General features: G+C 37.8%; 2 protein-coding genes across 2 annotated transcripts; both read left to right on the top strand.

Moving 5' to 3' along the window:
• Nucleotides 1–1,530: 1,530 nt before the first annotated feature.
• On the top strand, nt 1,531–30,695 carry LOC124964832 (olfactory receptor 50-like). The gene is made up of 3 exons (XM_047525498.1): nt 1,531–2,019; nt 2,336–2,343; nt 29,756–30,695. The coding sequence occupies exons 1-3, from the start codon at nt 1,531–1,533 to the stop codon at nt 30,693–30,695; spliced, it is 1,437 nt and encodes a 478-aa protein (XP_047381454.1).
• Nucleotides 30,696–50,677: 19,982 nt separating this feature from the next.
• LOC124964831 (olfactory receptor 50-like) lies at nt 50,678–51,616 on the top strand. The gene has a single exon (XM_047525497.1). It carries the CDS (start codon nt 50,678–50,680, stop codon nt 51,614–51,616), a length of 939 nt encoding a protein of 312 aa, XP_047381453.1.
• The last annotated feature ends 5,392 nt before the right edge of the window (nt 51,617–57,008 follow it).

Raw genomic sequence — 57,008 nt, 5'->3', positions numbered from 1 at the left:
ACATTTTCCCAATGTAAACAGAAGGCAGGCAACCTTGTGGATCACCATGTTCCTAATGGTTATCATCATGATTCCTTAAAGGGTGAATTCTCTTAGGCCTGCTTCTACAAGTAGTTCTTCCCCTAAGGGAGCCAAAGGCAATGAAGCAATTATATTCTGTTTGTCTCTAATTGACTTGTGGTTAACATGATTGACCCATAGGTCATCTCCATGGTTTGTTAACTTAGGCCTCACTCTGATTTCTTAGGATCGATCTGTGAACAAAATGTAACCATATATGCATCTTGAATTGTTGTGAACTTGTGAGTCTTCTGCCTGTCACAGTGGAACTCTGAGACCTGTATAGTTTAACCAAGTCTTTCACCTAATTTTGAACCTACTCGTGAGAAATGGGAGAACCTTCTCATGGCATATCACTGAAGGTACCTGTTATTATCATGTAAGGAACCTTGTCAGGGCTGAAGTAGAATTTATATTAAATAATTTGATTGTGTTTGTATGTATGTTTGCATCTAGCATATGCTATTGAGTCTAGATTTTGCCACACTCACCCTACACTGTGACAAACAGCACCATGTAAAGAAACACATATTATACTGAGTATCTTCCAAAATTTTGAGAGGATAGGGAAAAACCATTACTGTGTTGAATTATTTTCTCAACTATAGTCTATGTCTAATTGTAAGAAGTTATGAGAAAACCATTCCTTCTTTTGTTTATCTTTATCTGCATTAAGTCCTTTTGGAAATTATTCCAAGTTTTATAGCATATCTCTGTAATTTTAATCATCTCCTGATAATTTTTATCATCTAAATTACTGCCTTAACCTCCTATTCAGATTCCTGCTGACTCTCTTGCCTTGCCAAAGTGTGCTCCTCTACCAGTAGACAGGAAGTTACTTAAAACTTTCAGTCACATGTTTACTCAAGCTTTTTCTTGTGTCCACCTTTGCTTTGAGAATAGCTTAGAAACTTTCTATCATGTCAGCAAGTTCTCCATGTCCTTCCCAGGGTGATCATGCTTTTAAATTTCTCTATCTCTTCCATACCCTGCACCTGTCCCCCCTAAACACCTAACTACAGTGCTCGTATTTTGATCTTCATATGACAGACTTTTATATCCACGATTCCCTTTAAAGAACATGAGAGAAATTGCTTCCTCAAACTGTGGTCTCGTGTAATAGGACAGTCTGTCAAAGTTGTGAACATGCAAACTTTAATTCCCTGATCTCAGATTTTCATCATAAATCCTCGATTTCTGAAACTGGTTCCTGGTCTCAGTTGATGATCATTCAGATGCTATTTTATGGTTTATCCAAAAGACACTATGTTGGTTCCTAGGTGGACAAATAACATTCTTTGTTCAGATGATTAATAGATCATTAGTGTGGCAAAATTTGTGATATTCCACTTAAAATGCACATACTGACTAGTTCAAAACCACGGTTTTGTTGTATAATATCCCCAGTGACTTCTCATTCTTACACTTTTCCATCTCTTTTTGTCTCCAGAAATAGATTGCAAAAAGAGCATGAGGAGGGAGAACCAGAGCAGTGTGTCTGAGTTCCTCCTCCTGGGGCTGCCCATCCAGCCAGAGGAGCAAGGCATGTACTACGCCCTGTTCCTGGCCATGTACCTGACCACAGTGCTGGGGAACCTGCTCATCATCCTGCTCATCAGGCTGGACTCTCGACTCCACACCCCCATGTACTTCTTCCTCAGCCACTTGGCCCTCACTGACATCTCCTTCTCCTCAGTCACAGCTCCAAAGATGCTCATGAACATGCTGACGCAGACTCAGTCCATCTCATATGCTGGGTGCATTTCCCAGGCATATTTTTTCATATTGTTTGGGGCTCTTGACAGCTTCCTTCTGACCTCCATGGCCTATGACAGGTATGTGGCCATCTGTCACCCCCTGCACTACACCACAATGATGAGACAGAGCCTCTGTTTCCTGCTAGTGGTGGTGTCCTGGGTCTTGTCCTCTGCCATTGCCCTTGTGCACACCCTCCTCCTAGCCCGGCTCTCTTTCCTTAGAGGTAATACTCTCCACCACTTCTTCTGTGACCTCTCTGCTTTACTTAAGCTGTCCAGCTCCAATACCACCATTAATAAGCTGGTCATTCTCACTGTAGGATTGGTGGGCATTACCCTGCCATTCATGTGCATTCTGGTCTCTTATGGCCACATTGGGGCCCGTGTCCTGAGAAGACCCTCCATCAAGGGGATCTGCAAAGCCTTGTCCACATGTGGCTCCCACCTCTCTGTGGTTTCTCTGTACTATGGAGCAATTATTGCACTCTACTTTTTCCCCTCATCCAATAGCAATAAAGACAAGAATGTCATTGTGTCTGTGTTGTACACTCTGGTCACCCCCATGCTGAATCCCTTCATCTACAGTCTGAGGAATCGGGATATGAAAGGAGCTCTGGGAAACATCCTCAGGAGAGCAGCATTTTCGGGATGATGGAAATGGCCTTACTATATTTATGGGATCTTCTTGATCCCACATGTCTTTCATGTCCTCTCTGAATTGTTGTTTTTCATGAATCATGATGTGGCACACTTATTTTTCTGTCTGCATTTTAGCTTGGATAGTTTTTCTGTTTGATTACTTTGATATTAAGATTTTACTAATGGTTTTTATAAACATGCCTGCATTACTCTCTTTTCCTATATTTTTCATTTTCTTAGGGTGTCACTTTACATACATACACACACACACACACACACACACACACACACAGCCACACACATTCTCCATATGCCCCCTTTTAATGATTGGGCCTGATAACAAAATAGATGACTTTCTTAAAGGACCAGGCAATGATCCAAACAGAATGGATATGTAGGTCGCAAATGGTACAAAAATATTTACTTGGAATATTGTAATTTCTCAAGATACTTTTCAAACCTCAGCTATATTTCTCTATTTTGCTGAAAATTGTTTTTTCATCTTTACAAAAATATTGAAACGACATGACAACAATATATGATATGATATATCATGTATATAGTTTAAATCTATATGTGGATACATAACATTGCATAGCATGTGTGTATACATATGTGTGTACATATATATGTGACATGGATGCATTTTAAATGACAATATTAAAAGGCACATTCTTTTGAGCTGTGCACGGTGGCACACACCAGTAATCCCAGCATCTTTGGAGGCCGAGGAAAGAGGATTCTGAATTCAAATCCAGCCTCAGCAAAAGTGAGGCACTAAGCAACTCGGTGAAACACTGTCTCTAAATAAAATCAAAATAAGGCTGACTCATTAGTCTAGTACCCCTGAGTTCAATTCCTGGTACCATAAAAAAAAATATTTAACAATGTCTAGACTTAAAAAGTGGAAAATTAGCAATATTACTTAAGTTTCTATAGTCCTTCTCAATTGTTTCTTCTTTCTCTTGGAGACACCCAGCATCTTTGCTATTTTAAATAATGTTTTACTTTTCATTTGAATTATTAAATATTTTTAATGCATTATAGTTATGCATAGTAGTGGGGTCATTTGACAAGTCCATAAATGCATATGTCACTTCTATTTTGATCTTTCAATATTGACTGTTGAATATTGCATATAAATGAAATGACTATATTTATTCTGCTACATTTTGCTTGTGTTGTCTACTAGTGTCTTTCCAAAATGTATCTATGCATTTTTATATTCCTCTGTAACACTACAGCACATTTATCTAGTCTATTAGTAGTGTCCATTTTATCATTGAGCATTTTGCTAATACAAACAATGGAGGTAGATATAGTTTTGTGCATGCATCGTGTATGTATATACAAGAGGTTCTGTAAACCATATATATTCATAAGAACTATTGCTGGATTGTGGGGTATGCAGGTCCAATTTCACTATCACTGCTACACTCTTCTATAAAATAGTTACAGTAAGAAGCCAGTCTGAGAAGGCTACAGACTATATGATTCCAACTATATGACATCCTCAAAAGTGCAAAAATACAGAGATAATGAAATAATCAGTGGTAGCTAAGGCTTTTGGGTGTGGGAGAGGGAAGGATGGTTAATAGAGCAAAAGGAATTTTTAGGGCAGAAATGTTATTCTCTATGGTGTTGTAACTTTGATACATCAGTACCTATTTTTCAAAACAAATAAAAACCCAAACAAACCCAAAGAAATTACCTCTGTTCAACACAAATCATAAACTGCAATGTGGATTATGGACTTTCATTAATAATAATGGATCAGTATTCGGTCCATTCTAGCAACTGTACTATAACAATGCAAGCTGTTACCAGGGAAAACATTGGCAGGTAGGTAAAAATTATTAGTAGGAAATTTTTGTCTCAGTGTTTCAGTATACCTACAACCACTCTGGAGAAAGCTATAGTAATTTGAATATCTTTTCTCCTTTGCTTCTTCAACAACACTTGGTGATGACAGAGTTTGAAAGATTTTGCCAGTGCAGTGAACAGGGAATGACATCCCATTGTGCTTTTATTCTCTATTTCCTTGATCATTCATGAAATGAAACATCGTAGCACATGTTACTGGCTATTTGTGACTGAGATGGCTGACTATGCACCCACACTTCCTGATCTGTGAGGTTGTCACTGGGAGGGAGCTGCTACATTGTCTTCAGATCCAGGTGGTTCTAGGTGACATGTTGTCCACAGTAGAGGAAAATATGTGCTTTTTGTCTAGGATTTAAAAAGCATGTGGATCTCCTCGACTTTGGGATGGAAGCAGACCACTCTTGCTTTCAGAGAGGATTGGGCCTGGCTCCTGAATTACCATATAGGGAAAAGCCTTCTACCCAGTGGGAGACCCACACTGGACCATTAGAACAACCATTGTTATCCTGACTGCTATGATGTAAAATGCAAAATCATGTCTTTTTCCTGTTTTTTTTTTTAAGTTGGTTTTGTTTTCTCTTACTTATGGCATTGTATACAGTCTTCATACTATCTGTAAGTTAATCCTTTGTCCGTTGTTTATTATGCAAATGTCTCCCATCATTCACAGAGTTTAACGATTTATCAATGCCTGAATCTAAGGTGCTTCATGTTTTAAGCACATCCACTTATTCCTATTGGTGCTTATTAATCATAGAGAACAATTGATTTAATTGTGTCACAACTGTACATGCACATGGCACAGTTTAATAAGATTTGCTCCAAACACCTGTGCTTGCTCTCCCCTCCTCTCCTTGAGCCTCTGGCTCTGTCCTAGCCGTCTCCCTTTGACTTTCAGGACAGCCTTTTCCTTTTTTCACCCCGCTGGCTTCCACACATGAGAGGAAACATTCCATGCTAGTGTTGGTCTGTGTCTTTTCTAGTACATGATGCTCTCCTATTCCATCCACTTCCTGAAAGGACTGAATATGTCCATTTTCTTTATCCATTAATTTGTTGATGTACACCTAGGCTGTCTCTGAAACCTGGATATTGTGCTATTTGCTGTCATAAACACGGGTAATCAAGCATCTCTAAAGTAGCTGACTTCAACATTTTGAATAAACACCAAGGAATGGTATAGCTGAATCATATGATAGTTCTGGTTTTTAGTGTTTCAAGGAACTGCTATACTGATTTCCATTGTGACTGTATTAATTACATTCCCAGCATAGTATAAAAGAGCTCCTTTTCCACCTACGTTCTTGCCAGCATTTACTGCTATTTGTACTCTATATTTAGATTTTATTTTTGAAACTGACATATAACAATATTTACTTTTTTGGTGTGCAATTAGTAGACTGTGAAGTCAGCAAGTGTATAGGATTTTTTTTTTTTTTTTTTTTTTTTTTTTTTTTTTTTTTTTTTTGTGGTGTGATTACTTCATTCCATTCTATTGCTGAGTAACATTCCATTTTATGGCTATAGCAGCATTCATCTCCTCATCAGTTGAAGGATATTTCAGTTTCCAATTTTTAGTTATTATGAATAAAGCTTCTATGAACATTCATGTATTTATTTGTGTGTGAATCTGAGCTTTTGTTTCTTTAAGATAAATTCATAGGAGTTAGAATGTGGGATCATATAATAAGCATATATTTAACATTGTAAGAAATCCTCGGACAAGAGCCAGGCCCCGTAGGACCCCTTGCCAGACTGACTGAGCCCCATCTCCAGGATCTTTCAGCCTGACTGATCACTCCCTGCCTCTGGGGACCTGACATCGACTGACTGCTCCCTGCCGCCAGGATCCCCAGACCAACTGACTGCACCCTATCACTGGGACCCCAGACCGACTGATTGCACCCGGCCTCCAGGATCCCACAACCACACCAAACACACTGGACCTGCAGGACCCCTGCCTGACCAACCACACCCCGCCTCCAGGACCTCCAGCTGACCACGTCCACCCCTGAGCTGCAGCTCCCCATTTGCCAACACATTTTGAAGCCAGAGTGGTCATCTTGGATAATCCTGGAAGCCGTACCTCCGATCATTAGGTGGGGCAAGTCCCATCCCGAGACGCCTGTGGGAGACTTGAAGCTCATTGTCAGGTACCTCTCATACATCAGGCTACTGAAGACTGGGAGGTTTCATTACTATATGACTGTTATACTGTAGATTTTCTTTTTTTCTTCTTATAGAAAAAAATTTAAGTTTTTATTTCTTTACTTTTCTTGCTGTCTTTTCCTTTTGTTTACCTGTTCCCTCAGAGTCTCTTTCTCCCTTTTTGGCATGCTAACATCCATTTCTTTTTATTACACTCTCACCTTTCCATTATCTAGAAATTCTGTATAATCTTTTCTTATCGCATAAACAGCCACATTCTACATCCCTCTGCATCCTCTTTGTCCTCCATTAGAAACTGCAGACCTTATTGCAATCTATTTGTTTTATTGAAGATAGTATTTTAACTCATTCTGTTATGATGACAATTTTGTTATTGTCCTCATAGGTGCTTTGGTCTAGGAATGCATACTGTCTCATTTGGGCACTGCTAATATTGATCTCCCCTTAAAGAAATGGTTTCAGAAACCTATAGGGCAACTATAAACCTATAGGGAGAAATCTGCAATTCCCCAGAACTGCACTGCTAGAGGGGAAGGTACATGAACAACATGAAAAAACAAGGGAAGAAAATGATCCAAACAAGTCTACATTCTATATTAATAGAATTCAATGACAGTATGTTAGAAGAAATGTCAGAAAAGGACTTCAGATTATACATGATCATTTCAATAAAGAGATGGAGATTCTCAAGAAGAACAAAAACAAAAACAAAAAACAAAACAAAACAAAACAAAACAAAAAAAAACTAAACAGAAATCCTTAAAATGAAGGAGACAATAAACCAAATAAAAAACTCAATGGAAAGCATCACCAAAGAATAGACCACTTGGAAGACAGAACCTCAGACAATGAAGACAAAATATTGAATCTTGAAAATAAAGTTGCCCAAACAGAGAAGATGGTAAGAAATCATGAACAGAATCTCTAAGAACTATGGGACATCATGAAAAGACCAAATTTAAGAATTATTGGGATTGAGGAAAGCACAGAGATACAAACCAAAGGAATGAACAACCTATTCAATGAAATAATATCAGAAAATTTCCCAAACCTGAAGAATGAAATGGAAAATCAAGTACAAGAGGCTCCAGAACACCAAATGCACAGAATCACAACAGATTCACACTAAGGCACATTATCATGAAAATGCCTAACATACAAAATCAAGATAGGATTTTGAAGGAAAAAATTTTGAGGGAAAAGCATCAGATTACATATAGGGAGAGACCAATATGGATAGCAGCCGACTTCTCAACCCAGACTCTAAAAGCTAGAAGGGCCTGGAACAAGATATTTCAAGCTCTGAAAGAACATGGTTGCCAACCAAGAATCCTATACCCAACAAAACTAACCTTCAGATTTGAAGATGAAATAAAATCCTTCCATGATAAACAAAAGCTAAAAGATTTTACAAATAGAAAGCCTGCACTACAGAATGTTCTCAACAAAATATTCCATGAGGAGGAAATGAAAAACAACGATGGAGGTCAGCAAAGGGAGGAACTGCCGTAGAGTAAAAGCACCCAAAGGAGAAACCAAGTCAACTTAAAAACCAAAAATTAGCCAAATGATTGGGAATACAAATCATATCTCAATAATAACCCTGAACGTTAATGGCCTAAACTCATCAATCAAAAGACATAGACTGGCAGAATGGATTAAAAAGAAAACCCAACAATATGCTGCCTGCAAGAGACTTATCTCATAGAAAAAGACATCCACAGACTAAAGGTGAAAGGATAGAAAAAAATCTACCACATACATGGACTCAGTAAAAAAGCGGGGGTTTCCATCCTTATATCAGATAAACTGTTCTTCAAGCCTAAGTTAGTCAGAAGGGATAAAGAAGGACATTTCATACTGCCTAAGGGAACCATAAATCAGGAAGACATAATGATAGAAAATATTTATGCCCCAAACAATGGTGCATCCCTGTACATCAAACAAATCCTTCTCAATTTCAGGAATCACATAGACCATAACACAATAATTCTGGGTGACTTTAGTGCACCACTGTCACCACTAGATAGATCTTCCAAACAAAAATCGAACAAAGAAACCATAGAACTCAGTAACACAATCAATAACTTACACTAAATAGACATAAATAGAATATTCCATCCATCAACGAGTGGATTCACTTTCCTCTCAGCAGCACATGGAAACTTCTCGAAAATAGACCATGTTATGCCACAAATCAGCCCTTAGGAAATCCAAAGAAATAGAGATACTGCCTTGTGTTCTTTCACATCATAATGGACTGAGAGTAGAAATCAATGACAAAATAAAAAACAGATATTACCTGGAGACTAAATAATATGCTATTGAATGAAAGATGGATAACAGAAAACATCAGGGAGGAGATAAAAAAATTTCTTAGAGGTCAATGAGAATGATGATACAACATATCAAAATCTCTGGGACACTATGAAAGCGGTTCTAAGAGGAAAATTCATTGCATGGAGTGCATTCCAGAAAATAATGAAAAGTCAACAACTAAATGACCTAACATTACAGTTCAAAGTCCTAGAAAAAGAACAACAGAATAACAGCAAAAGTAGTAGAAGACAGGAAATGAGTAAAATCAGAGCTGAAATCAATGAAATTGAAACAAAAGAAACAATTCAAAAAATTGACAAAACAATAAGTTGGTTCTTTGAGAAAGTAAACAAAATAGACAAACCCTTAGCCACACTAACAAAGAGAAAGAGAGAGAAAACTCAAATTACTAAAATTCGTGATGAAAATGGAAATATCATGACAGACACCACTGAGATACATAACATAGTTAGAATCTACTTTGAAAATCTGTATTCCAACAAAATAGAAACTACCAAAGACATTGACAATTTTCTAGAGACATATGCTCCTCCCAAACTGAACCAGGAGGACATACACAAGTTAAACAGATCAATATCAAGCAATGAAATAGAAGAAGCCATTAAAAACCTACCATCCAAGAATAGCCTATGAGCAGACGGATTCTCAGCCGAGTTCTACAAGACCTTCAAAGAAGATCTCATTCCAATATTTCTCAAAGTATTCCAGGAAATAGAAAAAGAGGGTAAGCTACCAAACTCATTCTATGAAGCTAATGTCACCCTCATACCCAAACCAGGAAAAGACACATCAAGGGAAGAAAATTTTAGAACAATATCCTTGATGAATATAGATGCTAAGATTCTTAACAAAATATTGGCAAATCGTATCCAAAAGCATATTAAGAAAATCATGTAACATGATCATCAAGTGGGGTTCATCCCTGGAATGCAAGGATGGTTTAACATCCATAAATCAATAAACATAATTCATCATGTCAATAGAGTTAAGGATAAGAATCATATGGTTATTTCAATTGGCACAGAAAAAGCGTTTGACAAAATACAACACCCCTTCATGCTCAAAACACTAGGAAAAATAGGGATAGTAGGAACATACCAGAACCTTGTAAAGGCTATTTATGCTAAGCCCATGACCAACATCATTCTTAATGGAGAAAAACTGAAACCATTCCCTTTAAAAACGGGAACAAGACAGGGATGTCCTCTTTCACCACTTTTATTCAACATTTTCCTCGAAACTCTAGACAGAAAAATTAGGCATACTAAAGAAATTAAAGGGATACGAATAGGAAAAGAGGAACTTCAGCTGTCACTATTTGCTGGTGACACGATTCTATATTTAGAGGATCCAAAAAACTCCTCCAGAAAACTTCTAGACCTCATCAATGAATTCAGCAAAATAGCAGGCTATAAAATCAACACGCATAAATCTAGAGCATTTTTATACGCAAGTGATGAAACATCGGAAAGGGAAGTGAGGAAAACAACTCCATTTGTAATAGCCTCAAAAACAATAAAATACTTGGGCATCATGTAACCAAAGAGGTAAAAGATCTCTACAATGAAAACTACAAAACACTGAAGAAAGAAATTGAGGAAGACCTTAGAAGATGGAAAGATCTCCCACGTTCTTAGTTAGAAAGAATCCATATTGTCAAAATGGCCATACTACCAAAAGTGAAATACAGATTCAATGCAATTCCAATTAAAATCCCAATGATGTACCGTACAGAAATAGAGCAAGCAATCATGAAATTCATCTGGAAGAATGAGAAACCCAGAAACTAAAACAATCCTTAGCAGGAAGAATCAAGCAGGGGGTATCTCAATACCAGAACTTCAACTAAATTACAAAGCAATAGTAACAAAAGCGGCATGGTATTGGCACCAAAATAGACAGGTAGATCAATGGTCCAGAATAGAGGACACGGACACAAACCCAAAAAAGTACAATTTCCTAATACTAGACAAAGGTGCCAAAAATATGCAATGGAGAAAAGATACCCTCTTCAACAGATGGTGCTGGGAAAACTGGAAATCCATATGCAACAGAATGAAACTAAACCCCTATCTCTCACCTGCACAAAAATCAAATCACAATGGATCAAGGACCTCAAAATCAGACCAGAGAACTTGCATCTTATAGAAGAAAAAGTAGGTCCAAGTCTTCAACATGTTGGCTTAGGATCAGACTTCCTTAACAGAACTCCCATAGCACAAGAAATAAAAGTAAGAATCAACAACTGGGATAGATTTAAACTAAAAAGCTTTCTCTCAGCAAAGGAAAATATCAGCAATGGAAAGAGAGATCCTACAGAGTGGGAGAATATCTTTGCCACTCATACTTCAGATAGAGCACTAATTTCCAGAATCTATAAAGAACTCAAAACGCTCTACACAAAGAATAGAAATAACCCAATCAACAAATGGGCTAAGGTTATGAGCAGACACTTCACAGAAGAAGATCTACAAGCAATCAACAAACATATGAAAAAATGTTCACCATCTTTAGTAATAAGAGAAATGCAAATCAAAACTACACTAAGATTCCATCTCACCCCAATTAGAATGGTGATTATCAAGAATACAAGCAACAATAAGTGTTGGAGAGGATGTGGGGAAAAAGGTACACTCATACATTGCTGGTGTGGCTGCAAATTAATGCAACCACTTTGGAAAGCAGTATGGAGATACCTTAGAAAACTTGGAATGAACCACCATTTGACCCAGCAATCCCACTTCTTGTCCTATACCCAAAGGACTTAAAATCAGCATACTACAGAGATACAGCCACATCAATGTTCATAGCTGCTCAATTCACAGTAGCAAGACTGTGGAACCAACCTAGATGTCCTTCAATTGATGAATGGATAAAGAAACTGTGGTATATATATAGAATGGAATATTACTCAGCTATAAAAATAATAAAATTATGACATTTGCAGGCAAATGGATGCAATTGGAGAATATCATGCTAAGTGAGATAAACCAATCTCAAAAATCCAAAAGGCGAAAGATCTCGCTGATCAGTGGATGATGACACATAATTGGGGATGGGAGGGGGGCAAGAACTGAGGAAGGGGGGACTGTATAGAGGGAAAATAGGGTGGGAGAGGTGGGGAGGAAGGAAAAAATAACAGAATGAATCAAACATCATTACCCTATGTAAATGTATGACTATGAAAATGGTATGCTGTTACTCCATGTACCAAAAGAAACAACATATATCCCATTTGTTTACAATAAAAAAAAAAGAAATCCTCAAACTGCTTTCCAGAAGCATAGAACTACTGTTTCATACTTCCACCAGCAAAGTATGAGAGTTTCAGTTAGTTTACATCCTTGCCAATCCTAAGTTTTGCCAGTGCTTTTTATTTTGGACATTCTAAAAGGTGTTTTGTAGTATCTCACATGGCTTTACTTCACATTTCCCTAATAGTTAATGTTGAATACCTTTTCAGGTGGTTAACTTTTTATATCCTTTGTAAAAGTTTTCAAATGTTTTTATTAGTGAATTATAGTTATACATAATAGTGAGGTTCATTTTGACAAAATTATACATGAATAGATTATAATTCACTCCACTTCAGTCCACAGTACCTCCTCTTTCCCTCACCTTCTCCCTCCCCCTCTCTTCTTTGATATGGTTTAGATATTCGGTGTCCCCCCCATGAAAGCTCATGCAGTGATCATGCAAGAAAGTTTAGAGATGAAGTAATTGGGCTAGGAGTGTCTTAACCTAGTAAGTATATCAATCCCCTATTAGGGAATAACTAGGTGGTAATTTAGGCAGGTAGGGTGTGGATGAAGGAGGTAGGTCCCCAGGGGCCATGCCTTCAGGGTTTGTATTTTGTCTATGGTGAAGGGATAGTGTCTCTCTCTCCCTCTCTCTGCTTCCTGGTGCCATGTCCTTACCTATTTACCTCCAGCACACTTCTGCCATGATGTTCTGCCACACCTTGGGACCAGAGCAAATGAAAATGGCTGTTTATGGACTGAGACTTCTGAAACTGTGAGCTCCAAATAAACTTTTCCTCCTCTAAATTTGTTCTTATCAGGTCTTTTGGTCACAGTGATGAAACAGATGACTAAAACTGAGATTTGGGGTCATTTCTGTGACTAACTTGACTGCATGATTCAGAAGGTTTTGGAGATTTTTGGAAATTATGGGAGAAATTTGGAAAAGTTTAGTGATGAGAACTGGAAAAGTATTAGAATGTTAATACTGGACATTAATGGGCAATTCTTGTGGGAGTTCAGAAGACAAGGATACCAACAGGACTGTGGACAGTAAAGACTAGGCTCACAAAGTTTCAGAAGAGGAAGAAAACTCTACTGGAAGTTGGACTAAACACATTTGTGTTATGTTCTGGCTAAGAAGTTGTCTCCATTTTGCCCATGTCCTGAGGTTTTCTTTAAGATTGGATTTAATTGTGATGTACTTCTTAATTTGGTGGAAGAAATTTCTAAGGAGTATAGTATTCAAGAAGTGGCCTGTAGATTACTGGTAGCAGTTAACTGAGTTTATTTTGATAATCAGGAGCAAAAAGCAAAGCAGAGAGATTTGAAAAACTTGCATTATGGGCAGAACTTTACTTTGAAGAGGCAGGGTGCCCGACTCCATCAAGTCACATGGAAAACCCAGGATTCATTTCTCTGTGATCAGCTGTGCAGACAGTAAGAGTCCCTGTAGCTGTGTTTCAAGTGGGTCTGGATTCTGCTCAATCTGCTTGCAGGCCTTGGCATCATCAATGTGGCTCTGGTTTTGCAGGTAAGAAGAATGCAAGGATAACAAGGTCAGGGGGGCTTCCACTGAGGTTTCAAAGGAAGGCCTGGGATGCCAGGAAATCTGTAGCAGGTTTGAAATTCCCATGGGCGGTGGTTAGGTGATGCACGTAGTTGCAATGGCTACCCCAGGAAGGAAGAGATGACAGGAATGTGGCACATCTATCCATGAAGGCTGCAGACAGGTGCCATGTCCAACATCTCCTGAATGAGCAGTAGCACCTGGAGCCCACTAAGGCAGAGCCAGAGGCTTAGGAGAACTGGGGTGTATGCATGTGAAAATGTAAGAAGATGGGCCAGGCTGCACTATGAGAAAATTCCCTAAGACTGTTCATTTGGATGCACCGTTGTCTTAGAAGGCTTTCTGGAGTTGGGATTCGTGACTGGGGGTTCTCTACAATGCAATGCAATGCTGAAGTGATTGCTATATGACCAGTTCAGGAGTAAAGTCAGGTCCATTCTAGCTCTAGCGTCAGCACCAGAGGTAGACTCAACTACAGAATTGGTGGGGTCTGTAGTATCAGTTCTGCCACCAGCTCTCTAGCTAGATCAGGATCCAGTATTGCAGATGCAACTGGAGGTAGCAACAGTTTCACACTAGAGCCATCAGAGTCCCAGGCTCGCACTAGTTATGGTGGCAGAGATAGCTCCAGTGGAAATTACAGCTCCAGTGCCAGCAATGCAGTCTCCTATAGAACTGTATGAACACACCATTAAAATAAAAGATTAGTGGTCACTTCTGGGTGATCTTACTAGGTGTGCCAGGGACCTCTCTGGAGTGAAGTTAAAGCTTTATGCCTTGATACAAATTTACCAAATTAATTCACTAGTTCATTAGTATCTGAACCTTGTGTTGCATGTAGCTATAGAGCACGATTTTAAAAATATATCCACATGTACTCTTTTGTATGGAGAGTGAGGTGTTAGAGTGTTTCTGGTGTTCTTTTCTTTGGAGGGGAAGGCTGGGGATTGAACCCAGAGCCACATGTGTGCTAGGCAAGTGCTTTACCACTGAGCTACATCCCCAGACACTTTGTATTCTTGATAACAGTGGGGTCCAAATGGGGTCAAAAGCATGAGACTTTGGTTATCACATAAGTTCCTCCATTCTTTAGATGTCACAGTTTGTTATTATGAGTGTCTGAATGTATAGTTGGGAGACTAAGAGAAGACTGGGAGATATATCTTTTAGGTGATGAATGGTAAAGATATTTAACTTTTAACCATGATCTTCAAATTTATTACTTGACTCTTAATTACTGGAAACATCATGCTCCCCTATTATACTGTTTTTAAATTAAAACTTACATTCAATATCGAGACTAAACCCAAAGAAAGCAGTGGGGAAAATTCATGTGTTTCCACATTGCTTCTTATGCCCCACAATCATTTGTAGGGACTCAGATAAAAGTGCCTGCTTTGACAATCACTGATTTGGAGGATGCAGGGTGAGAACCTTCCAAGCCATGCTGAATGGAATACAGCTGGAAGTTACTATACTATTCTCATGACCTCCTCGTGTGTTTGCAGATTGCTCCTGCTAAGGGGAAAGGGCTCTGAAGGTAAATTGTGCAGTGATATTTGGTAAGGGAATGGACCCTATAGCACACAAGCAAATGTCTTTCCTGGAAGTCTTACCATTCAGCTTTTGCAGATTTAGGGTTATTAACATTTTCTGAGAACAATGATAACAGTGCACATGTTATATGGTCAGTATAAAACTTGAGTGACAGATAAATTCAGATTAACCCTCATCTTGGTCAAGTGTAGGAGTGATACTTGTAAACATGCTGTCTCATCAATCTGAAGAGATAAGAATGACTTGTTATGATGTAAAAATATGTGAACCTCCTACTTCTGAAGGATGATATTATATCAGAAATGTTTTTTTCTTTAAGAAGAGTAATAATTTTAGTTCCAAGATTAGAGAGGATTCAGTAATATTGCATTCTATCTAAGTTTTAGGTTCTTGCTCAAGGTCCTGATACCAAGGTGAAAAGTTAAGAATTTTCAAAAGAGATACTTGGTTAATTAGAATAAAATTTTCATGAGGTTAACACTTAAATGAAGGAACTGAAAGGGGCAATAAGAAGGATTATTTCTTTATCTGAGTGATGGCTACATGGGCGTATTTCCTCTGGGATTGTTCATTAAATTGTGCCCTTACTGTATGCTTAGTCCTATGTTTGTATTTCCATTAACTAATATTTATTCCAAATAAAACATCATTTGAGTCTACCTTTGAGTTACCCACAGGCTTCTTTCCTCTCAGAAGGAAATGGGTATCCTGAATTTTGTGTTACTATTTCAATATTTTCTGTATGTCTATATGAGTGTAGTTTGCTTTTAAATGATAAAATGTTATGAGGTAAAGACATGAATAGGAAGGACAAAGATGGAATAAACTTGATGTGGAAGATGATACAGATGAAGGTCCTCTAGGTACCCAGTATCTTGGGAAGTACTACTGTCAGTTGTTAATTGAAAGAGATACTTTTTCTCAGTTTGCTTAATTTAACAAAAATTTTTTTTGTGGTGCTGGGGATTGAACTCAGGGCCTTGTGCTTGTTGAATAATTTTAAAAAATTTATTTGTTTTTATTAGTCATACACAATAGTAGAATGTATTTTGTCATATTCTCCATATATGGAGTATAAGTTCTCATTCTTCTTGTTGTACATGATGTATAATTACACTGGCTGTGTAATCGTATATGTACATAAGATAGTAATGTCTGATTCATTCTACTATTTTCCCATTCCTCTTACCCCTCCCTTCCCTTAATTACCCTTTGACAAATCAAAAGTACTTTCATTCTTTCCTACCAACACCCCTCCCCTCTTATTGTGAGTTAGCATCTACATACCAGAGAGAACATTTGACCTTTGGTTTATTTGGGATTGGCTTATTTCATTTAGCATGATATTTTCCAGTTCCATCCATTTACCTGCAGATGCCATAATTTCATTCTTCTTTATGACTGAATAATATTGCATTGTGTATATATACACCATCTTTTCTTTATCTGTTCATCTGTTGAAGGGCATGTAGGTTGGTTCTATTGTGAGTTGAGCTTCTATAAATATTGATGTGGCTGCATCACAGTAATATGTGATTTTAAATCCTTTGGGTATAAACTGAGTAGTGGAATAACTGGTTCAAATGGTGGTTCCATCCCAAGCTTTCTGAGGAATCTCTATACTGCTTTTCAGAGTGGTTGCATCAATTTGCAGCCCCACCAGCAATGTATGAGAGTACCTTTTTCCGCACATCCTCGCCAACATCTATTGTTCCTTGTATTCTTGATAATTGTCATTCTGACTGAAGTGAGATGAAATCTCAGTGTGGTTTTCATTTGCATTTCTCTACAAGCTAGTGATTTCTTTATATATTTGTCGACCATTCATATTTCTTCTTCTGTGAAGTGTCTGTTCAGTTGCTTAGTCCATTTATCAATTGGGTTATTTGTTTTGTGGCATTAAGTTTTTTGAGTTCTTTCTATATCCTGGAGATTAATGCTTTATCTGAAGTGCAGGTGGAAAAGATTTTTCTCCCACTCTGTAGGCTGTCTATTCACATTGATTGTTTCTTTAGCTGAAGAGAAGCTTTTCAGCTTGATTTCTTCCCATTTGTTGATTCTTGATTTTACTTCTTATGCTTTAGGAGTCTTGTTGAAGAGATCAGTTCCTAAGTCAGCATGTTAGAGATTTGGGCCACTTTTACCTCTAGTAGATGCAGGCTTCTGGTCTAATGCCTAAGTCCCTGATCCACTTAGAGTTGAGATTTGTGCAGGGTGAGAGATAGGGGTTCAATTCCGTTTTATTACAAATGGATTTTCAATTTTCCCAGCACCATTTGTTGAAGAAGCTATCTTTTCTCCAATGTGTGTTTATGAGAACTTTATCTAATAAGAGAACCATATTTATGTGGGTTTGTCTCTGTGTCTTCTATTCTGTACCATTGGTCCATGCATCTGTCTCTGTGCCAACACCATGCCACCTTTGTTACTAGAACTCTGTCGTATAATTCAAGGTCTGGTATTGTCATGCCTCCTGGTTTATTTTTCTCATTAAGGATTGCTTTGGCTATTCTGCATCCCTTATTTTTCAAAATGAATATCATGACTGCTTTTCCTATTTCTCTGAAGAATGTCATTGGAATTTTAATAGGAATTGCATTAAATCTATTTAGTGCTTTTAGTAGTATGGCCACTTTGCAATGTTAATTCTGCCTATCCATGAGCAGGGAGAGCTTTCTATCTTTGAAGATCTTCTTCAATTTCTTTCTTTAGTATTCTGTACTTTTCACTGTAGAGGTCTCTCACCTGTTTTGTTAGATGAATTCCCAAGTTTTTTTTTTTTTTTTGAGGCTACTGGGGATGGGGTAGTTTTAAAAATTTCTCTTTCAACAGATTTGTCACTGATGTATAGGAATACAATTGATTTATGGATGTTAATTTTATATCCTGCTACTTTGCTGAATTCACTTATTAGTTCTAGAAGTTTTCTGGTGGAAGTTCTTTTGGTCTTCTAAATATAAAATCATGTCATTGGCAAATAGGGATAGTTTGAGTTCTTTTTTTCCTATTTATATCCCTTTAATTTCTTTCTTCTATGTAATTGCTCTGGCTAGAGTTTCAAGGATGGTGTTAAGTTAAAGTGGTGAAAGAGGACATCCTTATCTTGTCCCTGTTCTTAGAGGCAATACTTTCAACTTTTCTCCATTTAGAATGATGTTGGCCTTGGGTTTAGCAGAGAGAGCTTCTACAATGTTGACATATGTTCCTACTATCCCTAGTTTTTTTAGTGTTTCTAGCACAAGTGGGTGCTGTGTCTTGTCAAATGCTTCTTCTGAATCCATTGAGATAACCATCTGATTCTTGTTTTTAAGTCTATTGTTGTGATGAATTACGTTTATTAATTTCCATATGTTGAGCCAAACTTGCATCCTTAGGATGAACCCCACTTGATAGTGGTGCACTAACTTTTTAATATGTTTTTGTATGTGATTTGGCAGAATATTATTGAGAACTTTTGCATCTGTGTTCATCAGAGATATTGGTCCAGAAGTTTTCTTTCCTTGATGTATCTTTGTTTGGTTTTGGTATCAGGGTGATACTAGCTTCATAGAATGATTTTGGAGGGGTTCCCTCATTTTCTATTTCATGAAATAAATTGAGGAATATTGGTGTTAATTCTTCTTTGAAGGTCTTGTGAAACTTGGCTGAGAATCTGTCTAGTCCAGGGCTTTTCTTAGTTTTTAGGGTTTTGATGGTGGCTTCTATTTCATGGCTGGAAATTGATCTGTTTAAATTGTGTGTGTCCTCTTGAGGCAGTTTGTGTATGTCATATGTCTCTAAAATTTGTCAATTTCTTCAAAATTTTCTATTTTATTAGAGTAGAAATTTTCAAAATATTTTCTGTTTGTTGTCTGTATTTCAGTAATGTCTGCTGTGATATTTCCTTTTTCGTGGCCAATTTTAGTAATACGAGTTTTCTCTCTCTTCATTGGTTGCCTAGGGGTTTCTCAGTTTTATTTCTTTCTTTAACAAACTAACTTTTCATTTTGTCAATTTTTGAATTGTTTCTTTGTTCAATTTCACTGATTTCATCTCTGATTTTAATTATTTCCTGTCTTCTGCTTTTGGTGTTGATTTGTCTTTCTTTTTCTTTTTTTTTTTTTTTTTATTTTTTTATTTTTTTATTTTTTTTACGTTTACATAGGGTAATGATGTTTATTATATTTTTCCCCTCCCCCCCACCCCTCCCACCCCTCCCACCCCTCTTTTCCCTCTACACAGTCCTTCTTTCCTTCATTCTTACTGCTCTCCTTAGCCTAACTCTAAACCTAACCCTAAACCTAATGCTAGCCCGTCCCACCCCCATTATATGTCCTCATCCGCTTATCAGCGAGATCATTCGTCCTTTAGTTTTTTGAGATTGGCTTATCTCACTTAGCATGATATTCTCCAATTTCGACCATTTGCCTACAAATGCCATAATTTTATCATTCTTCATTGCGGAGTAATATTCCATTGTATAAATATGCCACAGTTTCTTTATCCATTCATCAACTGAAGGGCATCTAGGTTGGTTCCACAATCTGGCTATGGTGAATTGAGCAGCAATGAACATTGATGTGGCTGTATCTCTGTAGTATGCTGATTTTAAGTCCTTTGGGTATAGGCCAAGGAGTGGGATAGCTGGGTCAAATGGTGTTTCCATTCCAAGCTTTCTGAGGAATCTCCACACTGCTTTCCAGAGTGGTTGCACTAATTTGCAACCCCACCAGCAATGTATGAGTGTTCCTTTTTCACCACATCCTCGCCAACACCTATTGTTGCTTGTATTCTTGATAATCGCCATTCTAATTGGGGTGAGATGAAATCTTAGGGTGGTTTTGATTTGCATTTCCCTTATTACTAGGGATGTTGAACATTTTTTCATATATCTGGTGATTACTTGTACATCTTCTTCTGTGAAGTGTCTGTTCATTTCCTTAGCCCATTTGTTGATTGGATTATTTGTATTCTTCGTGTAGAGTTTTTTGAGTTCTTTATAGATTCTGGAAATTAGCGCTCTATCTGAGGTATGGTTGGCAAAGATATTCTCCCACTCTGTAGGCTCTCTCTTCACATTTCTGATAGTTTCCTTTGCTGAGAGAAAGCTTTTTAGTTTGAATCTATCCCAGTTGTTTATTCTTGCTTTTATTTCTTGTGCTATGGGAGTCCTGTTAAGGAAATCTGATCCTGAGCCAACAAGTTGAAGATTTGGACCTACTTTTTCTTCTATAAGATGCAGGGTCTCTGGTCTGATTCCGAGGTCTTTGATCCATTTTGAGTTGAGTTTTGTGTAGGGTGAGAGATAGGGGTTTAGTTTCATTCTATTGCATATAGTTTTCCAGTTTTCCCAGCACCATTTGTTGAAGAGGCTATCTTTTCTCCATTGCATATTGTTGGAACCTTTGTCTAGTATGAGAAAATTGTATTTATTTGGGTTTGTGTCCATGTCCTCTATTCTGTACCATTGATCTACCTGTCTATTTTGGTACCAATACCATGCCGTTTTTGTTACTATTGCTTTGTAGTAGAGTTGAAGATCTGGTATTGCAATACCCCCTGCTTCGCTCTTGCTACTGAGGATTGCTTTAGCTATTCTAGGTTTTTTATTCTTCCAGATGAATTTCATAATTGCTTGCTCTATTTCTGCGAGGTACATCATTGGGATTTTAATTGGAATTGCATTGAATCTGTATAGAACTTTAGGTAGTATAGCCATTTTGACGATATTAATTCTGCCTATCCAGGAACATGGGAGATCTTTCCATCTTCTAAGGTTTTCTTGAATTTCTTTCTTTAGTGTTCTGTAGTTCTCATTGTAGAGGTCTTTCACCTCTTTTGTGAGATTGATTCCCAAGTATTTTATTTTTTTCGATGCTATTGTGAATGGGGTAGTTTTCCTAATTTCTCTTTCTGAAGATTCATCACTTATGTATAAAAATGCATTGGATTTATGAGCATTGATCTTGTAACCTGCTACTTTACTGAATTCACTTATGAGTTCTAAAAGTTTTCTGGTGGAATTTCCAGGTTCCTCTAAATATATAATCATGTCATCAGCGAACAGGGATAGTTTGAGTTCTTCTTTTCCTATTCGTATCCCTTTAATTTCTTTGGTTTGTCTGATTGCTCTGGCTAGAGTCTCAAGGACGATGTTGAATAGAAGCGGTGAAAGAGGGCATCCCTGCCTTGTTCCAGTTTTTAGGGGGAACGCTTTCAGTTTTTCACCATTTAGAATGATATTAGCCATGGGCTTAGCGTAGATGGCCTTTATAATGTTTAGGAATGTTCCCATTACCCCAATTTTTTCTAGTGTTTTGAGCATGAAGGGATGCTGTATTTTATCAAATGCTTTTTCTGCATCTATTGAAATAATCATGTGATTCTTAACTTTAAGTCTGTTGATATGGTGAATGACATTTATTGATTTCCGAATGTTGAACCAACCTTGCATCCCTGGGATAAAACCCACTTGATCGTGGTGCACTATCTTTTTAATATATATTTGTATGCGATTTGCTAAAATTTTGTTGAGAATTTTTGCATCGGTGTTCATTAAGGATATTGGTCTGAAATTTTCTTTCCTTGATGTGTCTCTGTCTGGTTTAGGTATCAGGGTGATATTGGCTTCATAGAACGAGTTTGGTAGGGTTCCCTCCTCTTCTATTTCATGGAATAGTTTGAGGAGTATTGGAATGAGCTCTTCTTTAAAGGTTTTATAGAACTCGGCTGAGAACCCATCTGGTCCTGGACTTTTCTTTGTTGGTAGGCTTTTGATGACCTCTTCTATTTCATTGCTTGAAATTGGTTTATTTAAGTTGTGTATGTCCTCCTCGTTCAGTTTAGGTAGTTCATATGTCTCTAGAAATTTGTTGATGTCTTCAAGGTTTTCTGTTTTGTTGGAGTATAGATTTTCGAAATAGCTTCTAATTATGTTTTGTATTTCACTCGTGTCTGTTGTGATGTTTCCTTGTTCATTCCGAATTTTAGTAATTTGAGTTTTCTCCCTCTTTCTCTTTGTTAGTGTGGCTAAGGGTTTATCAATTTTATTTATTTTTTCAAAGAACCAACTATTTATTTTATTAATTTTTCCGATTGTTTCTTTTGTTTCGATTTCGTTGATTTCGGCTCTGATTTTAACTATTTCCTGTCTTCTACTACTTTTGGTATTGGTCTGCTCTTCTTTTTCTAGTGCTTTGAGCTGTAGTGTTAACTCGTTTATTTGTTGATTTCTACTTCTTTTTTTGAATGCACCCCATGAAATAAATCTTCCTCTAAGTACTGCTTTCATAGTGTCCCAGAGATTTTGATATGATGTGTCTTTGTTCTCGTTTACTTCTAAGAATTTTTTTATTTCCCTCCTGATGTCTTCTGTTATCCATTCATCATATAATAGTGTATTATTTAGTCTCCAGGTATTGGAGAAGTTTCTGTTTTTTATTCTGTCATTTATTTCTAATTTCAATCCATTATGATCTGATAGAGTACAAGGTAGTATCTCTATCTTCTTGTATTTACTAACAGTAGCTTTGTGGCATAAAATATGGTCTATTTTAGAGAAGGATCCATGTGCTGCTGAGAAGAAAGTGTATTCATTCTTTGTTGGATGGTATATTCTATATATGTCCGTTAAGTCTAAATTGCTGATTGTGTTGTTGAGATCTATAGTTTCTTTATTCAATTTTTGTTTGGACGATCTATCCAGTGGTGAGAGAGGTGTGTTAAATCACCTAGTATTATTGTGTTGTGGTCTATTTGATTTCTGGAATTGAGAAGGATTTGTTTGACGTACGTGGGTGAGCCAATGTTCAGGGCATAGATATTTATGATTGTTATGTCTTGCTGATTTATGCTTCCCTTAAGCAGCATGTAATATCCTTCTTTATCCCTTCTGACTAGTTTTGGTTTGAAGTCCACATTATCTGAGATGAGGATGGATACTCCAGCTTTTTTGCTGTGTCCGTGTGCATGGTATGTTTTTCCCCATCCTTTCACCTTTAGTCTATGGGTGTCTCTTTCTATGAGATGTGTCTCTTGCAGGCAGCATATTGTTGGATTTTTCTTTTTAATCCAATCTGCCAGTCTGTGTCTTTTGATTGATGAATTCAGGCCATTAACATTCAGGGTTATTATTGTGATATGATTTGTATTCCCAGTCAATTGACTCATATTTGTTTTTGACATGATTTGGTTTCTCCTTTATTTGGCTATTCCTTTAGGCTAGCGCCTCCTGTTGCTGATTTGCATCGTTGTTTTTCATCTCTTCCTCATGGAATATTTTGCTGAGAATGTTCTGTAATGCTGGCTTTCTTTTTGTAAATTCCTTTAGCTTTTGTTTATTATGGAAGGATCTTATTTCATCGTCAAATTTGAAGGTAAGTTTTGCTGGGTATAAGATTCTTGGTTGGCATCCATTTTCTTTCAGGGCTTGGTATATGTTGTTCCAGGCCCTTCTAGCTTTTAGGGTCTGGATTGAAAAATCTGCTGATATTCTTATTGGTTTCCCTCTGAATGTAATTTGATTCTTTTCTCTCGCGGCCTTTAAAATTCTGTCTTTATTTTGTATGTTAGGTATTTTCATAATAATGTGCCTTGGTGTGGGTCTGTTGTAATTTTGTATGTTTGGAGTTCTATAAGCCTCTTGTACTTGGTTCTCCATTTCGTTCTTCAGATTTGGGAAATTTTCTGTTATTATTTCATTGAATAGATTGTTCATTCCTTTGGTTTGTTTCTCTAAGCCTTCCTCAATCCCAATAATTCTCAAATTTGGCCTTTTCATGATATCCCATAGTTCTTGGAGATTCTGTTCATGATTTCTTACCATCTTCTCTGTTTGTTCCACTTTGTTTTCAAGGTTAAATATTTTGTCTTCAATGTCTGAGGTTCTGTCTTCCAGGTGTTCTATCCTATTGGTTATGCTTTCTATGGAGTTTTTAACTTGGTTTATTGTTTCCTTCATTTCAAGGATTTCAGTTTGGTTTTTCTTCAGTATCTCTAACTCTTTATTGAAATGATCTCTTGCTTCCCGTATTTGGTCTTTTAACTGTTGATTGGTGCGATCATTTAATGCCTGCATTTGCTCTTTCATCTCCTCCTTCAATGCATGCATTTGCTCTTTCATCTCCTCATTAGCTTCCCTGATCGTTTTAATTACGTACATTCTGAACTCCCTTTCTGTCATTTCTTCTGCTCTGCTGTCATTGGGTTTTATTGATGTAGTATCTAGGTTTGTTTGGGACATTTTCTTCCCTTGTTTTCTCATAATGGTCAGTTGTCAATGGGACCTTGAGATATTGCAGTTTTCCACTATTGGCTTATAGTGTCCCACTAGATTTCCAGTGTATCACCTCCCAGCCTTCAGTAGCCTGATGTCTTGGAGGAATCTGATAAAGCAGCTCATTCGAAGAATACTGCCCCTAGCCCCCTACTGGTTCCACGTTTTGGAACTGGCTCTGTGCGGAAATGCTCTCACTGTGGGCCTGCACCGTGCAGCTGGCCGTGTGGGAAGAGCCCACTGCCGGAGTGTGGAAGACTACCTTGGGAAGACTCAAGCTGCCCTGCCCGGCTCTGCTAAGCCACCTCTATCTGGGCCTGCCACCCGGGCTGAGCTTTACCCAGTGGGCAGACTCACCCGTGGCTCCACTTCAGTCCGAGTCTCTCAATGCCTCCCCTTCTTAACTCCTGGGTTCTGGAGCGACCGGGGGTGCAGTCTCCCTCTAGGCCGCCATCTTGGATCGCCCCGTGAAGAGAGCCCGCGGCCGGAGTGGGCAGAGCCGCCTGAAGAGGTCTCCAGCTGCCCTGACCTTATCCCTGGGACTGACTGCAGATCGAGCCTCTCCGCTGGTTCTTTGCAGGAGTACACTGCACTGCAGCAGCTCCGGGACTCGGAGCGTGCTCTGTTCAGACAGGCTCTCACTAGCGGGCCAGTTCCGTTCCGAGAACCTGGAGAAGCTGGCTGTGTGGGCGGGGCCGGAGTGCGCAGGACTGCCTGTGGATGACTCTAGCTGCCCTGCCCGGCTCCGATAAGCCACCTCTATCTGGGCCTGCCACCCGGGCCGAGCTTTACCCAGTGGGCAGACTCACCCGTGGCTCCACTTCAGTCCGAGTCTCTCAATGCCTCCCCTTCTTAACTCCTGGGTTCTGGAGCGACCGGGGGTGCAGTCTCCCTCTAGGCCGCCATCTTGGATCGCCTTGTCTTTCTTTTTCTAGGGCTTTGATATGCAATGTTAGATTGTTTATTTGGCTATTTTCTATTCTTTTAATGAACGAGTTCAATGCCATGATCTTTTCTCTTAGAACTGCCTTCACAATGTCCCAGAGATTTTATATGTTGTGTTGTTCTTTTTATTTAACTCTAAGTATTTTTTGTCTCCTTTCTGATTTCTTCTGCTATCCGTTTGTCATTCAGTTGCATATTATTTAGTCTCCAGGTGTTAGAGTAACTTCTATTTTTTTGTTGTTGTTGATTTCTATTTTATTCCATTATGAGCTGATGGAATGAAGGATATTGTCTCTATTTTGTTGTAGTTACTAAGAGTTGCTTTGTGTCCTAAGATATGGTCTCTTTTTAGAGAAGGATGTGTGTGGTGATGAGGAGAAAGTTTATTTGATCATTGATGGATGAAATACTCTATGTATGTCTGTTAAGTCTAAATTATTGATTGTGTTATTTAGTTTGATAATTTCTTTGGTTAGTTTTTGTTTGGAGGATCTATCGATTGGAGAGAGAATTTGTGTTAATTCTGTCCAGTATTACTGTGTTGTGGTCTATTTGATTCTTGAAATTGTGGAGGGTTTGTTCGATGTATGTAGATGATCCATCGTTTGAGGCATAAATATTTATGATTGTTATGTCTTTTATTGTATAATTCCCTCAAGTAGTATGAAATGACCTTCTTTGTCCATTCTGATTAACTTTGGCTTGAAGACCAATTAATCTGATATGAGAATGGAAACCCCTATTTGTTTATGAGATTCATGTGAGTGATATTGTGTTTTCCCCCATCCTTTCATATTCAGTGTGTGGATGTCTTTGCCTATGAGGTGAGTATTTTGGAGACAGCATATCGTTGGATCTTATTTTTTAATTCAATCTGCCTTTCTGTGTCTTTTGATTAATTTAGGCCATTTCTGTTCAAAGTTATTATTGAGATATCATTTGCATTCCCAGTCATTTTAGTTTATTTCTGACTTTTAATTTGAATTTGTTTCTCCTTTGATTGACTATTCCTTTAGTGTAGTTCTTCCTTGTGCTGGTTTTCACTTTTCTTTTTCATTTTATCCTCATGAAATCTTATACTGAGGATGTTCTGTAGTGGAAGCTTTCTTGTTGTGAATTATTTTAACTTTTGTTTATCATGGATGGTTTTTCTTTCATCTTCAAATCTGAAGTTTAAAATTTGTAGGGTACAGTACTCTTAATTGGCACCCATTTTCTTTTAGAGATTGGTATATATTATTCCATGACCTGCTAGCTTTGGGGATTGAGAATTCAGCTGAGATCTGAATTGGTTCCCTCTAAAAGTAATGTGACATTTTTCTCTGACAGTATTTAAAATTCTATCCTTATTCTCCATGTTAGGCATTTTCATAGTAATGCGTGTTGGTGTGGGTCTGTTGTAATTTTTTTATAATTGCGTTCCTGTAGGTCTCCTGTATTTGACTTTCCATTTCCTTCTTTAGGTTTGTGGACTTTTTGTTATTTCATTGAAATGATCTGTTTTGAGGGTCAAGTATTAAATTCCAGGTAATTTTTGTTCAGTCACCCATCATGATGAAAAGCTGCTTGTCTGTTTCATTGGTTTCATGCCACAGAGCATCCAGGGAACTGACCTCTCTCTTCCATCATCTTCCCAGAGTCCTCATATTGCTTAATTAGTTGAGAAATCATAGGAAGTCATTGGTTTTTTTAAATCTCCATGAATGCAGGGAAAGGGGGAGGTGGCAATGAAATTCTGGTTTGAGAAGGAAAGATTGTGAACCCTTGGCTTCTAGGAAACAGGCAGGCCAACTGGAGCATTATCATCAAGGAAACATATGGTCAACCATGACCCATAGGACCCAGAACCACTCCAGAGGCCTAAATCTCTTATGAGATTGCTTCACTCAATTTGCATTTCTATGTACAGGTTGATTCCTAACTTGAACTGAGTCAATTAATAGCATAAATATTCATACATCTTCTCCTTTAATAATGAGCACATGGTGTTCATTATCTACCAGGCATAGAAGAAATGGAGGTGGAGATATATTGTTATGGTTTGGGTGTGACATGTCTCTCAAAAGCTCACATGTGAGAAAATGCAAGAAGGTTTAGAGGATAAATTACTGGGTTATGATAGCCTTTACCCAGTCAGTTAATTAATTCCTTGATGGGATTAACATAGGTGTAATTGAAAACAGGTAGATTATGGTTGGAAGAGGTGGTATTGAGAGTGTAACTTTGGGGCATGTATTTTGTGTCTGGCAAGTGGAATCTCCCTCTCTGCTTCCTGATCATTATGTGAGCCACTTCTGTCCACCACACTCTTTAGCCATGATGTTCAGCCTCACCTTGAGCCTCAAGGAATGGAGCCAAGTGTCCATGAACTAAGACCTCTGAAACTGTGAGCCCCCAAATAAACCTTTCCCTCTCCACAATTGTTCTTTTCAGACGTTTTAGTCACAGCAGTGAACAAGCTGACTAAAACATATCTATAATGGATTTGGAATCATTGTTGTAAGGGGTTAAATGGAAAGCATACATTGAATGACTATTTTATGGTTTTGTGAATAATGTGCATCAGCAGAATGCAGAGCACAGCTTTTGAGCAAGAGAGTGTGATTATAGAAACTGTGTTGCATTCCCTGAGCTGCATTCCAGGAAGGATGGTGAATTATAAGCCCCTGACTAGTGTTCAGAGAGCGATGGGATTAGAGTGTTTCTGGTGTTACTGATTTAGCATGTGGTCAGAAGCAGAAACTTGAGTATCACTCTCAATTTCAAGCTTGGTTTATTATGGATTCTGAGGCACATTTTCCCAATGTAAACAGAAGGCAGGCAACTTTGTGGAACACCAAGTTCCTAATGGATATCATCATGATTCCTCCAACGGTGAACTCTCTTAGGCCTGCTTCAACAAGTAGTTCTTCCCCTAAGGGAGCCAAAGGCAATGAAGCAATTATATTCTGTTTGTCTCTAATTGACTTGTGGTTAACATGATTGACCTGTAGGTCATCTCCATGGTTTGTTAACTTAGGCCTCACTCTGATTTCTTAGGATCTGTGAACAAAAATGTAACCATAGATGCATCTTGAATTGTTGTGAACTTGTGAGTCTACTGCCTGTCACAGTGGAACTCTGAGACCTGTATAGTTTAACCACCTCTTTCACCATATTTTGAACCTGCTCGTGAGAAATGGGAGAACCTTCTCATGGCGTATCACTGAAGGTACCTGTGCTTATCATGTAAGGAACCTTGTCAGGGCTGAAGTAGAATTTATATTAAATTATTCGATCGTGTTTGTGTGTATGTTTGCATCTAGCATATGCTATTGAGTCTAGATTTTGCCACACTCACCCTACACTATGACAAACACCACCATGTAAAGAAATTCAAATTAAACTGAGTATCTTCCTGAATTTTGAGAGGATAGGGAAAAACCATATCTCCGTGTTGAGTTATTTCTCAACTGTAGTCTATGTCTAATTTTAAGAAGATATGGGAAAACCATTCCTTCTTTTGTATATCTTTATCTGCATTAAGTCCTTTTGGAAATTATTCCAAATTTATAGCATATCTCTGTAATTTTAATCATCTCCTCTGGCATAATCCAGGTGTAACAGGTGTTATTTTGTATCTAAACTACTGCCTTAATCTCCTATTCAGATTCCTGCTGACTCTCTTGCCTTACCAAAGTGTGCTCCTCTACCAGTAGACAGGAAGTTACTTAAAACTTTCAATCACATGTTTACTCAAGCTTTTTCTTGGGTCTACCTTTGCTTTGAGAATAGTATAGAAATTTTCTATCATGTCAGCAAGTTCTCCATGTCCTTCCCACCGTGATCATGCTTTTAAATTTCTCTGTTTCTTCCATACCCTGCACCTGTCCTCCCTAAACTCCTAACTACAGTGCTCGTATTTTGATCTTCATATGACAGACTTTTATATCCATGATTCCCTTTAAAGAACATGAGAGAAATTGCTTCCTCAAACTGTGGTCTCATGTAATAGGACAGTCTGTCAAAATTGTGAGCATACAAACTTTAATTCCCTGATCTCAAATTTTCATCATAAATCCTGGATTTCTCAAACTGGTTCCTGGTCTCATCTGATGATCATTTAGATGTTATTTTTTGGTTTATCCAAAAGACACTATGTTGGTTCCTAGGTGGACAAATAACATTCTTTGTTCAGATGATCAATAGAACATTAGTGTGGCAAAAAGTTTGTGATATTCCACTTAAAATGCACATACTGACTAATTCAAAACCATGGTTTTGTTGTATAATATCCCCAGTGACTTCTCATTCTTACACTTTTCCATCTCTTTTTTGTCTCAGAAATAGATAGCAAAAAGAGCATGAGGAGGGAGAACCAGAGCAGTGTGTCTGAGTTCCTCCTCCTGGGGCTCCCCATCCAGCCAGAGGAGCAAGGCATGTACTGCGCCCTGTTTCTGGCCATGTACCTGACCACAGTGCTGGGGAACCTGCTCATCATCCTGCTCATCAGGCTGGACTCTCGCCTCCACACCCCCATGTACTTCTTCCTCAGCCACTTGGCCCTCACTGACATCTGCTTCTCCTCAGTCACAGCTCCAAAGATGCTCATGGACATGTTGATGCAGACTCAGTCCATCTCATATGCTGGCTGCATTTCCCAGGCATACTTTTCTATATTGTTTGGGGCTCTTGACAGCTTCCTTCTGACCTCCATGGCCTATGACAGGTATGTGGCCATCTGTCACCCCCTGTACTATACCACAATGATGAGACAGAGCCTCTGTTTCCTGCTAGTGGTGGTGTCCTGGGTCTTGTCCTTTGCCATTGCCCTTGTGCACACCCTCCTCCTAGCCCGGCTCTCTTTCCTTAGGGGCAACACTCTCCACCACTTCTTCTGTGACCTCTCTGCCTTACTTAAGCTGTCCAGCTCCAATACCACCATCAATCAGCTGGTCATTCTCATTGTAGGAGTGGTGGGCATTACCCTGCCATTCATGTGCATTCTGGTCTCTTATGGCCACATTGGGGCCAGTGTCCTGAGAAGACCCTCCATCCAGGGGATCTGCAAAGCCTTGTCCACATGTGGCTCCCACCTCTCTGTGGTTTCTCTGTACTATGGAGCAATTATTGCACTCTACTTTTTCCCCTCATCCAATAGCAATAAAGACAAGAATGTCATTGTGTCTGTGTTGTACACTCTGGTCACCCCCATGCTGAATCCCTTCATCTATAGTCTGAGGAATCGGGATATGAAAGGAGCTCTGGGAAACATCCTCAGGAGAGCAGCATTTTCAGGATGATGGAAATGGCCTTACTATATTTATGGGATCTTCTTGATCCCACATGTCTTTCATGTCCTCTCTGAATTGTTGTTTTTCATGAATCATGATCTGGCACACTTTTTTTTTTCTGTCTGCATTTTAGCTTGGATGATTTTTCTGTTTGATTACTTTGATATTAAGATTTTACTAATGGTTATTATAAACATGCCTGCATTACTCTCTTTTCCTATATTTTTCATTTTCTTAGGGTGTCACTTTACATACACACACACACACACACACACAGCCACATACATTCCCCACATGCCCCCCTTTAAAGATTGGGCCTGATAACAAAATTGATGGCTTTCTTAAAGGACCAGGCAATGATCCAAATGGAATGGTTAGGTAGGTTGGAAATGGTACAAAAATATTTACTTGGAATCTTATAATTTCTCAAGATATATTTCATACCTCAGCTGTATTTCTTCATTTTGCTGAAAATTGTTTTCTCATCTTTACAAAAATACTGAAATGACACACCAACAATATATGATATGATACATCATATAAATGTATATAGTTTAAATCTATAAGTGGATACATAACATTACATAACATGTGTGTATACATATGTGTGTACATATATATGTGACATGGATTCATTTTAAATGACAATATTAAAAGGCACATTCTTTTGAGCTGGGCATGGTGGCACACACCAGTAATCCCAGCATCTTTGGAGGCCGAGGCAGGAGGATTCTGAATTCAAATCCAGCCTCAGCAAAAGTGAGGCGCTAAGCAACTCGGTGAAACACTGTCTCTAAATAAAATCAAAATAAGGCTGACTCATTAGTCTAGTACCCTTGAGTTCAATTCCTGGTACAAAAAAAAATTATTTAACAATGTCTAAGCTTAAAAGGTGGAAAATTAGCAATATTACTGAAGTTTCTATAGTCCTTCTCAATTGTTTCTTCTTTTTCTTGGAGATACCCAGCATCTTTGCTATTTTAAATAACCCTTTACTTTTCATTAGAATTATTAAATATTTTTAATGCATTGTAGTTATGCATAATAGTGGGGTGATTTGACAAGTCCATAAATGCATATGTCACTTCTGTTTTGATCTTTCAATATTGACTGTTGAATATTGCATATAAATGAAATGACTATATTTATTCTGTTACATTTTGCTTGTGTTGTCTACTAGTGTCTTTCCAAAATGTATCTATGCATTTTTATATTCCTCTGTAACACTACAGCACATTTATCTAGTCTATTAGTAGTGTCCATTTTATCATTGAGCATTTTGCTAATACAAACAATGGAGGTAGATATAGTTTTGTGCATGCATCGTGTATGTATATACAAGAGGTTCTGTAACCATCTATTCATAAGAACTATTGCTGGATTGTGGGGTATGCAGGTCCAATTTCACTATCACTGCTACACTCTTCTATAAAATAGTTACACTAAGAAGTCAGTCTAAAAAGGCTACAGACTATATGATTCCAACTATATGACATCCTCAAAAGTGCAAAAATACAGAGATAATGAAATAATCAGTGGTTGCTAAGGGTTTTGGGTGTGGGAGAGGGAAGGATGGTTAATAGAGCAAAAGGAACTTTTAGGGCAGAAATGTTATTCTGGATGGTGTTGTAACTTTGATACATCAGTATCTATTTTTCAAAACAAATAAAAACCCAAACAAACCCAAAGAAATTACCACTGTACAATACAAATCATAAACTGCAATGTAGATTATGGACTTTCATTAATAATAATGGATCAGTATTCGCTCCACTCTAGCAACTGTACTATAACAATGCAAGTTGTTACAAGGGAAAACATTGGCAGGTAGGTAAAAATTATTAGAAGGAATTTTTTGTCTCAGTGTTTCAGTATACCTACAACCACTCTGGAGAAAGCTATAGTAATTTGAATATCTTTTCTCCTTTGCTTCTTCAACAACACTTGGTGATGACAGAGTTTGAAAGATTTTGCCAGTGCAGTGAACAGGGAATGACATCCCATTGTGCTTTTATTCTCTATTTCCTTGATCATTCATGAAATGAAACATCGTAGCACGTGTTACTGGCTATTTGTGACTGAGATGGCTGACTATGCACCCACACTTCCTGATCTGTGAGGTTGTCACTGGGAGGGAGCTGCTACATTGTCTTCAGATTCAGGTGGTTCTAGGTGACATGTCGTTCCCTGTAGAGGAAAATATGTGCTTTTTGTCTAGGATTTAAAAAGCATGTGGATCTCCTCGACTCTGGGATGGAAGCAGACCACTCTTGCTTTCAGAGAGGATTGGGCTTGGCTCCTGAATTACCATATAGGGAAAAGCCTTCTACCCAGTGGGAGACCCACACTGGACCATTAGAACAACCATTGTTATCCTGACTGCTGTGATGTAAAATGCAAAATCATGTCTTTTTCCTGTGGGTTTTTTTTTAAGTTGGGATTTTATTCTCTTAGTTATGTCATTGTATACAGTCTTCATACCATCTGCAAATCCTTTGTCCGTTGTTTATTTTGCAAATGTCTCCCATCATTCACAAATTTTCACAATTCACCAATGCCTGAATCTAAGGTGCTTCATGTTTTAAGCACATCCACTTATTCCTATTGGTGCTTATTAATCATACGGAACAATTGATTTCATTGTGTCACAACTGTACATGCACATGGCACAGTTTAATAAGACTTGCTCCAAACACCTGTGCTTGCTCTCCCCTTCTCTCCTTGAGCCCCTGCCTCTGTCCTAGCCGTCTCCCTTTGACTTTCATGACTGCCTTTTCCTTTTTACACCCCTCTGTCTTCCACACATGAGAAGAAACATTCCATGCTAGTGTTGGTCTGTGTCTTTTCTAGTACATGATGCTCTCCTATTCCATCCACTTCCTGAAAGGACTGAATATGTCCATTTTCTTTATCCATTAATTTGTAGATGGACACCTAGGCTGATTCTGAAACCTGGATATTGTGCCATTTGGTATCATAAACACGGGTAACCATGCATCTCTAAAGTAGCCGACTTCAATATTTTTCATAAACACCAAGGAATGGTATAGCTGAATCATATGATAGTTCTGGTTTTTAGTGTTTTGAGGAACTGCTATACTGATTTCCATTCTGGCTGTATTAATTACATTCCCACCATAGTATTAAAGAGCTCCTTTTCCACCTACGTTCTTGCCAGCATTTACTACTATTTGTACTCTATATTTAGATTTTATTTTTGAAACTGACATAAAACAAAATTTACTTTTTTGGTGTGCAATGAGTAGACTGTGAAGTCAGCAAGTGTATAGGATTTTTTTTTTTTTCGTGTGATTACTTCATTCCTTTCTATTGCTGAGTAACATTCCATTTTATGGCTATAGCAGCATTCATCTCCTCATCAGTTGAAGGATATTTCAGTTTCCAGTTTTTAGTTATTATGAATAAAGCTTCTATGAACATTCATGTATGTATTTGTGTGTGAATCTGAGCTTTTGTTTCTTTAGGATAAATTAATAGGAGTTAGAATGTGGGATCCTATAATCAGCATATATTTAACATTGTAAGAAATCCTCGGACAAGAGCCAGGCCCCGTAGGACCCCTGGCCAGACTGACTGTGTCCCATCTCCAGGATCTTTCGGCCTGACCGATCACTCCCTGCCTCTGGGGACCTCACATCGACTGACTGCTCCCTGCTGCCAGGAACCCCAGACCAACTGACTGCACCCGGCCTCCAGGATCCCACAACCACACCAAACACACTGGAACTCCAGGACCCCTGCCTTACCAACCACACCCCATCTCCAGGACCTCCAGCTGACCACGTCCACACCCTGAGGTGCAGCTCCCCATTTGACAACACATTTTGAAGCCAGAGTGGCCATCTTGGATAATCCAGGAAGCCATACCTCCGATCATTAGGTGGAGCAAATCCCATCCCGTGACGCCGGCGGAAGACTTGAAGCTCATTGTCAGGTACCACTCATTCATCAGGCTACTGACGACTGAGAAGTTTCATTACTATATGACTGTTATACTGTAGATTTTCTGTTTTTCTTCTTATAGAAAAAATTTCAGTTTTTATTTCTTTACTTTTCTTAATCTCTTTTCCTTTTATTTACCTGTTCCCTCAGAGTCTCTTTCTCCCTTTTTTGCATGCTAACATCCATTTCTTTTGATTACACTCTCACCTTTCTATTATCTAGGACTTCTGTATAATCTTTTCTTATCCCATTAACAGCCACATTCTACATACCTCTGCATCTTCTTTGTCCTCCATTAGAAACTGCAGACCTTATTGCAAAACTGTTTGTTTTATTGAAGATAGTATTTTAACTTATTCTGTTATGATGACAATTTTGTTATTGTCCTCATAGGGGCTATTTGGTCTAGGATTGCATAGTGTCTGATTGGGGCACTGCTAATATTCATCTCCCCTTAAAGAAAGTGTTTTAGAAACCTATATGGCCACAATAAGCCTATAGGGGGGAATCTGCAATTCCCCAGAACTGCAATGCTAGAGGGGAAGATACATGAACAACATGAAAAAACAAGGGAAGAAAATGATCCAAACAAATCTAGATTCCATATTAATAGAATCCAATGACAGTGCGTTAGAAAAAATGTCAGAAAAGGACTTCTGATTATACATGATTAAGATGATTCATGAAGCATAGGATGAGATAAGAGAGCAAATGTAGGCAATTAATGATAATGCCCATAAGGTGAAAGAGCACCTGCAGGAAGCAAAAGATCATTTCAATAAAGAGATAGAGATTCTCATAAAAAATAAATAAAAAATAAACAGAAATCCTTGAAATGAAGGAGACAATAAACCAAATAAAAAACTCAATGGAAAGCATCACCAAAAGAATAGACCACTTGGAAGACAGAACCTCAGACAATGAAGACAAAATATTGAATCTTGAAAATAAAGTTGCCCAAACAGAGAAAATGGTAAGAAATCATGAACAGAATCTCTAAGAACTATGGGACATCATGAAAAGACCAAATTTAAGAATTATTGGGATTGAGGAAGGCACAGAGATACAAACCAAAGGAATGAACAACCTATTCAATGAAATAATATCGGAAAAGTTCCCAAACCTGAAGAATGAAATGGAAAATCAAATACAAGAGGCTTACAGAACACCAAATGCACAAAATCACAACAGATCCACAACAAGGCACATTATAATGAAAATGCCTAACATACAAAAGAAAGATAGGATTTTGAAGGCTGTGAGGGAAAAGCATCAGATTACATACAGGGGGAGACCAATACGGATAGCAGCCGACTTCTGAACCCAGACTCTAAAAGTTAGAAGGGCCTGGAACAACATATTTCAAGCTCTGAAAGAACATGGTTGCCAACCAAGAATCCTATACCCAGCAAAACTAACCTTCAGATTTGAAGATGAAATAAAATCCTTCCATGAGAAACAAAAGTTAAAAGAATTTACAAATAGAAAGCCTGCACTAGAGAATGTTCTCAACAAAATATTCCATGAGGAGGAAATGAAAAACAACAATGGGGGTCAGCAAAGGGAGGAACTGCCTTAGAGAAAAAGCACCCAAAGGAGAAACCAAACCAACTTAAGAACCAAAAATAAGCCAAATGACTGGGAATACAAATCATATCTCAATAATAATCCTGAACGTTAATGGCCTAAACTCATCAATCAAAATACATAGACTGGCAGAATGGATTAAAAAGAAAGACCCAACAATATGTTGCCTGCAAGAGACTCATCTCATAGAAAAAGACATCCACAGACTAAAGGTGAAAGGATAGGAAAAAACCCACCACACACATGGACTCAGTAAAAACGCGCGGTTTCCATCCTTATATCAGAGAAACTGTTCTTCAAGCCAAAGTTAGTCAGAAGGTATAAAGAAGGACATTTCATACTGCTTAAGGGAACCATAAATCAGGAAGACAAAACGATAGAAAATATTTATGCCCCAAACAATGGTGCATCCCTGTACATCAAACAAATCCTTCTCAATTTCAGGAATCACATAGACCATAACACAATAATTCTGGGTGACTTTAATGCACCGCTGTCACCACTAGATAGATCTTCCAAACAAAAACCGAACAAAGAAACCATAGAACTCAATAACACAATCAATAACTTACACTTAATAGACATAAATAGAATATTCCATCCATCAATGAGTGGATTCACTCTTCTCTCAGCAGCACATGGAACCTTCTCGAAAATAGACCATATGTTATGCCACAAATCAGCCCATAGGAAATGCAAAAAAATAGAGATACTGCCTTGTGTTCTTTCACATTATAATGGACTGAGAGTAGAAATCAAAGACAAAATAAAAAACAGAAATTACTCCAACACCTGGAGAATAAATAATATGCTATTGAGTGAAAGATGGATAACAGAAAACATCAGGGAGTAGATAAAAAAATTCCTAGAGGTCAATGAGAATGATGATACAACATATCAAAATCTCTGGGACACTATGAAAGCGGTTCTAAGAGGAAAATTCATTGCATGGAATGCATTCCAGAAAATAATGAAAAGTCAACACTAAATGACCTAACATTACAGCTCAAAACCCTAGAAAAAGAAGAACAGAAAAACAGCAAAAGTAGTAGAAGACAGGAAATAAGTAAAATCAGAGCTGAAATCAATGAAATTGAAACAAAAGAAACAATTCAAAAAATTGACAAAACAAAAAGTTGGTTCTTTGAGAAAGTAAAAAAAATAGACAAACCCTTAGCCACACTAACAAAGAGAAGGAGAGAGAAAACTCAAATTAGTAAAATTTGTGATGAAAACGGAAATATCATGACAGACACCACTGAGATACATAACATAGTTAGAAGCTACCTTGAAAATCAGTATTCCAACAAAATAGAATCTACCAAAGACAGTGACAATTTTCTAGAGACATATGCTCCTCCCAAACTGAACCAGGAGGACATACACAATTTAAACAGATCAATATCAAGCAATGAAATAGAAGAAGACATTAAAAACCTACCATCCAAGAAAAGCCCAGGACCAGACGGAGTCTCAGTTGAGTTCTACAAGACATTCAAAGAAGATCTCATTCCAATACTTCTCAAAGTATTCCAGGAAATAGAAAAAGTGGGTACCCTACCAAAGTCATTCTATGAAGCTCTAATGTCACCCTCATACCCAAACCAGGAAAAGACACATCAAGGAAAGTAAATTTTAGACCAATATCCTTGATGAATATAGATGCAAAGATTCTTAACAAAATATTGGCAAAATTATCCAAAAGCATATTAAGAAAATTGTGCACCACGATCAAGTGGGGTTCATCCCTGGAATGCAAGGATGGTTTAACATCCATAAATCAATAAACATAATCCATCATGTCAATAGACTTAAGGATAAGAATCATATGGTTATTTCAATTGGTGCAGAAAAAGCGTTTGACAAAATAGAACACCCCTTCATGCTCAAAACACTAGAAAAAGTAGGGATAGTAGGAACATACCTGAACCTTGTAAAGGCTATTTATGCTAAGCCCATGACCAACATCATTCTTAATGGAGAAAAACTGAAACCATTCCCTTTAAAAACGGGAACAAGACAGGGATGTCCTCTTTCACCACTTTTATTCAGCATTGTCCTCGAAACTCTAACCAGAAAAATTAGACAGACTAAAGAAATTAAAGGGATACGAATAGGAAAAGAGGATCTTCAGCTGTCACTATTTGCTGATGACACGATTCTATATTTAGAGGATCCAAAAAACTCCTCCAGAACACTTCTAGACCTCATCAATGAATTCAGCAAAATAGCAGGCTATAAAAGCAACACGCATAAATCTAAAGCATTTTATACACAAGTGACGAAACATCGGAAAGGGAAATGAGGAAAACAACTCCATTTGTAATAGCCTCAAAAACAATAAAATACTTGGGCATCATGTAACCAAAGAGGTAAAAGATCTCTACAATGAAAACTACAAAACATTGAAGAAAGAAATTGAGGAAGACCTTAGAAGATGGAAAGATCTCCCACGTTCTTAGACAGAATCAATATTGTCAAAATGACCATACTACCAAAAGTGCTCTACAAATTCAATGCAATTCCAATTAAAATCCCAATGATGTACCTTACAGAAATAGAGCAAGCAATCATGAAATTCATCTGGAAGAATGAGAAACCCAGAAACTAAAACAATCCTTAGTAGGAAGAATCAAGCAGGGGGTATCTCAATACCAGAACTTCAACTATATTACAAAGCAATAGTAACAAAAGCGGCATGGTATTGGCACCAAAATAGACAGGTAGATCAATGGTACAGAATAGAGGACACGGACACAAAACCAAAAAAGTACAATTTTCTAATACTAGACAAAGGTGCCAAAAATATGCAATGGAGAAAAGATACCCTCTTCAACAGATGGTGCTGGGAAAACTGGAAATCCATATGCAACAGAATGAAACTAAACCCCTATCTCTCACCCTGCACAAAACTCAACTCACAATGGATCAAGGAGCTCGAAATCAGACCAGAGACCTTACATCTTATAGAAGAAAAAGTAGGTCCAAATCTTCAACATGTCGGCTTAGGATCAGACTTCCTTAACAGAACTCCCATAGCACAAGAAATAAAAGTAAGAATCAACAACCGGGATAGATTTAAAGTAAAAAGCTTTCTCTCAGCAAAGGAAAATATCAGCAATGTGAAGAGAGAGCCTACAGAGTGCGAGAATATCTTTGCCACTCATACTTCAGATAGAGCACTAATTTCCAGAATCTATAAAGAACTCAAAAAATTCTACACAAGAATAGAAATAACCCAATCAACAAATGGGCTAAGGTTATGAACAGACACTTCACAGAAGTAGATCTACAAGCAATCAACAAACATATGAAAAAATGTTCATCTTTAGTAATAAGAGAAATGCAAATCATAACTACACTAAGATTCCATCTCACCCCAATTAGAATGGTGATTATCAAGAATTCAAGCAACAATAGGTGTTGGAGAGGATGTGGGGAAAAAGGTACACTCATACATTGCTGGTGTGGCTGCAAATTAGTGCAACCACTTTGGAAAGCAGTATGGAGATACCTTAGAAAACTTGGAATGGAACCACCATTTGACCCAGCTATCCCACTCCTTGGCCTATACCCAAAGGACTTAAAATCAGCATACTACAGAGATACAGCCACATCAATGTTCATAGCTGCTCAATTCACAGTAGCCAGACTGTGGAACCAACCTAGATGTCCTTCAATTGATGAATGGGTAAAGAAACTGTGGTATATATATAGAATGGAATATTACTCAGCTATAAAAATAATAAAATTATGACATTTGCAGGCAAATGGATGCAATTGGAGAATATCATGCTAAGTGAGATAAACCAATATCAAAAATCCAAAAGGCAAAAGATCTCGCTGATCAGTGGATGATGACACATAATTGGGGGTGGGAGGGGGGCAAGAACTGAGGAAGGGGGGACTGTATAGAGGGAAAATAGGGTGGGAGAGGTGGGGAGGAAGGAAAAAATAACAGAATGAATCAAACATCATTACCCTATGTAAATGTATGACTATGCAAATGGTATGCTGTTACTCCATGTACCAAAAAAACAACATGTATCCCATTTGTTTACAATAAAAAAAAAAGAAATCCTCAAACTACTTTCTAGAAGGGTAGAAATACTGTTTCATACTTCCACCAGCAAAGTATGAGAGTTTCAGTTAGTTTACATCCATGCCAATCCTAAGTTTTGCCAGTGTTTTTTATTTTGAACATTCTAAAAGGTGTTTTGTAGTATCTCACATGGCTTTATTCACATTTCCCTAATAGTTAATGTTGAATACCTTTCCAGGTGGTTAACTTTTTATATCCTCTGTAAAAGTTTTCAAATGTTTTTATTAGTGAATTATAGTTATACATAATAGTGGGGTTCATTTTGACAAAATTATACATGAATAGATTATAATTCACTCCACTTCAGTCCCCAGTACCTCCTCTTTCCCTCACCTTCTCCCTCCCCCTCTCTTGTTTGATATGGTTTAGAAATTAGGTGTCCCCCCCCCCCCATGAAAGCTCATGCAGTGACCATGCAAGAAAGTTTAGAGATGAAGTAATTGGGCTATGAGTGTCTTAACCTAGTAAGTATATCAATCCCCTATTAGGGAATAACTAGGTGGTAATGTAGGCAGGTAGGGTGTGGATGAAGGAGGTAGGTCCCCAGGGGCCATGCCTTCAGAGTTTGTATTTTGTCTATGGTGAAGGGATAGTGTCTCTCTCTCCCTCCCTCTGCTTCCTGGTGCCATGTCCTTACCTATTTACCTCCAGCCCACTTCTGCCATGATGTTCTGCCACACCTTGGGACCAGAGCAAATGAAAATGGCTGTTTATGGACTGAGACTTCTGAAACTGTGAGCTCCAAATAAACTTTTCCTCCTCTAAATTTGTTCTTATCAGGTCTTTTGGTCACAGTGATGAAACAGATGACTAAAACTGAGATTTGGGGTCATTTCTGTGACTAACTTGACTGCATGATTCAGAAGGTTTTGGAGATTTTTGGAAATTATGGGAGGAATTTGGAAAAGTTTTGTGATGAGAACTGGAAAAGTTTTAGAATGTTATCACTGGACCTTAATGGGCAATTCTTGTGGGAGTTCAGAAGACAAGGATACCAACAGGACTGTGGACAGTAAAGACTAGGCTCACAAAGTTTCAGAAGAGGAAGAAAACTCTACTGGAAATTGGACTAAAAGCATTTGTGTTATGTTCTGGCTAAGAAGTTGTCTCCATTTTGCCCATGTCCTGAGATTTTCTGTAAGATTGGATTTAATTGTGATGTACTTCTTAATTTGGTGGAAGAAATTTCTCAGTAGTATAATATTCAAGAAGTGGCATGTAGATTACTGGTAGCAGTTAACTGAGTTTATTTTGATAATCAGGAGCAAAAAGCAAAGCAGAGAGATTTGAAAAACTTGCATTATGGGCAGAACTTTACTTTGAAGAGGCAGGGTGCCCGACTCCATCAAGTCACATGGAAAACCCGGGATTCATTTCACTGTGATCAGCTGTGCAGACAGTAAGAGTCCCTGTAGCTGTGTTTCAAGTGGGTCTGGATTCTGCTCAATCTGCTTGCAGGCCTTGGCATCATCAATGTGGCTCTGGTTTTGCAGGTAAGAAGAATGCAAGGATAACAAGTTCAGGGGGGCTTCCACTGAGGTTTCAAAGGAAGGCCTGGGATGCCAGGAAATCTGTAGCAGGTTTGAAATTCCCTTGGGTAGTGGTAAGGTGATGCACGAAGTTGAGGTCATGACACTAACGCTTCAATTGATACCCCAGGAAGGAAGAGATGACAGGAATGTGGCACATCTATCCATGAAGGCTGCAGACAGGCGCCATGTCCACCATCTTCTGAATGAGCAGTAGCACCTGGAGCCCACTAAGGCAGAGCCAGAGGCTTAGGAGAACTGAGGTGTATGCATTTGAAAATGTAAGAAGAAGGGCCAGGCTGCACAATGAGGAAATTTCCTAAGACCGTTCATTTGGGTGCACAGTTGTCTTAGAAGGCTTTCTGGAGTTGGGATTCGTGACTGGGGGTTCTCTACAATGCAGTGCAATGCTGAAGTGATTGCTATATGACCAGTTCAGGAGTAAAGTCAGGTCCAGTTCTAGCTCCAGCGTCAGCACCAGAGGTAGAGTCAACTACAGAATTGGTGGGGTACCAATAACAGTGCACATGTTATAAGGTCAGTATAAAACTTGAGTGACATAAATTCAGATTAACCCCCATCTTCGTCAAGTGTATGAGTGATACTTGTAAACATGCTGTCTCATCAATCTGAAGAGATAAGAATGACTTGTTATGATGTAAAAATATGTGAACCTCCTACTTCTGAAGGATGATATTATATCAGAAATGTGTTTTTTTCTTGAAGAAGAGAAATAATTTTAGTTCCAAGATTAGAGAGGATTCAGTAATACTGCATTCTATCTAAGTTTTAGGTTCTTGCTCAAGGTACTGATACCAAGGTGAAAAGTTGAGAATTTTCAAAAGAGATACTTGGTTTAATTAGAATAAAATTTTCACAAGGTTAACACTTAAATGAAGGAACTGAAAGGGGCAATAAAAAGGATTATTTCTTTATCTGAGTGATGGCTACATGGGCATATTTCCTCTGGGATTATTCATCAAATTTTGCCCTTACTGTATGCTTAGTCCTATGTTTGTATTTCCATTAACTAATATTTATTCCAATTAAACATCATTTGAGTCTACCTTTGAGTTACCCACAGGCTTCTTTCCTCTCAGAAGGAAATGGGTATCCTGAATTTTGTGTTACTATTTCAATATTTTCTGTATATATATATATGAGTGTAGTTTACTATTAAATGATAAAATGTTATGAGGTAAAGACATGAATAGGAAGGACAAAGATGGAATAAACTTGATGTGGAAGATGATACAGATGAAGGTCCTCTAGGTATCCAGTATCTGGAGAAGTACTAATGTCAGTTGTTAATTGAAAGAGATGCTTTTTCTCAGATTGCTTAATTTAAAAAATTTTTTTTTTTGTGGTGCTGGGCATTGAACCCAGGACCTTGTGCTTATTGAATAATTTTTTTAAAAACTTTTATTGTTCTTATTAGTGATATATGATAGTAGAATGCATTTTGACATTTTATACATATATGGAGTATAAGTTCTCATTCTTCTGGTTGTACATGATGTATAATTACACTGGCTGTGTAATCATATATGTACATAAGATAGTAATGTCTGATTCATTCTACTATTTTCCCATTCCTCTTACCCCTCCCTTCCCTTAATTACCCTTTGACACATCAAAAGTACTTTCACTCTTTCCTACCAACACCCCTCCCCTCTTATTGTGAGTTAGCATTCACATATCAGAGAGAACAATTGGCTTTTGTTTTATTTGGCATTGGCTTATTTCATTTAGTATGATATTTTCCAGTTCCACCCATTTACCTGCAGATGCCATAATTTCATTCTTCTTTATGACTGAATAATATTCCATTGTGTATATATACACCATCTTTTCTTTATCTGTTCATCTGTTGAAGAGCATGTAGGTTGGTTCTATTGTGAGTTGAACTGCTATAAACATTGATGTGACTGCATCACAGTAGTATGTGATTTTAAATCCTTTGGGTATAAACTGAGTAGTGGGGTAACTGGGTCAAATGGTGGTTCCATCCCAAGGTTTCTGAGGAGTCTCCATTCTGCTTTCCAGAATGGTTACATCAATTTGCAGACCCACCAGCAATGTGTGAGTGTAGCTTTTTCCCCAATCCTCGCCAACACCTATTGTCTTGATAATTGGCATTCTGACTGAAGTGAGATGAAATCTCATTGTGGTTTTCATTTGCATTTCTCTACAAGCTAGTGATTTTTTTTAATATATTTGTTGACCATTCATATTTCTTCTTCTGTGAAGTGTCTGTTCAGTTGCTTAGTCCATTTATCAATTGGGTTATTTGTTTTGTGGCATTAAGTTTTCTGAGGTCTTTCTATATCCTGGAGATTAATGCTTTATCTGAAGTGCAGGTGGAAAAGATTTTTCTCCCACTCTGTAGGCTGTCTATTCACATTGATTGTTTCTTTAGCTGAAGAGAAGCTTTTCAGCTTGATTTCTTCCCATTTGTTGATCCTTGATTTTACTTCTTATGCTTTAGGAGTCTTGTTGAAGAGGTCAGTTCCTAAGTCAGCATGTTAGAGATTTGGGCCACTTTTACCTCCAGTAGATGCAGGCTTCTGGTCTAATGCCTAAGTCCTTGATCCACTTAGAGTTGAGATTTGTGCAGGGTGAGAGGTAGGGGTTCAATTCCGTTTTATTACAAATGGATTTTCAATTTTCCCAGCACCATTTGTTGAAGAAGCTATCTTTTCTCCGATGTGTGTTTATGAGAACTTTATCTAATAAGAGAACCATATTTATGTGGGTTTGTCTCTGTGTCTTCTATTCTGTACCATTGGTCCATGCATCTGTCTTGGTACCAACACCATGCCACCTTTGTTACTATAACTCTGTCGTATAATTCAAGGTCTGGTTTTGTCATGCCTCCTGGTTTATTTTTCTCATTAAGGATTGCTTTGGCTATTCTGCATCTCTTATTTTTCAAAATGAATATCTTCCTATTTCTCTGAAGAATGTCATTGGAATTTTAATAGGAATTGCATTAAATCTATTTAGTGCTTTTAGTAGTATGGCCACTTTGCAATGTTAATTCTGCCTATCCAAGAACAGGGAGAGCTTTCTATCTTCTAAGATCTTCTTCAATTTCTTTCTTTAGTATTCTGTACTTTTCACTGTAGAGGTCTTTCACCTGTTTTGTTAGATGAATTCCCAAGTTTTTCTTTTTTTAGGCTATTGTGGATGGGGTAGTTTTAAAAATTTCTCTTTCAACAGATTTGTCACTGATGTATAGAAATACAATTGATTTATGGATGTTAATTTTATATCCTGTTACTTTGCTGAATTCACTTATTAGTTCTAGAAGTTTTCTGGTGGAATTTCATTTGGTCTTCTAAATATAAAATCATGTCATTGGCAAATAGGGATAGTTTGAGTTCATTTTTCCTATTTATATACCTTTAATTTCTTTCTTCTATGTAATTGCTCTGGCTAGAGTTTCAAGGATGGTGTTAAGTAAAAGTGGTGAAAGAGGACATCCTTATCTTGTCCCTGTTTTTGGAGGCAATACTTTCAACTTTTCTCCATTTAGAATGATGTTGGCCTTGGGTTTAGCAGAGAGAGCTTCTACAATGTTGAGATATGTTCCTACTATCCCTAGTTTTTCTAGTGTTTCGAGCACAAGGGGGTGCTGATTCTCGTCAAATGCTTCTTCTGAATCCATTGAGATAACCATCTGATTCTTGTCTTTAAGTCTATTGTTGTGATGAATTACGTTTATTAATTTCCATATGTTGAGCCAAACTTGCATCCTTAGGATGAACCCCACTTGATAGTGGTGCACTAACTTTTTAATATGTTTTTGTATGTGATTTGGCAGAATTTTATTGAGAATTTTTGAATCTGTGTTCATCAGGGATATTGGTCCAGTTTTCTTTCCTTGATGTATCTTTGTCTGGTTTTGGTATCAGGGTGATACTAGCTTCATAGAATGAGTTAGGAGGGGTTCCCTCATTTTCTATTTCTTGGAATAAATTTAGGAATATTGGTATTAATTCTTCTTTGAAGGTCTTGTGAAACTTGGCTGAGAATCTGTCTAGTCCAGGGATTTTTTACTTTTTAAACTTTTGATTGTGTCTCCTATTTCATTGCTTGAAATTGATCTGTTTAAATTGTGTGTGTCCTCCTGAGTCATTTTGTGTATGTCATATGTCTCTAAAATTTGTCAATGTGTTCAAAATTTTCTATTTTATTAGAGTAGAAATTTTCAAAATAGCTTCTGATTATTGTCTGTATTTCAGTAATGTCCACTGTGATAATTCCATTTTCGTGGCCAATTTTAGTAATATGAGTTTTCTCTCTCTTCATTGGTTGCCTAGGGGTTTTTCAGTTTTATTTCTTTCTTTAAAAATCTAACTTTCATTTTGTCAATTTTTGAATTGTTTCTTTGTTTCAATTTCACTCATTTTATCTCTGATTTTAATTATTTCCTGTCTTCTGCTTTTGGTGTTGATTTGTCTTTCTTTTTCTAGAGCTTGGATATGTAATGTTAGACTATTTATTTGGCTATTTTCTATTCTTTTAATGAATGAGCTCAATGGAATGAACTTTCCTCTTAGAACTGCCTTCACAGTGTCCCAGAGATTTTATATGTTGTGTTGCTATTCTTATTTACCTCTAAGTAATTTTTTGTCTCCTTTCTGATTTCTTCTGCTATCCATTTGTCATTCAGTAGCATAGTATTTAGTCTCCAGGTATTAGAGTAGCTTCTATTTTTTTGTTGATTTCTATTTTCTTCCATTATGATCCAAGAGAATGCAGGGTATTGTCTCAATTTTTTTTTTTGTAGTTACTAAGAGTTGCTTTCTGTCCTAGGATATGGTCTATTTAAGAGAAGGATCTGTGTGCTGCTGAAGAGAAAGTTCATCTGATCATTGATGGATGAAATACTCTATGAATGTCTCTTAAATCTATTGATTGTATTATTTAGTTCCAAAATTTCTTTGTGTAGTTTTTATTTGGAGGATATATCTAGTGGTAAGGGATTTTGTGTTAAAGTTTCCCAGTATTATTCTGTTGTGGTCCATTTGATTATTGAAATTCTGGAGGGTATGTTTGATATATGTAGATGCTCCATCATTTGAGGCATAAATATTTATGATTATTATGTCTTTTTTGGTATAATTCCCTTAAGTAGTATGAAGTGACCTTCTTTGTCCATTCTGATTAACTTTGGCTTGAAGACCCCTTATCTGATATGAGAATAGAAACCCCTGTTTGTTTATGAGATTCATGTGAATGATATTTTTCCCCCATCCTTTCATCTTCAGTCAGTGGATGTCTTTGCCTATGAGGTGAGTTTTTGGAGTCAGCATATTGTTGGATCTTATTTTTCAATTGAGTCCGACAGTCTCTCTTTTGATTGATTAATTTAGGCCATTTATGTTCAAAGTTATTATTGAGATATCATTTGCATACCCAGTCATTTTAGTTTATTTCTGGTTTTTAATCTGAATTGTTTCTCCTTTGATTGACTATTCCTTTAGTGTAGTTTTTCCTTGTGCTGGTTTTCACTTTTGTTTTTCATTTTATCCTCATGAAATCTTTTGCTGAGAATGTTCTGTAGTGTAGGCTTTCTTGTGAATTATTTTAACTTTTGTTTATCATGGTTGGTTTTTCTTTCATCTTCAAATCTGAAGTTTAAAATTTGTAGGGTACAGTACTCTTAATTGGCACCCATTTTCTTTTAGAGATTGGTATATATTATTCCATGACATGCTAGTTTTGAGGATTGAGAATTCAGCTGAGATCTGAATTGGTTTCCCTCTAAAAGTAATCTGACATTTTTCTCTGGCAGTCTTTAAAATTCTATCCTTATTTTCCATGTTAGGCATTTTCATAATTACGTGCATTGGTGTAGGTCTGTTGTAATTTTTTAATATTTGGGGTCGTGTAAGTCTCCTGTATTTGACTTTCCATTTCCTTCTTTAGGATTGGGGTTTTTTTTTTTTTTTTTTTTTTTTGGTATTTCATTGAAATGATCTGTTTTGAGGGTCAAGTATTAAATTTCAGTTAATTTTTGTTCAATCACCCATCTTGCTGAAAAACTGCCTGTCTGCTTTCATTGGTTTCATGCCACAGAGGAACCAGGGAACTGACCTCTCTCTTCCATCATCTTCCCAGAGTCCTCATATTGCTTAATTAGTTGAGAAATCATGGGAAGTCATTGAATTTTTTAAATCTCCTTGAATGCAGGGAAAGGGGGAGGTGGCAATGAAGTTCTGGTTTGATAAGGAAAGATTGTTAACCCTTGGCTTCTAGGAAACAGGCAGGTCAACTGGGGCATTATCATCAAGAAAATGGATGGTCAACCATGACCCATAGGACCCAGAACCACTCCAGAGGCCTAAAATTCTTACAAGATTGCTTCACTCAAATAGCGGTTCTATGTACAGGTTGATTCTTAACTTGAACTGAGCCAATTAGTAGTATAAATATTATACATCTTCTCCTTTAATAATGAGCACATGGTGTTCATTATCTACCAGGCATAGAAGAAATGGAGGTGGAGATATATTGTTATGGTTTGGGTGTAAGGTGTCTCTCAAAAGTTCAAATGTGAGAAAATGCAAGAAGGTTTAGAGGATAAATTATTGGGTTATGATAGTCTTTACCCAGTCAGGGAATTAATTCCCTGATGGGATTAACATAGTTGTAATTGAAAACAGGTAGGTTATGGTTGGAAGAGGTGGTACTGAGAGTGTACATTTGGGGCATGTATTTTGTATCTGGCAAGTGGAATCTCCCTCTCTGCTTCCTGATCATTATGTGAGCCACTTCTGTCCACCACACTCTTTAGCCATGATGTTCAGCCTCACCTTGAGCCTCAAGGAATGGAGCCAAGTGTCCATGAACTAAGACCTCTGAAACTGTGAGCCCTCAAATAAACCATTCCTCCTCCTCAATTGTTCTTTTCAGACGTTTTAGTCACAGCAGTGAACAAGCTGACTAAAACATATCTGTAATGGATTTGGAATCATTGTTGTAAGGGGTTAAATGGAAAACATACATTGAATGACTATTTTATGGTTTTGTGAGTAATGTGCACCAGCAGAATGCAGACAGCACAGCTTTTGAGTAAGAGAGTGAAATTTATAGAAACTGTGTTGCATTTTCTGGGTCCAGGAATGATGGTGAATTATAAGCCCCTGACTCGTGTTCAGAGAGCGATGGGATTAGAGTGTTTCTGGTGTTATTGATTTAGCATGTGGTCAGAAGCAGAAACTTGGGTATCACTCTCAATTTCAAGCTTGGTTTATTATGAATTCTGAGGCACATTTTCCCAATGTAAACAGAAGGCAGGCAACTTTGTGGATCACCATGTTCCTAGTGGTTCTCATCATGATTCCTCCAAAGGTGAACTCTCTTAGGCCTGGTTCAATAACTAGTTCTTTCCCTAAGGGAGCCAAAGGCAATGAAGCAATTATATTCTGTTTGTCTCTAATTGACATGGGGTTAACTTGATTGACCCATAGGTCATCTCCATGGTTTGTTAAGTTAGACCTCTGATTTCCTAGGATCTGTGAACATATATGCATCTTGAATAGTTGTGAACTGGTAAGTCTTCTGTCTATCACATTTGAACTCTCAGACGAGTAGAGTTTAACCACCTGTTTTACCATATTTTGAGCCTGCTAGTGAGAAATGGGAGAACATTTTCATGGATGTTGCTGAATGTACCTATGCTTATCATGTAAGGAGCCTTGTCAGAGATGAAGTAGAATTTATATTAAATAATTTGATTGTGTTTATGTGTATGTTTGTGCCTAGCGTGTGCTATTGATTCCTAGATTTTGCCACACTCACCCTGCACTATGACAAAAAGCACCATGTAAAGAAATTCATATTAAACTGAGTATCTACCTGAATTTTGAGAGGATATGGAAGAACCATATATCCATTTTGAATTATTTTCTCAACTGTAGTCTATGTCTAATTTTGAGAAGACATGAGAAAACCATTTCTCCTTTTGTTTATCTGCATTAAGTCTTTTTGGAAATTTTTCCAAATTTTATAGCATATCTCTCTAATCTCATTCATCCTCTCTGCCATAATGCAGGTGTAACAGGTTTTATTTTGCATGTAAACTACTGCCATAACCTTCTATTCAGATTCCTGCTGACTCTCATGCTTGCCAAAGTGTGCTCCTCTACCAGTAGACAGGAAGTTACTTAAAACTTTCAGTCACATGTTTACTCAAGCTTTTTCTTGGGTCTACCTTTGCTTTGAGAATAGCATAGAAACTTTCTATCATGTCAGGAAATTCTCCATATCCTTCCCAGGGTGATCATGCTTTTCAATTTCTCTATCTTTCCTATACTCTGCTCCTGTCCCCCTCAAACACCTAACTACAGTGCCCATACTTTGATCTTCATATGACAGGCTTTTATATCCACGACTCCCTTTGAAGAATATGAGAGAAATAGCTTCCTCAAACTGTGGACTCATGTAATAGGACAGTCTGTCAAAGTTGTGAATACACAAATTTAAATCCCTGATCTCATATTTTCATCATTAATTCTGAATTTCTCAAGCTGGCGCTTAGTCTCATTTGATGATCATTTGGACGATATTTCATGATTTCTCCAAAAGACACTATGTTGGTTCCTAGGTGGACAAATAACATTCTTTGTTCAGATGATCAATAGAACATTAGTGTGGCAAAAAGTTTGTGCGATTCCACTTAAAATGCACATACTGACTAGTTCGAAACCATGGTTTTGTTGTATAATATTCCAGTGACCTCTCATTCTTACACATTTCCATCTCTGTTTTTGTCTCCAGAAATAGATAACAAGAAGAGCATGAGGAAAGATAACCAGAGCACTGTGTCTGAGTTCCTCCTCCTGGGGCTCCCCATCCAGCCAGAGGAGCAAGGCATGTACTACACCCTGTTCCTGGCCATGTACCTGACCACAGTGCTGGGGAACCTGCTCATCATCCTGCTCATCAGGCTGGACTCTCGCCTCCACACCCCCATGTACTTCTTCCTCAGTCACTTGGCCCTCACTGACATCTGCTTCTCCTCAGTCACAGCTCCAAAGATGCTCATGAACATGCTGACGCAGACTCAGTCCATCTCATATGCTGCGTGCATTTGTCAGGTATATTTTTTCCTATTTTTTGTAGATCTCGATAGCTTCCTTCTGACCTCCATGGCCTATGACAGGTATGTGGCCATCTGTCACCCCCTGTACTACACCACAATGATGAGACAGAGCCTCTGTTTCCTGCTAGTGATTGTGTCCTGGGTCTTGTCCTCTGCCATTGCCCTTGTGCACACCCTCCTCCTTGCCCGGCTCTCTTTCCTTAGAGGCAACACTCTCCACCACTTCTTCTGTGACCTCTCTGCCTTACTTAAGCTGTCCAGCTCTGACACCACCATCAATAAGCTGGTCATTCTCACTGTAGGAGTGATGGCCATTACCCTGCCCCTCGTGTGCATTCTGGTCTCTTATGGCCACATTGGGGCCAGTGTCCTGAGAAGACCCTCCATCCAGGGGATCTGCAAAGCCTTGTCCACATGTGGCTCCCACCTCTCTGTGGTTTCTCTGTACTATGGAGCAATTATTGCACTTTACTTTGTCCCCTCATCTGATAGCAGTACAGACAAGGATGTCGTTGTGTCTGTGTTGTACACTCTGGTCACCCCCATGCTGAATCCCTTCATCTACAGTCTGAGGAATCGGGATATGAAAGGAGCTCTAGGAAACATCCTCAGGAGAGCAGCATTTTCAGGATGATGGAAATGGTCTTTCTTACTCTATTTTATGAGATATTCTTGATCCCACGTGTCTTACATTTCCTCTCTGAATTGTTGTTTTACATGAATCTTGATGTGGCACTCTTTTTTTTTCCTTCTGCATTTTAGCTTGGAATGTTTCTCTGTTTGAATACTTTGATATTAAGATTTTACTAATGGTTTTTATAAGCATGCCTGCATTACTGTCTTTTCCTATATTTTTCACTTTCTTAGGGTGTCCCGTTCCATCAGTGTGTATGTATGTATATATTTACATACATACATACACACATACACACAAACACACACAGCCACACACATTCCTCATGTGCTCCCTTTTAATGATTGGGCCTGATAACAAATTAGATGACTTTGTAAAAGAACAGGCAATGATCCAAACAGAATGGTTATGTAGGTCCCAAATGGTACAAAAATATTTACTTGGAATCTTGTAGTTTCTAAAGATACTTTTCAAACCTTAGGTATATTTCTCCCATTTTCCTGAAAATTGTATTTTCATCTTTACAAAAATATTAAAATTACATGACAACAGTATATGATATGATATATCATATAACTATATATATAGTTTAAATCTTTATGTGGATACATAACATTGCATAGCATGTATGTATACATATGTGTGTACATATATATGTGACATGGATGCATTTTAAATAACAATATTAAAAGAAACATTCTTTTGAGCTGGGCATGGTGGCACACACCAGTATTCCCAGCAGCTCTGGAGGCCAAGACAGGAGGATTCTGAATTCAAATCCAGCCTCAGCAAAAGTGAGGTGCTAAGAAACTTGGTGAAACACTGTCTCTAAATAAAATACTAAATAAGGCTGGCTCAGTGGTCTAGTACCTCTGAGTTCAATTCCTGGTACCAAAAAAAAAATTTATTTAACAATGTCTAAGCTTAAAAAGTGGAAAATTAGCAATATTACTAAAGTTTCTATAGTCCTTCTCAATTGTTTCTTCTTTCTCTTGGAGATACCCAGCATCTTTGCTATTTTAAATAAACCTTTACTTTTCATTTGAATTATTAAATATTTTTAATGCATTATAGTTATGCATAATAGTGGGGTGATTTGACAAGTCCATAAATGCATGTCACTTCTGTTTTGATCTTTCAATATTGACTGTTGAATATTGCATATAAATGAAATGACTATATTTATTCTGTTACATTTTGCTTGTGTTGTCTACTAGTGTCTTTCCAAATGTATCTATACATTTTTATATTCTCCCGTAACACTACAGCACATTTATCTAGTCTATTAATAGTGTCCATTTTTTCGTTTAGCATTTTGCAAACACAAACAATGGAGGTAGATATAGTTTTGTGCATGCATCATGTATGTATACAAGAGGTTCTTTAAACCATATATATTCATAAGAACTATTGCTGGATTGTGGGGTATGCAGGTCCAATTTCACTATCACTGCTAAACTCTTCTATAAAACAGTTACACTAAGAAGTCAGTCTAAAAAGGCTACAGACTATATGATTCCAACTATATGACATCCTCAAAAGTGCAAAAATACAGAGCTAATAAAATAATCAGTGGTTGCTAAGGGTTTTGGGTGTGGGAGAGGGAAGGATGGTTAATAGAGCAAAAGGAACTTTTAGGGCAGAAATGTTATTCTGGATGGTGTTGTAACTTTGATATATCAGTATCTATTTTTACAAACAAATAAAAAACCCAACACACCCAAAGAAATTACCACTGTACAATACAAATCATAAACTGCAATGTGGATTATGGACTTTCATTAATAATAATGGATCAGTATTCGCTCCACTCTAGCAACTGTATTATAACAATGCAAGCTGTTACCAGGGAAAACATTGGCAGGTAGGTAAAAATTATTAGAAGGAAATTTTTGTCTCAGTGTTTCCATATACCTACGACCACTCTGGAGAAAGCTATAGTAATTTGAATATCTTTTCTCCTTTGCTTCTTAAACAACACTTGGTGATGACAGAGTTTGAAACATTTTGCCAGTGCAGTGAACAGGGAATGACATCCCATTGTGCTTTTATTCTCTATTTCCTTGATCATTCATGAAATGAAACATCGTAGCACATGTTACTGGCTATTTGTGACTGAGATGGCTGACTATGCACCCACACTTCCTGATCTGTGAGGTTGTCACTGGGAGGGAGCTGCTACATTTTCTTCAGATCCAGGTGGTTCTAGGTGACATGTCGTCCCCAGTAGAGGAAAACATGTGCTTTTTGTCTAGGATTTAAAAAGCATGTGGATCTCCTTGACTCTGGGATGGAAGCAGACCACTCTTGCTTTCAGAGAGGATTGGGCCTGGCTCCTGAATTACCATATAGGGAAAAGTCTTCTACCCAGTGGGAGACCCACACTGGACCATTAGAACAACCATTGTTATCCTGACTGCTATGATGTAAAATGCAAAATCATGTCTTTTTCCTGTGGTTTTTTTTTTTTTAAGTTGGGATTTTATTCTCTTACTTATGTCATTGTATACAGTCTTCATACCATCTGCAAATCCTTTGTCCGTTGTTTATTTTGCAAATGTCTCCCATCGTTGAAAGCTTTTCACAATTTACCAATGCCTGAATCTAAGGTGCTTCATGTTTTAAGCACATCCACTTATTCCTGTTGGTGCTTATTAATCATACAGAACAATTGATTTCATTGTGTCACAACTGTACATGCACATGGCACAGTTTAATAAGACTTGCTCCAAACACCTGTGCTTGCTCTCCCCTCCTCTCCTTGAGCCCCTGGCTCTGCTCTAGCCGTCTCCCTTCGACTTTCATGACAGCCTTTTCCTTTTTTCACCCCTCTGACTTCCAATTGAGAGGAACCATTCCATACTAGTCTTGGTCTGTATCTTTTCTAGTACATGATTCTCTCCTATTCCATCCACTTTCTGAAAGGACTGAATATGTACATTTTCTTTATCCATTAATTTGTTGATGGACACCTAGGCTGCCTCCAAAACCTGGATATTGTGCCATTTGCTATCATAAACACGGGTAACCATGCATCTCTAAAATAGCCGACTTCAACATTTTGAATAAACACCAAGGAATGGTATAGCTGAATCATATGATAGTTCTGTTTTTTAGTGTTTTGAGGAACTGCTATACCGGTTTCCATTGTGGCTGTATTAATTACATTCCCAGCATAGTATAAAAGGGCTCCTTTTCCACCTATGTTCTTTCCAGCATTTACTGCTATTTGTACTCTATTTTTAGATTTTATTTTTGAAATTGACATATAACAAAATTTCTTTTTTGGTGTGTGATTAGTAGACTGTGAAGTCAGTAAGTGTATAGGAATTTAGGATTTTTTTTTTTTGTCGTGTGATTACTTCATTCCTTTCTATTTCTGAGTCACATTCCATTTTATGGATATAGCAGCCTTCATCTCCTCCTCAGTCGAAGGATATTTCAGTTTCCAATTTTTAGTTATTATGAATAATGCTCCTATGAACATTCATATATTTATTTGTTTGTGAATCTGAGCTTTTGTTTCTTTAGGTTAAATTAATAGGAGTTAGAATGTGGGATCATATATTAAGTATATATTTAACATTGTAAGAAATCCCCAAACTGCTTTCCAGAAGGGTAGAACTACTGTTTCATACTTCCACCAGCAAAGTATGAGAGTTTCAGTTAGTTTACATCCTTGCCAATCCTAAGTTTTGCCAGTGTTTTTTATTTTGGACATTCTAAAAGGTGTTTTATAGTATCTCACATGGCTTTACTTCACATTTCCCTAATAGCTAATGTGAATACCTCTTCAGGTGGTTATCTTTTTATATCCTTTGTAAAAGTTTTCAAATGTTTTTATTAGTGAATTATAGTTATACATAATAGTGGGGTTCATTTTGAGAAAATTATACATGTATAGATTGTAATTCACTCCACTTCAGTCCCCAGTACCTCCTCTTTCCCTCACCTTCTCCCTCTCCTTCTCTTCTTTGTTAGGGTTTAGATATTAGGTGTCCCCCCATGAAAGCTCATGTGGAGACCATGCACGAAAGTTTAGAGATGAAGTAATTGGATTATGAGTGTCTTAACCTAGTAAGTATATCAATCCCCTGTTAGGGAATAACTAGGTGGTAATGTAGGCAGGTAGGGTGTGGATGAAGGAGGTAGGTCCCCAGGGTCCATGCCTTCAGGGTTTGTATTTTGTCTATGGTGATAGTGTCTCTCTCTCCCTCCCTGTTCCGTCCAGCTGGAACCAGCGCGAAGAAAGGAGACACCACTAATCTTTAGTTTGACGAGTTTTATTGCGTCCTCCCTGTTTCTCTGTCTCCTCCCTTCTTTTCTCCTTCTCACTCCCTGCCTCTCCTCCTCTCTCTCTCGCTCTTAGCTTTTCAGTCAATTATAGCAAAGTTTTCTCTCACGCAGGAGAGCATGTAGGGGAATGCCAGCATAACACTATATAAATCACGAGCTGTTCACGTGTGGCATGATTTTAGATAGCCAATCCTTGAGCCTGGCATTAACACGTCATAAGTCTCCAAGGAACTAGTAACAGCAAATAGCCTTTCTAGGTGCTACCTCATTTTTGCAGCTAGCTCCCTTTGGCTCACTGCCAGGCACCATCTTGTCCAAGACAGCCCTCAACCGCTCCCCCTTTATTTTTATTTAAAGAAAAGGACAGCGACTGTGCGTGTCTTAGGTGCCAGAGTCAGACTTTATCCTTACCTGTCATTGGGAGTCAAAGAGCTGTTGGCATGCTTTGATCCCTGTCTTAGGTTGGTATAAAGTCCACCCTGTGCTTACCCGTCTTTGACTACCAGCCCTGTAATTGGGAGAGCCAAATCTGTGGATCAGAGCCTTGGTCCATGGCCATAAGGGCTTGCCATACCACTAAGGCTTTTTGTCTTTGATAACTCCTTAGAGACAACAGATATCTGAGCAGCAATAATAAAAGCAAGAACAACAATCCCATCATAGCAAAACTTCCCATCCATTGTTTTCCAAATTGTAATGCTGACTATAAGAAACTAATGGCTTCTGGCATACCCGGGACCTTGACCTGAGTACTATTTATTACAAATATAGAATTTCTCAATAGGGTAGTCAAATTAGTAAACTCTTTAGTCCATGTTCCATTAAGCAAGCTTCCAAGCTGTTTGGACAGATTTGCAGCAGCAGTAATATTAGAATAGGGTATAGGTGTAACACATAATGCTTGGGCCCGTCTGTGCGGTAGCACAGCCCGTCTGTGCAGTAACAGTTAACGTGTTCACTTGTTCTTGTAGTAAGTCCACTCTTTGGCTTAGAATCAGGATTCCCATGGAGAGATGTGCATTGATGTTTTCCTGGGCTGTCAATGCTTCGTCAGTGGCTCGTGACAGGTTTTTGGGGGCGTGAGCAGTAGGAATAG

This window comes from Sciurus carolinensis, chromosome 14 (genome assembly GCF_902686445.1).
Source record: "Sciurus carolinensis chromosome 14, mSciCar1.2, whole genome shotgun sequence".
NCBI classification, from domain to species: Eukaryota; Metazoa; Chordata; class Mammalia; order Rodentia; family Sciuridae; genus Sciurus; species Sciurus carolinensis.
This window is presented reverse-complemented; position numbering and strand designations above follow the sequence as displayed.

What these genes read in the sequence shown, in the direction of transcription:
- LOC124964832 (XM_047525498.1), top strand. Translation starts at nt 1,531, where the DNA reads ATGAGGAGGGAGAACCAGAGCAGTGTGTCTGAGTTCCTCCTCCTGGGG.
- LOC124964831 (XM_047525497.1), top strand. Translation starts at nt 50,678, where the DNA reads ATGAGGAAAGATAACCAGAGCACTGTGTCTGAGTTCCTCCTCCTGGGG.